General features: G+C 42.5%; 1 protein-coding gene and 1 non-coding gene across 3 annotated transcripts; one reads left to right on the forward strand and one right to left on the reverse strand.

The window, feature by feature from the left end:
• Positions 1–6454: 6454 nt before the first annotated feature.
• LOC128694296 (uncharacterized) lies at positions 6455–58260 on the forward strand. 2 transcript variants are annotated; one of them, XM_053784371.2, is made up of 5 exons: positions 6455–7119; positions 46845–47071; positions 50138–50310; positions 51634–53427; positions 57382–58260. In XM_053784371.2, exons 2-5 carry the CDS (start codon positions 47017–47019, stop codon positions 57559–57561), a joined length of 2202 nt encoding a protein of 733 aa, XP_053640346.2. In that variant the 5' UTR covers positions 6455–7119; positions 46845–47016; the 3' UTR covers positions 57562–58260. The 2 variants fall into 2 exon arrangements, with proteins under 2 accessions (XP_053640346.2, XP_069949829.1); XM_070093728.1 differs by having other exon boundaries at positions 46918–47071.
• A 6029-nt stretch (positions 58261–64289) lies between these two features.
• TRNAE-UUC (transfer RNA glutamic acid (anticodon UUC)) lies at positions 64290–64361 on the reverse strand. Its single transcript has one exon. It is a non-coding gene; the product is annotated as a tRNA-Glu (tRNA).
• Between the last annotated feature and the right edge of the window lie 7728 nt (positions 64362–72089).

Here is a 72089-nt window from a genome sequence, read left to right on the forward strand (position 1 = left end):
TCAGTATAGAGTGACGAGTGATGGTGTCAGTATAGAGTAACGAGTGATGGTGTCAGTATAGAGTAACGAGTGGTGACAATTGATGGCTACTCAAGTGACTGACACTATAGTGATGCAAGTGATAGTGACAACATCAATATAGTGATATTAGTAGTTGTAAAACGAGTGATAGTGACATGAGGTAACAAAGAGGTAAATACCAGCCTAGTATTGTCTTCAACACTGATCACGTGACTTAGGGGCGCCACTACACACAAACACTCACACAATACAATCAAATTTCTGGTGCAGTAAGCTTTATGTTGCCATCTAGCGAGACCTTCACTCCCTCCAACTCTCCCTCAGTCCCTCCAACCCTCCCTCACTCCCTCCAACCCTCCCTAAGTCCCTCCAACCCTCCCTCACTCCCTCCAATCCTCCCTCAGTCCCTCCAACCCTCCCTCACTCCCTCCAACCCTCCCTCACTCCCTCCATCTATTGACTGACGCCTCTCGTATGAATGCCTCCCTAATAATAATATCTTTTATTTCTACCAGTACATGTACAAGGTATACAGACCATAGCTGACATCACTGACATACTACTGTATAGAAAGTCTTCGGTTATGCAGAGCATTTCGGGCGAATTAGGTCAATTTTGTCCCAGGATGCGACCCTCACCAGTCCGCTAACACCCAGCTACCTATTTTACTGATAGGTGAGCACTAGACAGCAGGTGTCTTAAGGAAACATACACTGTTTTCCAGCCGTACCGGGGATCGATCCCCGGACCTCAGTGTGTGAGGTGAATTCGCTAGCGACCGAGCTACGGGACACCTAAGGTAGTGTAAGTCAGGCACTGACCCAATTGTACTTTTATGTGATTACTGACAACCTTAACATCATCACAGGTGAGGTACTCTGACATTTTTGAAGGTATGTTGGTAGATCTTGCAACCTCTGCACCTTGCAACACTGTATACTGTGTACCAGTTTGTTCATAGAATCAGCAAGGTCTGCAACACAGTTAATGCTCCGTCTGTTGCAATCAAAAGATTAGATGTTGATGTTCCACTCCGTTAATTAGATGTATCATGATTTGCAACATTGGTATAGGAAGTGGTCACTGCTGTTGCACGGCTCAGTCTTGTTGTACTGTTGCACTTTTCAGTTTTGTTGCTCTAGTACCGATTAATTTGATGTTGGTTTAAGGGGATTTAATCCTGTGCATTACACTCTGGTCATTAAGGCTGTACCTGACCTTTCCTTCACTAGTCAAGAATAATTTAATGCAACAAAGGTTAAATTTAATATATTAAATAGGGATTGAAATGTTTTTATGATACCCGGGTATCAGACACTGTTGTTATTCTACGTACGGGTGTACGTGTACGTACATACGTGTGTGTGTGTGTGTGTGTGTGTGTGTGTGTGTGTGTGTACACTCATCTATATGTGGTTGCAGGGGTCGATTCATGGCTCCTGGCCCCGCCTCTTCGCTAGTCGCTTCTACGTGCACTCTCTCCCTGCTCCACGAGCTTTATCGTACATCTCCTTAAACCCATGTATGGGTCCTGCCTCCACTACATCACTCCAGATTGTTCCACTTCCTGACGACTTGAAGGCTGAAAAGTACTTCCTAACATCCCTATGACTCGTCTCAGAGAGAGAGAGAGAGAGAGAGAGAGAGAGAGAATGATCGTCTCTAGGCACCATGATGGTAATGCTGGTGCAGTAGTAAGGATGAATGGGAGGGTGTTGGCACCTGGAGAAGAAGTTGATATCCTTGGGGTGAAATTTGACTCCAAACTAACCATGAAGAACCATGTTGTAAATCTTGCAAACAAGGCAGCCAGGAAGCTTACAGCACTTCGCCGTATCTCGCATCTGCTTGACAGTAGGGGTTGCAAGATTCTGTACGAGGCACAAGTACGCTCACACCTTGAGTATGCTCCACTTTCTTGGTTTGCCTGCCCCCCCCCTCTCATCTGCGACTGCTTGGCAGAGTAGAGAACAGCAAGACATCTCATCTCTCGCCTGGACCCATCCTGGATAGATCTGTCATTTCAGCAGAGCCTTCAACATAGGAGGGATGTGGGTGGCCTTACTGTTATGTACAAGGCCAATATTGTCAAGATACCACACTTGGATCCACTTCGAGGACAGCGTGAAACAAGCTTTTATGCCACAAGACGGGCAGAAAGCAGCAACTTCAATCTGGCTGTACCCTTCTCCCGAACATCACTCCATCTGAGATCATATATACCTAGGATGACTCGAGTATGGAGCACATTCGTACAGCATAATGATGTCAACGAGATAGTCAGTTGATCAAATGAAAATGCTGACCCACAGATGGCTCCAACTTCATCCTGTTCCCTACTTGTATGTCTCATAACAATAAAAATGCTTTCAAATGAGCTGATGTAGGTAACAGCTCTTAGCTTGCCAATAAAGTTAGGAATCCTTAACCTGTAAATAGCTTGTCAATAAAGCTAGGGATCCTTAACCTTGTCAAACCCTGTGTAAAAAAAAAAGAGAAAGAGAGAGAGAGAGGAGAGAGAGAGAGAAAATGAGAATTTAAGATGATTTACCTATGCATATATATTTACCAGTAGATATAAGAGCAAAGTTAGGTTCGTGGTGCCCCATCTTCAACATACAATCACTCCTGTTATACGTTAGTAAAGTCCCACTGATTGTAGCAGTTACTGCCTCGTCTTATAGCAACCCATTGTTCGTGCACAACTTGCAGTTATTCTTCCTGCACCTCTCATCTCTTAGCTTTCAGGTATTGTCTCTATTGTCCCTCTCTTTCCATGATACATTTCGTATTTTCATTTCATATTTTCGCAATCTGTATTCTTCTTGCACCCTATTTTCAGTTTTCTTTATTTTTCATCACAGCACTTACCCACATTAAGTTCCACTATCCATAATTCCACTTGCTGAATAACTCACACGGAGACTTAACTCAAAAGATTGATTTTCGACCCACTTATTGGGTTCCTCTTCGTCTGCTGAAGAAGACCCCAGAAGTTAATCGAAACATACAGATCAATCAACCTCCTGAGTCCGTCTCCACGTAGGTTATTATCGAGTACTGACAAGTATTTATTACACTTTAGTTATCCATCACTCGTTCAGTTAACCAGCACGTCCATGCCTCCCTGCAGGGATACATCTTGGATAGGAATTTAGCATCATTAGCAAATGCGTTCATAAACAATTTTGACGCACTGACACATGTGCAACATCTGGGTGTCTTTAATTATAGACGTTTACCCTTCCAGTGACCTCAACAAAACATTACAAGAACATAATACAAATAAATAACGAAAAGGCACAACTGTAATGCAAATTGTATTACTACTGCAACTTACGTCACTACTACCACTAGTGTTGCACCTCACTCTGAGCTTGTATATACCCTGTGTCCATGTATTGTTTGTAACGGCTTGATAAAGCTCCTGGAGGGCGAAACGTTGCCACAATAAAATGTCACATTAGTTGCAATTGTGTCCTTTTACTTTGCAAAAAGGCACAATATCGTGACTGGAATACACAAATAACCCGCACATGGGAGAGAGGAGCTGACCACGACGTTTCGGTCTTAGACCATTTACAAAGTCACATAATACGAAGACTGGAACAAGGGCAGTGAAAATAAAAAAAAATAAACACAAATGCAGTCAATAAAGCATCGCATTATACTACATTTGTGACTCGCGAAATCGTAATGACACGGTCGCGAGTTCTATCCCCACCCGTGGTACGGTTTATATTTGTGTTTTGCTTTTACGTTGTGACGATATTTTATGCCATTTATCTCTAGTTTCGATAATACTCTTTCAAAGGCGTGTGGTACCCGGCGTGTGGTACCCGGCGTGTGGTACCCGGCGTGTGGTACCCGGCGTGTGGTACCCGGCGTGTGGTACCCGGTGTGTGGTACCCCGCGTGTGGTACCCCGCGTGTGGTACCCGGTGTGTGGTACCCGGCGTGTGGTACCCCGCGTGTGGTACCCCGCGTGTGGTACCCGGCGTGTGGTACCCGGCGTGTGGTACCCGGCGTGTGGTACCCCGCGTGTGGTACCCGGTGTGTGGTGCCCGGCGTGTGGTACCCGGCGTGTGGTGCCCGGCGTGTGGTGCCCGGCGTGTGGTACCCGGCGTGTGGTACCCGGCGTGTGGTGCCCGGCGTGTGGTACCCGGCGTGTGGTACCCGGCGTGTGGTACCCGGCGTGTGGTACCCGGCGTGTGGTACCCCGCGTATGGTACCCGGCGTGTGGTGCCCGGCGTGTGGTACCCCGCGTATGGTACCCGGCGTGTGGTACCCGGCGTGGTACCTGATGTGTGGTACCCGGCGTGTGGTACCCGGCGTATGGTACCCGGCGTGTGGTACCCGGCGTGTGGTACCCCGCGTATGGTACCCGGCGTGTGGTGTGGTACCTGATGTGTGGTGCCCGGCGTGTGGTACCCGGCGTGTGGTACCGTGTGTACCCGGCGTGTGTGTGGTACCCGGCGTGTGGTACCCGGCGTGTGGTACCCCCGCGTGTGGTACCCGGCGTGTGGTACCCGGCGTGTGGTACCCCGCGTGTGGTACCCCGCGTGTGGTACCCGGTGTGTGGTACCCCGCGTGTGGTACCCGGCGTGTGGTACCCCGCGTGTGGTACCCCGCGTGTGGTACCCGGCGTGTGGTACCCCGCGTGTGGTACCCGGCGTGTGGTACCCGGCGTGTGGTACCCGGCGTGTGGTACCCGGCGTGTGGTACCCGGCGTGTGGTACCCGGCGTGTGGTGCCCGGCGTGTGGTACCCGGCGTGTGGTACCCGGCGTGTGGTACCCGCTTGTAACACAACTTTGATTTAACATATATTCCCATCCCTCTCCACCATAACGTTTGTACAATCAATATACAATATGTACAGAGTTCAGAGGGAGCAGTAACAGCCTGGTTGATCAGACCCTGATCCACCATGAGGCTTGGTCTCAGACCGCAGGGGCGTCGACCCTCGAAACCCTCTCCAGGTAAACTCCAGGTAAGTACAACATAGTTTTTAAGAGAATATACTAGAGAATATTATTGTAACTACATCTACAGCATTATTTAAGCAAACAAAACTATCGACACTGGTATCGGTATCGGTGGTTAATGGTTATTTTTGTGGTATCGGTGAAAAGCTACCGATAACAATGCTTTTAAAATATTATTATTACACGTGAATAAAAAAAAAACAATAATTAACACTGATACCGACGTGATGTGGAAAAAAATAATGTACAGTTGAGAATATTTATTAGAGGGTGTTCCGGGGGTGAACGCCCCCCGCCATCTAGTCCTTGACTAGGCCTCGAGGTGGAATCAGGGTCTGATCAACCATGCTGTTACTGCTGGTCGCACGTAGTCCAAAGTACGAACCACAGCCCGGCTGATCGTGTACCGACTTCAGGTATCTATGCAGCTTCCTCTAGAAGGCAGTCAGGGGTCTATTGGTAATTCCCTGTATGAATGGTGCGAGGCTGCTGAACAGTCTTGGGCTCCGGACACTTGTGTTGTCTCTTAGTGTGCTAATGGCGCCCCTACTTTTCATTCGGGGTATGTTGCACCGTCTGCCCAGTCTTTTGCTTTCGTAGGGAGTGATTTGTGTGCAGATTTGGGACCAGTCCCTCTAGGATTTTCCAGGTGTAGATTATGATGTATCTCGCCTGGGCTCCAGTAAGTACAGGTCAAGTGGTTCCCAGAATTCCCAGTAATTAAGATGTTTGAGGTGTCTGACGGAACTTGTATGTACATTCTCTAGATCTGCAATTTCACCTGCCTTGAATGGAGCTGTTCGTGCACAGCAGTATTCCAACCTAGAAAGAACGAGTGATATGAATAGGATCACCACTGGCTTGGCATCTCTTGTTTTGAAGGTTCTCATTATCCATCCTATCATTTTCCTCGCAGTTGTGATAGTGACACTGTTGTGATTCTTGAAGGTGAGATTTTCTGACATGAACACTCCCAGGTCTTTCACACTACTTTTCCGCTCTACTATATGATTAAAGTCTATAGTATACTCAGTTCTAGCTATTTCCTCCATTTTTTTTTTCATAACGGAGTAGTTGAAATTCGTCTTCGTTGAACATCAGTTTCCCGTTGCCAATTGGAAAGCCTGGTTTATATCTGCTCGGAGATTTACCGTGTCTTCAGTGGATAACACGGTGTTATGGTTTACATCTGTGTATATCTGATATAAGGATGAGGAACAGGATGGGTGAGAGTACTGTGCCTTGTGGAACAGAGCTTTTCGCTGTGGCAGCTTCCGACTTAACTCTGTTTACCACTACCCCTTCCCTCCAACCATTAACCCACCACTACCACCATTCACCCCTACCTCCCCTTCCCACCATAACAGCCTTCACCGTGCCGAGTGGGTCTCGACCCCTACGAGTCATGGTAGTAGTGTCATGGTACACTCACTCACACTCTCAACTTCATACCATACACACGCCTGCCTCCTGCGCTCCGTTTTCTATACACTATATCTGCGTGCATTGCAAAGATGTAACTATGTAAATTATCGCAAAATAATTTAAAAAACAATACAAGTGATCATTTTTAAGACAATTTTAATTTACAAGCTTAATTTCCCAAGAAGTTAATTTATGTATAACTAACACATTTCGAGTGTCGAGATTTTCACAGTAAAACAAAATTAGCAGTGACATGAAAAGTGGAAACAAGGAAGAACTCGTCTATTTTTTTTTAATAAATTATGAGCACAAAAAAGTATTGTCTGCTGGTCTTTAGTGAGAAAGAGATGATCATGTATGGTGTCTTACGTTACCAGCACAGTTAACAGGCAAACAAAAATGGTTCGTCACAGTAAAAACTTATACGAGGTAAGAAACAGAGAGATATAAGAGGTATACGACCAGGCAGTGAGCTACAGCCACATACAAGGGAATACTCTACTGTACATAGCTCGGAAATAAGCGAGGTTCCACAGCGGTGACAAGTGACCTTGTCAATAACTCACGCTACAGCAGCAGTAGCAGCAGCATCAGTAGCATCACTAGCAGCATCAGCAGCAGTAGCATCACTAGCAGCATCAGCAGCACCATCAGCAGCAGTAGCATCATCAGTAGGCGGCTCAAGAAGGTACATTTGGTCGTAACATTAACTTTATTCTTGTACCTGTGCTTGCTAGGGTTAAACTTCAACATTAGATCGACTGGAGTATTTAACAGCTTGGGTTCTATGTTTGTTTATCCTCGAACTAATGTAAACACTGCTATATCTTGATCTATAGCCTTATTTGTTGCTTCCACTGACGTATTCTGTAGTATTTTCATAGTGTTTCTGTACTGTTTTTTTTTTTGTAGGGTGTCTCGTAGGTAAGGATTTTTTTTTTTTTGCTTTAGAGCCAAGACCTATAAAAAAATATGAAATTGGACCCTTATTCTGACTTTTCATGTTTTACTAAATGATGGGTTTACATTATTGCCTTGATAATTACTCCCGTATAAGCTATTTATATTGTACAGAATGATCTCTTTGTAAATTCCCTAAAATAGCCCTTATGCTCATGTTTATAAGAGAGGAAACAATGCTGTCGACGTTTTACTCTATATAATAAATGATCCTAGTAAACTGTGCTGTAAGAATTCTCTTATGCAAACTTTTCCCTCTTGTCCTGTTTTACCATACTGAAGATAACTCAGAATTGCAACTCTGTGTTTGCCCGGTCATGAATATTGATAGAAAAATCACTATTTTAGCACTAATACATATTGACTAATGCAGCGCAATAACACGTAATACAAAACTCGTTATAGCTAACAGTAGTTAGTCATCAGTCGTATTCTCTCGGTAATCATGAGGATGATAGGATAGGCATATTATATAAATATATATATAAGGAATTCGCAAGAGCAGGCGAAAGGAGACTCGAACCTACGAACCTTGGAACAAGGTACGCAGTGCTTTACCAATCTACCCACACTGGACCAATACCTTGGAGTCCAGCTTGCGCTGGACTTTGATCTAGTGCAAGCTGGACTCCAAGGTATTGGTCCAGTGTGGGTAGATTGGTAAAGCACTGCGTACCTTGTTCCAAGGTTCGAGTCTCCTTCAGCCAGAGATCAGTGTTTATATAATTATAATATATATATATATATATATATTTTATATATATATATATATATATATATATATATATATATATATATATATATATATATATATATATATATATATATATATATATATGTCGTGCCTAATATGTAAAACTGGGCAATTAGCAAGAACTCATTTAAAATTAAGTCCTTTCTGAAATTTTCTCTTATACGTTTAAAGATATATTTTTTCATTAATGTTGATGTAAAAATTTATAATTTTGCACCAAAAGTATCTTAGAAAACTTACCTAACCTTATTATAACAAGAACAATTTATTTTAGCCTAACCCAACTAAATATATTTTAGATTTGTTTACAATAATTTAATACTAAACAAACACAGTGAAATATATTTTTTTCGTTAGGTTCAGAATGATTTTGGCGAAACTATTGCATACACAAATTTTCGCTTGTCCTATATGGCAAGATGAGCATTGCTATTTAAGCCAAGATCGCAAGTTCTGCCTATTCGGCACGACATATATATATATATATATATATATATATATATATATATATATATATATATATATATATATATATATATATATATATATATATATACACACACACACTATACCTGAAGAGGGTTTCGGGGATGCCTAGTTATTCGAAAACTTGAGTTTATATTCTAGTTATACACAGTGACTGAATATGATCGAGTTATACACAGAGGTGAGTAGGCTCCATGTACACTGATGAGGATTATCCAATTATGAAAAACTTTGAGTTTGTTCTGATTATAAACGCAATAAATATACTGTAGACAGTGACAGTGTGATAGTAACGTTGTGTGACAGTAACAATGTGTGACAGTAACAATGTGTGACAGTAACAATGTGTGACAGTAACAATGTGTGACAGTAACAATGTGTGACAGTAACAATGTGTGACAGTAACAATGTGTGACAGTAACAATGTGTGACAGTAACAATGTGTGACAGTAACAATGTGTGACAGTAACAATGTAGTGGTTACAGGGTTAGGTAAGGTAAGACTACTTAGGAAACAGGGCAAGTATTTCCTGACGCGGGTCTTAGTCATATGAGGACCCGCAACTGGAACCTTTGGTCATCTGACCGAGGCCTTCCACCGGCTCACCAGTCCACCCCCCCCCTTAATTAAAAAAAAACATCACTACACAATTTGTGACAGTTAAAATATTTTTTTAGTCTGACGGTCCATTTCTCCCCAAGCCCGAGAGCTGTGCTTGAAACTTTAACAGGAACACGCTAAAAGTCAGAATAATAATAATAATAATAATAATAATAATAATAATAATAATAATAATAATAATAATAATAATGCAATCGTCTCCGCAAAGTACGTAAGGGAAAAAATACAGAAGGGAAAAGTACAGAACTACAAAGTACAGAAGGGAAAAGCCAATAGGTCCCTTAACTTCAGCAGGAATAGGCTTCAAGAGAGGCGATTTCAGATTAAATTGGATACAAATTGGCTCCAATTATTTTAAAACCGCTACAGTACATACATTTATACCCACGAGAAAGTGACTTTCTGTGCTTCCTGCTTCCTCGTGGCCACGACCCTGCTCAAAGCAGTCAACTAAAAAAATACGAAGTAACGACAGCTTCACCAGCTTTGAATTTTCTATACGGTAAAAAAGTATTTTTTTTTTCTAGAACTCACTGTAGATTAACAAGTTCACGAGTAGGTGTGAGCTGGATGTGCCTAGCATGGGCCAGTAGGCCTGCTAAAGTCCTCCCTGTGATCTTATGTTGCAAAAAGCCTACCGGCTACGCTAGGCTCTGCACATTTAACCTTTCCAACGCCGGATGATACATAAGCCACACTCCGTGATACATAAGCCACACTCCGTGATACATAAGCCACACTCCGTGATACATAAGTGGCAACACACAGTCACTTGTTTGCCATTGGTTCAAAACTGCATGAAATACACACGCGTGCTGGTGGTTTTCTTTTGTGGTTTGAGATCTGAAGGAGATTCAAACTTCATGAAGGATCCAAAAAGACCAGCATTAACTATCATGATAAATGAAAAATAATGAGGTGTTGGTGGAGCGATGACCAAAACAACGTGAAGGTGATGGTATAGTGGAGGAGGAGAGGGAAGAGGAACAGGAGGAAGAGGAACAGGAGGAAGAGGAACAGGAGGAAGAGGAACAGGAGGAAGAGGAACAGGAGGAAGAGGAACAAGAGGAATGGGGAAGATGAAGTGGTGATGCTGGTGATAATGATGGTGATAATAGAACTCGGTGGTAGAGTTGTGTGAACAGTTTTATCAGTTTATTACTGACAGAACCGTCAGTGGACACCAACTGTGTTTCCAGCATCGACCATAATACTGAAATTTTATGGCTGGGATAATTGTTATGTCAGGCAGTGAGGACCATAACAGACATTACGTGACCCACCAGATAACGTCTCTCAGTTTTTTCGTCATCTGTGACCCATATTATTTTAATTAGGCAAACCCGAAGGGGTACCTTTATTTTCCTCCTAGTTTTTTTTTTATATTTCATTTCGCTCATAACTCGAGAACTCCTCATCCTATTGGATTGAAATTTTGACCGCTTGTGTATGGTAATAAGGACGAGAGTTTGGGAGCAGCAGCTGGCATGTGCAGGTGACCTGTGGTCACAGTTGTTGATTATCAGCATCCTGGAATTGCCGGGATAACTTGCAAAAATCTCAGCGGCGTAGCTGCAAACTTAACCCAAAACGCGGGTCGTAGCAGGTCGCTGGTTCACCAACTGGACAAGACCCGGGTCGGGACACTACCGGCGAACCTCATCGACTCGGCTCGTAACTGGACGAGAGTGGAGCGCAAGGTTCAAGTAGCTACCTGGAGGGCATTCCGGGGATCAACGCTCACGCGGCCCGGTCCACGACCAGGCCTCCCTGTGGATCAGGGTCTGATCGACCAGGCTGTTACTGCTTACCATGAGTAGTCCAACGTAGGAACCGCAGCCCGGCTGATCGGGTACCGACTTTCAGTATCTGTTCGGCTCCCTCTTGAAGACAACCAGGGGTCTATCGGTAATTCCCCTTATGCCTGGTGTGAGGCTGTTAAACAGTCTTGGGCCCCGGACACTTATTGTGTTTTGTCTTAGTATACTAATGGCGACCCTACTTTCATAACTGGAGAATGACTTCTGATTCCCTTCAAATCTTCAACATTAACATTTAATTATATTATCAACTTACGCCGCACTCTGCACTATTCCTTTTGCATAAACTGAGGCACAGGGGGCGGGGGGTTATGCGATATGCCTTTCTCGGATCGTGCAGTGACTGATATGCATCGAGTTTATTATAGGTTTCCATGACAAGCTGGCACGAAGCATTCAATAAAATACTCATAGTGACATCTAGACTCCGTAAACATGATATTCTGGCAGTAAAATATACTATTAAAACGACTTGATACTGGTAATGTTGATCTCTGAAAATAATCCCTGTTATTTTATCTATTAAACTTGGATGACACACACACACACACACACACACACACACACACACACACACACACACACACACACAAAATGATGTAGTGGAGGCAGGATGCATACATAGCCAGGAACTGTGAACCGACCCTTGTAACCACAAGCAGGTAAATACAAATAGGTAAGCACACACAAGCGCGCACACACACACACACACACACACACATAGCATCGAAAGTCAAATCTGACCCGAAACTGCTGTATAGCCACATTAGGAGGAAGACAACAGTCAAGGACCAGGTGATAAGGCTGAGGAAAGAAGGTGGAGAACTCACAAGAAACGATCAAGAGGTATGTGAGGAGCTCAACACGAGATTTAAGGAAGTATTTACAGTAGAGACAGGAAGGACTCTGGGGGGACAGACCAGATGGGGACACCAACAAGGAATACACCAACAAGTGTTGGACGACATACATACAGATGAGGAGGAGGTGAAGAAACTGCTAAGGGACATCGATACCTCAAAGGCAATGGGACCGGACAACATCTCTCCATGGGTCCTTAGAGAGGGAGCAGATATGTTGTGCGTACCACTTACCACAATCTTCAACACATCCCTGGAAACTGGGCAACTACCTGAGGTATGGAAGACGGCAAATGTAGTTCCCATTTTCAAAAAAGGAGACAGAAAAGAGGCACTAAACTATAGACCTGTGTCATTGACGTGTATAGTATGCAAAATTATGGAGAAGATTATCAGGAGGAGAGTGGTGGAGCACCTGGAACGGAACAGGAGTATAAATGGCAACCAGCACGGATTCACGGAAGGCAAATCCTGTGTCACAAACCTTCTGGAGTTTTACGATAAAATAACAGAAGTAAGACAAGAGAGAGAGGGGTGGGTTGATTGCATCTTCTTGGACTGCAAGAAGGCCTTTGACACAGTTCCTCACAAGAGATTAGTGCAGAAGCTAGAGCATCAGGCGCATATAACAGGAAGAGCACTGCAATGGATCAGAGAATACCTGACAGGGAGGCAACAACGAGTCATGGTACGTAATGATGTATCACAGTGGGCACCTGTGACGAGCGGGGTCCCACAGGGGTCGGTCCTAGGACCAGTGCTATTTTTGGTATATGTGAACGACATGACGGAAGGGTTAGACTCAGAAGTGTCCCTGTTTGCAGATGATGTGAAGTTAATGAGGAGAATTAAATCTGATGAGGACCAGACAGGACTTCAAAGAGACCTGGACAGACTGGACACCTGGTCCAGCAAATGGCTTCTCGAATTTAATCCTGCCAAATGCAAAGTCATGAAGATAGGGGAAGGGCACAGAAGACCACAGACAGAGTATAGGCTAGGTGGCCAAAGACTGCAAACCTCACTCAAGGAGAAAGATCTTGGGGTGAGTATAACACCGAGCATGTCTCCGGAAGCACACATCAATCAGATAACTGCTGCAGCATATGGGCGCCTGGCAAACCTGAGAACAGCATTCCGACACCTTAGTAAGGAATCATTCAAGACACTGTACACCGTGTATGTCAGGCCCATACTGGAGTATGCAGCACCTGTTTGGAACCCGCACTTGATAAAGCACGTCAAGAAACTAGAGAAAGTACAAAGGTTTGCAACAAGGTTAGTTCCAGAGCTAAGGGGAATGTCCTATGAAGAAAGATTAAGGGAAATCGGCCTGACGACACTGGAGGACAGGAGGGTCAGGGGAGACATGATAACGACATATAAAATACTGCGTGGAATAGACAAGGTGGACAAGGACAGGATGTTCCAGGGAGGGGACACAGAAACAAGAGGCCACAATTGGAAGTTGAAGACACAAATGAGTCAGAGAGATAGTAGGAAGTATTTCTTCAGTCATAGAGTTGTAAGGCAGTGGAATAGCCTAGAAAATGACGTAGTGGAGGCAGGAACCATACACAGTTTTAAGACGAGGTTTGATAAAGCTCATGTAGCGGGGAGAGAGAGGGTCTAGTAGCAACCGGTGAAGAGGCGGGGCCAGGAGCTAGGACTCGACCCCTGCAACCACAAATAGGTGAGTACAAATAGGTGAGTACACACACACACACACACACACACACACACACACACACACACACACACACACACACACGGTCATGACAAGTAGTAATGAGAACATTAAAGAACGATTACCTTCTATTTCCCAATGAGTTATAACTTGTCGGAAAGTTAAAACTTACTGAAATTCTGTAAAAAGGCTGGAAATGCTATTTTGGACAACCGGAAAAGTCACCCTCTACACATGTCAACAATAATGAAGTAAAGTCTATGTTAATAATTCACTTTCAATATATTCTCTAAAAAAAGAAATTGTGCTGGACATGGCCAGTGGATTTCCCACTGCAATACCGTAGGTTTATCAGTGTAAAAAGTGCCGTTAAGAACACATTGGCCATAAGACAGTTACAATACCTAAATTATTTTGCTCGTACTGGCAGAACTAGACTCTGGTTCAACAAGACTATAGCTTGAAAAAAAACACAGTTGTTTGACAGTAACTCTGGTAAAGAATTAACGTCATAACTGACAAATTTCCATCTTGTCAAGTTTAATCGTAATGACACGATTGCAGACAACTACGGAACGGGTGAGGTTTGAACCCATGGCAAGTGAGTAGCAAAACTCGAGACCAGTAAGCCACTGGGTTTACTCACTGGCTTTAGCCACTTGGTTTACTCACCATAGGTTCAAACCTCATCCGTTCCGTGGTTTGTCAAGTTTAAGCTATCCAATTATTGGAGGCAGGACGTACCACCTGCCAGTACAGTTTTCTTGTCTTCTGCGAACTTCCTCCATGAGCTTTCGTTGTTAACCTCCGAACGCCTTATCTGACCAGCTTCAAATTTCCACCCATGGTGAACTAGAGGAAGGTTCGTGGAACAATTCAGAACTCAAACTCAAAAATTTATTTCCACGTGATCATTGTACATGACTGGGAGACGCTACATAATGCACATAGAAAGTCTCCTGGTCACGCAACTACCCTCAGTTCACGAGCCCTTCCCGATTGTGGTCCAAAATTAACATTAAAGTGGTCGACTTCAAGCCTTAAACATTCTTGTATGTTATCTGGAAGAATGATATGGTCAGTGGAGAATGTAGGTGTCATTTTACCAGATGTAATTTCAAAACGGTGAAGCACTACGTACCATCAAACATCTGTATTTTTATACTCAAAAAGAAGCGCTAAACTACAAGGGCTATACAGCGATGTCAAACATCTGTAAATTGCGTTTTCAGAATGACTTCAACGGCTGATTTATGTTATGAAATTATTATTTTTTTTTTGGGGGGGGGGGGGTTGTTAGGGTCTAAATTTTCTAGCCTACTTAATAAGCTTTTGGGTTCTGGGCAACAACAATGGCTTAAATCTGCATAATGTCATTTATGTGTACCCCGTGACATCGGCGTGTCCACAAGGCCATTGCAACAAATTTGTATATGTATCCAGAGCCGAAATTAAAGTCACTAAGAATTAGAGGGAAATTTGATAGAATTCTGAATAGTATAGATCCCAAATTGCCATGTGTTTAAATGAAGAAACCGGGTAAACTGAAATACTGGTACTGGTAAGATAATTTGTTAGTTCCTTATCAGACTGACTTCAAACCTTCAATCCCATAACTTGATAATGCAATTATCAAGTTATGACGAGAAGCGTGGCGCACTCTTCGCCACACGTCTCGCCAACAAGTGGCTGGCTGGCGAAATGTTCCCTTAATAAAGATCCTTAAATATTGCAAGTGTCTAATTCTCTGTCTTAAACGTCGCGGTCGTCTCTCCTTCGTATCCTTACGTTGATAATCCTCTGTTGATAATCTACCACTTAAACCATGGAACGGGTGGGATTCGAATCCATGGTGAGTGAATCCTAAAACTCCAGGCCAGTGGTTGATCTGCAGTCTTGCTATTACGATTTAGTGAATCAATCAATTATTAATTTGTAACATCTACCACGTTATTCCTCTGTCCATCCTGTCGCACGTCTTTTCTGAAGCTATAAATGTAACAGATAGCTCCTTAGTCTTGCTGTAAATCACTTGTATGTGTTTATATATCCACTTCCCCCTTTCTAAAACTCCATCGTTCTTCTGTTACTCCACCTTCTGTCTTCCCCATAAATCTGTCGATAATCCCTTCGTACGGTTTAACCTGTATGCTCAATAGACGCATTTGATAACCATTTTTTTTAATTCCCTCTTTTTCCCCCTCTTGCTAAATAGGAGCGAGGTAGACGTGTTCTCTTACAGTCGTAATGCACCTATCCTGTCTTCAGTCCCTCTGTCTTGATAGAATGTTCAGTCTACTTTGACAGAAGGTGTCAGTACCTTAATCTTGGTAGAAGGTAGTCAGGTTCTCACCCCCTGATAAAAGGTCTTCAGTCCCACAGCCTTAATGATCTGATAGTAATTACTGCCTGTGTGAAAGGTCGTAACAAACACGTACCATACAACGTTACCTCGTCTCAGTGAGTTTAACCACTAAACGTGTGGTGTCAGGCGGAAGTTTGGCAATACCCAAACTTATCTAACTTACAAACTATTAAGTTATCAAAATATACACAGTGTTACCAACTCTTGTGATATACAATGTGTCTCAAAATATTAGCAAACTTTCGCTCCATTCAGGGTTACGTTGTAGCTAATGAAATGTTTATATAATGGTAACGTTGTAGTGATCCAACTTATGGTGTATAAACCGAGTCTACAGCTTCTGTGTAGTAGTAGTAGTAGTTAGTAGTATTAGTAGTTAGTAGTATTAGTAGTTAGTAGTAGTAATAGTTAGTAGTAGTAGTTAGTAGTAGTAGTAGTTAGTAGTGGTAGTAGTTAGTAGTAGTAGTAAGTAAATAATCCAGTTACTGATGAACTGGATTATTCATATACATAACATTATTCGTATACATGTATCTCAGTATACATAGCCATATATTTATATTTTTACTGCCTAACAATGGCAGTTGTCTGGATCAGTATCTGGATCCCTGTGTCTGGATCACTGTATCTGGATCCCTGTGTCTGGATCACTGTGTCTGGATCCCTGTGTCTGGATCACTGTGTCTGGATCCCTGTGTCTGGATCACTGTATCTTGATCCCTGTGTTCAGATCCCTGTGTCCAGATCCCTGTGTCCAGATCCCTGTGTCCAGATCCCTGTGTCCAGATCCCTGTGTCCAGATCCCTGTGTCCAGATCCCTGTGTCCAGATCCCTGTGTCCAGATCCCTGTGTCCAGATCCCTGTGTTCAGATCCCTGTGTCCAGATCCCTGTGTCCAGATCCCTGTGTCCAGATCCCTGTGTCCAGATCCCTGTGTCCAGATCCCTGTGTCCAGGTCCCTGTATCCAGATCACTGGCTTAAGACAACTGCTAATTGAAGTAATTACCTTTTAGACAGTATGCTTGAGGCCAAACTCAGGGAGTGAGAGTCTACGAGTACCCGTGTCTTAATGTTTAACATAGAAGGTTCCTAGTACCCGTGTCTTAATGTTTAACATAGCAGGTTCCTAGTACCCGTGTCTTAATGTTTAACATAGAAGGTTCCTAGTACCCGTGTCTTAATGTTTAACATAGAAGGTTCCTAGTACCCGTGTCTTAATGTTTAACATAGAAGGTTCCTAGTACCCGTGTCTTAATGTTTAACATAGAAGGTTCCTAGTACCCGTGTCTTAATGTTTAACATAGCAGGTTCCAAGTACCCGTGTCTTAATGTTTAACATAGAAGGTTCCTAGTACCCGTGTCTTAATGTTTAACATAGAAGGTTCCTAGTACCCGTGTCTTAATGTTTAACATAGAAGGTTCCTAGTACCCGTGTCTTAATGTTTAACATAGCAGGTTCCAAGTACCCGTGTCTTAATGTCTAACATAGCAGGTTCCAAGTACCCGTGTCTTAATGTTTAACATAGAAGGTTCCTAGTACCCGTGTCTTAATGTTTAACATAGCAGGTTCCAAGTACCCGTGTCTTAATGTCTAACATAGCAGGTTCCAAGTACCCGTGTCTTAATGTCTAACATAGCAGGTTCCAAGTACCCGTGTCTTAATGTCTAACATAGCAGGTTCCAAGTACCCGTGTCTTAATGTCTAACATAGAAGGTTCCAAGTACCTTTTTCATGTTTAAGTAGCAATTTCTTAAGAGTGCTAACTTTATGTCTAAACAGATTTCTAGGAAATAAATGCCTTGGTAGGTACACAGTCAACCTAGCTGCTCTCTCTCTCCCTCTCTCTCTCTTTCTCGAGGAGAGAGTGGAGACAGAAAGTGAGATAATCTGGCGTGAGAACTTTCTCTCTCACGCTAGACTAAACGTTGATTAGCAAGACTTGACAAGCTTGGCTCTGAAGTCACGAGTGTTTCCTGCTTTGCTGGGATGCTGACCTCTGACCTACCTGCCCCTCCCTCCTCTCTCTCTCTCTCTCTAATATATATATACTCCCACTGTTGTGCTAGTGAAGAATGTATATATATTCTTTGGCTTGTGTGTGTATGCTTTGAGTGTACGATTGTGCAGTATATATTTATTGCTCTGTGTGTGTGTGTGTGTGTGTGTGTGTGTGTGTGTATACTCACCTAGTTACAGTTGGGAAGGGAAGAGATGGGTTGAGTTGTATCTCATGGCAATGCTCCTCTTTCCCCAGTGACCCCTTTGTACAGGTTGCTAACTAGCCTATTACTCCCTACTATGTATTCCACAGTACCTTGCGTGTTTGCCCCACTCATCATCCCTTTTACTCCTCTTCCCAATCCTCCTCTCCAGTTCCTTGCCTCCTCCAAGGAGCACTCTCACTTTTTAAGTTCGTAACTATGCCCTCAAGTCCATCCAAATGGGAGTCTGTCTACCCAAGTCAGTACATCTGAGTGTTGTCAAGTGATTAGCTTCTCGTATGCCTGAATTCTAACCTTGTATTTCATCCATTTGTACCACGATGATTCTCTACGTATGTTAGATAACGAGATAAAACATGGATATGATGCCACCAGAAAGACTTTATACATATATTTAATTTATTCATGATAAACGGTAATCTAGTTGCCAAAAAGCTGTGACGCTCACGACTCAAGAGGGAAAAAAAAGACAGAAATTTAACTTGGAGAAAAATAAGGGTGATTTTCTTGTTCAAGTCCTGTGCTGGTGACAGTAGTTATCCGGGTACAACAACTGTGGTTGTGACAGTAGTTTTCCGGGTACAACAACTGTGGTTGTGACAGTTATCCGGGTACAACAACTGTGGTTGTGACAGTAGTTTTCCGGGTACAACAACTGTGGTTGTGACAGTAGTTATCCGGGTACAACAACGGTGCTTGTGACAGTAGTTATCGAGGTACAACTCTGCTTTAAGAAGAGATACGATAAAGCTCATGGAGCAGGAAGAGTAACGACCAGCGAAAAGGTTGGCCCAGGAGCTACGACTCGACTCCTGCAACCATAAATAGGTGAGTACGTACACACACACACACACACACTGTCAATAACCATCGAGTATAAACAAGGTCAGCCACATAATTACCGGTGTTACTATACTGTTACCTAAGTTATTAAACAAGACAGATGTAACAACGTATCGTTACCAGTGGCAGGAAACATTAACAAACTGCTATACACACTGACAGGACGTTAACAGTTAATTAGGCATATAAAAGTTGGCCAATCATCATGCATTCCCCGGTTCGATCCTCACTTAGAGGGCAGTTCAGCGCTGTATGAACCTTGTGGGTTTAGCGCTTAGCTATGATTATGATAATGATGAGAGTGCAGTGTTGTCACCACACCTGTGTTGTCACCACACCTGTGTTGTCACCACACCTGTGTTGTCACCACACCTGTGTTGTCACCACACCTGTGTTGTCACCACACCTGTGTTGTCACCACACCTGTGTTGTCACCACACCTGTGGTGTCACCGCACCTGTGTTGTCACCACACCTGTGTTGTCACCACACCTGTGTTGTCACCACACCTGTGGTGTCACCACACCTGTGTTGTCACCACACCTGTGTTGTCACCGCACCTGTGTTGTCACCACACCTGTGTTGTCACCGCACCTGTGTTGTCACCACACCTGTGTTGTCACCACACCTGTGTTGTCACCGCACCTGTGTTGTCACCACACCTGTGTTGTCACCACACCTGTGTTGTCACCACACCTGTGTTGTCACCACACCTGTGTTGTCACCACACCTGTGTTGTCACCACACCTGTGTTGTCACCACACCTGTGGTGTCACCACACCTGTGTTGTCACCACACCTGTGTTGTCACCGCACCTGTGTTGTCACCACACCTGTGTTGTCACCGCACCTGTGTTGTCACCACACCTGTGTTGTCACCACACCTGTGTTGTCACCACACCTGTGTTGTCACCGCACCTGTGTTGTCACCACACCTGTGTTGTCACCACACCTGTGTTGTCACCACACCTGTGTTGTCACCACACCTGTGTTGTCACCACACCTGTGTTGTCACCACACCTGTGTTGTCACCACACCTGTGTTGTCACCACACCTGTGTTGTCACCACACCTGTGTTGTCACCACACCTGTGTTGTCACCACACCTGTGTTGTCACCACACCTGTGTTGTCACCACACCTGTGTTGTCACCACACCTGTGTTGTCACCGCACCTGTGGTGTCACCGCCAAATGCAAAGTCACGAAGATCGGGAAAGGGCAAAGAAGACCGCAGAGTATAAGCTAGGTGGCCAAAGACTGCAAACCTTGCTCAAGGAGAAAGATCTTGGGGTGAGTATAACACCGAGCACATCTCCGGAAGCACACATCAACCAGATAACTGCTGCAGCATATGGGCACCTGGCAAACCTGAGAATAGCGTTCCGATACCTTAGTAAGGAATCGTTCAAGACACTGTACACCGTATACGTCAGACCCATACTGGAGTATGCAGCACATACTGGAGTATGCAGCACCGGGTCAAGCACGTCAAGAAATTAGAGAAAGGGCAAAGGTTTGCGACAAGGTTAGTTCCAGAGCTAAGGGGAATGTCCTATGAAGAAAGGTTAATGGAATTCGGCCTGACAACACTGGAGGACAGGAGGGTTAGGGAAGACATGATAACGACATACAAAATACTGCGTGGAATAGACAAGGTGGACAGAGACATTATGTTCCAGAGATGGGACACACAAACAAGACGTCACAACTGAAAGCTGAAGACTCAGATGAGTCAAAGGGATGTTAGGAAGTATTTCTTTAGTCACAGAGTTGTCAGGAAGTGGAATACTCTAGCAAGTGATGTAGTGGAGGCAGGAACCATACATAGCTTTAAGACGAGGTATGATAAAGTTCATGGAGCAGGGAGAGAGGACCTAGTAGCGGTCAGTGAAGAGGCGGGGCCAGGAGCTGAGTCTCAACCCCTTCAACCACAATTAGGTGAGTACCACACCTGTGTTGCCACCACACCTCTGGTGTTACCATAATTGTACTTATCCGTCCACGTTCTACAGAATTTCCACCAGCTCTGCCAACAATAGATGTACACACAAGGTACACAGAGAACAATAGACATACACATGTCATACACACGAGATATACACACATGATACATGACGTATACATGACACGTACATGACGTACAGCAAAAACACATACCCAACTCAAGTAAATAACTTTAAAACCTCTGTTTGAAGCTCTTAACAACAATGACAGTTCATAAACATATCAAGAATAGATTTTATTATACAGAATACTGAAATATGGGGGTACTGTACGTGGTATTAACCCTGTTACTAGTTAGAGCTTAGATTAGCCGTCGAAGCGGCTAGTTCATTCTGCACCTCATATCCATCCCGTGGTGGGTAGAGCAAGAGTATATTGATACATAAAAGGCCTAGGAACTAGGCCTCATAAGGGGTTTAGAGGAGTACATCTGGATTTATATCTACAGTTCGCTTAGTGATGCAACTTCTCAGCGGAGTTATCAGCAGGATGAGTATTGTTAGGGGTGGGATCTGTGGTAAGGTCAGATTGTTTGTGGTTTTCTGTGATAGAGATGAATGCGTGATGGGTACACCACGGAGACGTGAAGGAAGGAAGGAATGAAGGAAGGACGCTGTGTGGCCAGTAGGAGGAAGTGAGAGGTGGATGAGGAAGTGTGAGAGAGGCTGTTAAGGTCTGGAAGAAAGGAACTGAGGGACCCAGGCAGAGGAATGCAACGGAGGAAATTATCTGGGAGGCAATAAACTCGCATGAGTAGTGTTGCAGGTCTGGTGTGCAAGACTTGACAGGTGGAACAATGAGATGGTTGAAATTACGGGATTACACTGCATATTATGATGGTGATAGTCACGCCCAGGGATGAACACCATTGTCAGGAGCAGCATGGTGATAGTTACTACCAGGGACGAACAACACTGTCAAGGCAGCATGGCGATGGTTACTACCAGGGCTGAATAACATTGCCAGAGGTAGTATGGTGATAGTTACTACCAGGGATGAAGAACATCGTCAGAGACAATAGGCACTACATCTAGACCATATGTTTATGGTGTGACGGAAATTGATAAAGTCAAACACTTCACCAACTGGAACTTCACAGTACTGTAAACACTTGGCTCTGTGGAGCTTGACACGTAGTGTACAGAATACGGTACTGTAAACACTAGGCTCTGTGGAGCTTGATACGTGGTGTACAGACCACGGTACTGTAAGCACTTGGCTCTGTGGAGCCTGATACGTGGTGTACTGTACAGTACTGTAAAAACATCTGTTAACACTTAAGCAGATTTTTCCTCAGTTACCGTTCCTTGAGGTTAGGTTAGGTAAGGTTCGTCAGAAAACACGCCAAGTGTTTCCTGATCCCCTTGAGACAACCGTCTCACCCGAGTGTCAGTAAGCACTATCACACAGACGACCACAAGCTCATACGTATACTTCTCACTCTCCTGACTTCCAAGACACGACCCTATATCATCATGGAATCTTCACTCCCTACAAAAACGGGGCCTCAGCTTACCCAGCTTCATACAGTAGTTCACGTATTGTGAATTAACATTGTAGCCTAGTATTTTGTGAGCTGTATCATTGTATTAGTGAGCCAGGAATTGTTGGAGATCCATTATACTGGATTCCGTAAATGCCATCATGGCAGCATTAAGAATTTTGCAGAACTGGCGGAAATCTAAGATGGCCATCACAAAAAAAAAAGTTTTTGGCCATTATAATTTTTTAGATGGTTTTTAACGTCTAAAGCTATTGTTTCCCCTCCGGGAATTAATTTTGTTTGGAACTGGAATTTAATAGGGGAGTTTCTTTCTCAAGTTGCAACACTTTAGCAGGGAATTCAGATCAAAACTTTTGCAATTGTGGTACGTGGGTATTCAAGCTGCAATGAACATGTTGCAAATGTTCCAACACTCTTGCAGACTGAAAAAAGCTGATATCGTTTCTTTTTTTACAAAACAAATAGGTAGACATTATAAATGCAAATACGAAATAACTACAAAACTGACTGAAATACAGATAAAAATATAAATGAGAAACAAATAATTCTCAGTTTCAGAGATTTATATCATTAAATATTACCAAGTTCTTTATAAAATAAAATCGTGGATTATATATCAATAAAAGTTCACCGATGGTAAAAAGAAGCAAGCCAAACTCAGTTTCAATAAAGTTTTTACAAGTGATTGTAGGCTAGAGAACACTTCACTGGTGCTCACTCGCATCATTGTCATCTTCCAGTGATTGTAGTCTAGAGAACACTTCACTGGTGCTCACTCGCATCATTGTCTTCATCTTCCAGTGATTGTAGGCTAGAGAACACTTCACTGGTGCTCACTTGCACCACTGTCTTCACCTTCCAGTGATTATAGTCTAGGTGCTCCATCACTCTTCTGATAATCTTCTCCATGACTTTACATGTTATACATATGACACTGGTCTGTAGTTTAATGCTGCCTGTCTGTCTGTCTCCTTAAAAACGTGGTTCTTCTGTCCTCTATTGTCGCAAGGCTTATTATCCTCTAGCACTTCCTCATAGCTCATTCCCTTCAGCTCTGGCAGTATTCTCGTGTCATACCTCTACACCACCTCCAGTTTATGTTTCATCAAGGGTTCCATCCTGGTGTTTTGCATACTCCAAGACAGGTCTATGTTGTACATTAGTAGAATGAATTTGATAATTAAGGCGGGAAGTGTCACAAATAATGGTAGTGAGAAGGTAAAAGAGGTCTTGTGGGAGAGAAGAGAGAAGGTTGATGATTCATATAGTGTCGTGAATGATTCTTTGCTGAGATTCCTGAATGTATTGTCAAATATACCTATCGAGCATCGGTTGCAGAGGTTATTAGAGTGACTTATGGTACTGGCGATATGCTAGATACTATGTTCTGTTTTTCTTGTTTCTAGGTGATGTGTGCAGCCTCTGTCCCCAGAGTTTGTACTTCACGTCCGTTCTTCTCCTAAAGTCACTTATCTGGCCAATCTTGCAGCTTGTTCACATGTATTTAGAGTAGCTTGTGGCTGTCAGAAATAAACATCTATTCTGCTAGTTAACTGCACATCTGAAATCATGGATACATCTGACTATCCACCGAAATGTCTCACACAAACTAGAAACAGCACGGGTCCTAATAACGATCCTTGTGGTACCCCGCTTATTACTCTTCCCCATTCTAACATTCTTCCCGGACAATCACCTGTTGTCTCCTCCTTATAAGGTACACCTTTACCCACTGTACAACATTCTTTGTTAATCCTGCCTCCACTGAAACTAAACCCTTCACTTTATTAAAATAATCCTCTAAAGGATTATTTTAATAATCCTTTGGAGGATCAGAGAACACTTCACTGATGCAAGTGATCACCAGTGAAGTGTTTCACACATTCATTCTCATCTTATTTAAAATTAAACAGATTTATGTGATCAAACTCTTCACCTACGCAACTCAACTAGTGTAAAATTAGCATTGCTAATCTTACATTATGTATTTTAACACACAATTATGTATTAAACTGTTTAAAAAGTATTGTACGTAAACTGCTGAGAAAACTTTACTACTACTAATTATAATAATGTGCGTCTTCAGAAACTAAGATGTGTGCGCGAAGTATAGTGATTTGGTGGTCAGTAGCGAGACAATGTCGGAACACTCACGGCTGTGGCTGGCTGCTCAACAGTCCAGTTGTAAGACATACATCAAAACTGTGAAAAAAATGGGTAAAGCTAACACACACACACACACACACACACACACACACACACACACACACACTAAACACCTAATAATGCCACACCGTTGTTTATTACAAGTCTACTAGCATGCTTGGAGAGCTCAACAAACTCAGAAAGAAGTCGTGAGGAACATTCATGGATGTTCCTACACAAGGTAAAAAATTATTTTTTTCTAGAACTGGAGTATATTGGAAGAGAAATTAATGCTGTTATTGGCACCAGAATGTCAAGGAAAATATAAATTTACTGGAACACCCACAATCTACAAATTTAAAGTTAGAATATAACCCAAGTTACGCCTTGAATCACATTATGATACTTTAAGTAGATCCTACGGTTCTCAAAGTATTTCCCCCATATAGTCTTCGAATACTCCAAGAGTCAAGTCATTGGTGCAGGTGTCATGGTTGTGACAGTGATGGCATCCTTCACCAACCACTGGTGTAGCTGCTAGTGTCATGGTTGTGACAGTGATGGCACCCTCCACAAACCACTGGTGTAGTTGCTAGTGTCATGGTTGTGACAGTGATGGCACCCTCCACAAACCACTGGTGTAGTTGCTAGTGTCATGGTTGTGCCAAAGTGATGGCACCCTCCAACAACCACTGGTGCATCTGCTAGTGTCATGGCTGTAGCACAGAGCGTTAGCTTCTAGCCTCCAATTCGCCTTATTTGCTATGCGACATCACAGCCAAACATGCACTTAAAGTCCAATCTTGGGCACCGTAATTGTAAGAGAGACAAACATCCGTAAACGTTTTAAGTGTCTCAGGGCAAGAGAGCAACACCCTTGTACCACAGGTCGCGCGGAAGCAAAACAAAAGCATCATAATTTAGAGTACAGTGTCGGGGGATTTCTTCTCACTTTGCTTTCTTGATGTCCAATGTAAATGATCTGTAAATTATAGTATGAGTACTCTAGGGAGTTGAATAACAACTTCACACCGTCTACATGCAACTCTGACGCGATACTTAGCGGACGACACTCGAGTGTACGATGAATCAGACTTGTGCAACATCTGGTTATCTTTACTATGGAGACGTTTCGCCCATCGATCGATGTTTCGCCCATCGATCGATGTTTCGCCCATCGATACCCAGATGTTGCACATGCGTCTAATTCACTATCCTGTAGATGCTGTATACCACTGATATGCAACTTGAGTCTGTCACTAACATTGCAATATAACAAAGAAACAAACACAAAATGTCGTCTGACCTCAGACAAGAGCGAGACTTCAGTCAGTCAGTCAGTCAGTCAGTCAGTCAGTCAGTCAGTCAGTCACTACGAAACTCTGCTTTCTACAGTATACTGTATTTTATGTTACTGTGTCGTAGTTAGGCTTTAGGATTAAATTCTGTCGACTGCACGTATATAATTAAAACACTAATTGACTTGTACATCAAGAATACTTTTATGCATAACTTAGAGAGTTTAGTAAACTCTGTGGATATACAGAGGTTTACCTCTCAGTGTATATACTGTACTGCCGTGTTATTCACATTGTTAAAAACCTATCGACTGCACTAAAATGCAAAATAAACTTTGTATTTATACTGATACCCCTCTGTGTGTGTGTATATATATGTGTATATGTATATATATATATATATATATATATATATATATATATATATATATATATATATATATATATATATTTATATAAACACTGCGACTAGCCAAGGAGTCGAATCCATGCTGCTTTGGCCTGCCTCATGGTGATTATTATTATTATTATTATTATACATCAAAACGGTGGTGTGGATGCCTCTGAGCTAATTTCATTCTAGCGCTAAGTACCTACACGAGTGGGATCAATACTGTACAGCGCTGCGCGCCCGCCCCATGGTGAGCGAAAACACACGACGCTCTAGTCCACGGGACCACACAATCCTCATGAATGACGCACAGCACTTAGTTTGGCTGGGTGCGTCATTCTTGAGGATTGTGTGGTCCCGTGGACTAGAGAAATCATGCGTTTTCGCTCACCATGAGGCGGGCCAAAGCAGCATGGGTTCGACTCCTTGGCTAGCCGCAGTGTTGTTATTGATCAATACCACTCGTTCGTGGGTAAAATTATATATATATATATATATATATATATATATATATATATATATATATATATATATATATATATATATAGAGAGAGAGAGAGAGAGAGAGAGAGAGAGAGAGAGAGAGTCGTGCTGTGGACATAGAGACAATGTAAATAATTTCGCCTGTATGCATATTAAGCATTATATATATATATATATATATATATATATATATATATATATATATATATATATATATATATATATATATATATATATATATATATATTACTCATTTTGTTAAACTTTCAACATAAAAACTTAATAACGTAAATAATGTCTATATATATCAGTAATAATAATGACAGAGAGAATAAATAAAAACAGGTACTAAACAAACCCTCGATTATTATATTGTAATTAAGGTTATTAAATGTGTATTGGGTAGTTCCTGTTAAATAGTTAAAAATCTCATTATAATTATAATTAAATCTTTTTCGATAATTACTTAATCTACAAGTCAATAACTGTGTGCCAGGAGTGCTCCTCATTACCGCTGATTGTGATTGTGTTACCGCTGATTGGATGTCCAATCACCACCCTAAACTGGTGCTGTTAGGGGCCGAGTGCTGGTGATTGGTGCTTCCGGCCGCCCTCTTTCTTTACTGCTAAAAGTTTCTCGGTATTTACTATTGCTCTTGTATGTGTGGCTGTGTTTAATGCTGCAGTACGTTGCTGTTCGCTGTTGCTGCGTCGTTCACTGTTACAACTGTCTCTCATTTGCTGTTGCTGCTGTTATTTATCCTTGTATGCAGCTGTTGAGTGTCGTTTATCATGTTAATGTTGTATATTCTTAATTTAAACACAAAAGAATCGATAGGACACTGACGTACGTAAACGCGTTAAAAATAGTTCTAAAGTAAACATTGGAAATTATACAGACACACAAGCCTGGTCCAGCAACTGGCTCCTTGAATTTAACCCCGCCAAATGCAAAGTCATGAAGATCGGGGAAGGGCAAAAAAGACCGCAGACAGAGTATAGTCTAGGTGGCCAAAGACTGCAAACCTCATTCAAGAAAAAAAAGATCTTAAAGTATAATACCGGGCACATCTCCTGAGGCGCACATCAATCAGATAACTGCTGCAGCATACGGGCGTCTGGCAAACCTAATGATAGCGTTCCGATACTTCAGTAAGGAATCGTTCAAGACTCTGTACACCGTTATAAGGCAAGCCCATACTGGGGTATGCAGCACCAGTTTGGAATCCACACCTGGTCAAGCACGTCAAGAAAATAGAGAAAGTGCGAAGGTTTGCAACAAGACTAGTCCCAGAGCTAAGGGGATTGTCCTACGAAGAAAGGTTAAGGGACATCGGTCTGACCACACTGGAGGACAGGAGAGTCAAGGGAGACATGATAACGACATAAAATACTGCGCGGAATAGACAAGGTGAACAAAGACAATATTCCAGAGATGGGACACAGAAAAAAGGGGTAACAACTGGAAGTTGAAAACTCAGATGAGTCAAAGGGATGTTAGGAAGTATTTCTTCAGTCACAGAGTTGTCAGGCAGTAGAACAGCCTATAAAGTGACGTAGTGGAGGCAGGAACCATACACAGTTTTAAGACGAGGTTTGATAAAGCTCATGGAGCAGGGAGAGTGAACCTAGTAGCGACCAGCGAAGATGCGGGGTAAGGAGCTATGAATCGACCCCTGCAAACACAAATTAGTAAGTATAGGGGTAGTCTCCCTCGAAGGTAGGGTGGTAACATGGACCAATAAGAAATTATTCACCATCATTCATACACTGGCTGAACTGCCGGAGATTATAATATATATATATATATATAATGTCGTGCCGAATAGGCAGAACTTGCTATCTTGGCTTAAATAGCAACGCTCATTTTGCCATATAGGACAAGTGAAAATTTGTGTATGCAATAATTTCGCCAAAATCATTCTGAACCTAACGAAAAAAATATATTTCATTGTGTTTGTTTAGTATTAAATTATTGTAAACAAATCTAAAATATATTTAGTTGGGTTAGGCTAAAATAAATTACTCTTGTTATGATAAGGTTAGGTAAGTTTTCTAAGTTCCTTTTGGTGCTAAATTATTAATTTTTACATCAACATTAATGAAAAAAATATATTTTTAAACGTATGAGAGAAAATTTTAGAAAGGACTTAATTTTAAATGTGTTCTTGCTAATTGACCAGTTTTACATATTCGGCACGACATATATATATATATATATATATATATATATATATATATATATATATATATATATATATATATATATATATATATATATATATATATATATATATATATATATATATATATATATATATATATTATATATATATATATATATATATATATATAATATATATATAATATATATATATATATATATAATATATATATAATATATATATATATATATATATATATATATTTCTTTCAACACACCGGCCGTATCCCACCGAGGCGGGGTGGCCCAAAAGGAAAAACGAAAGTTTCTCCTTTTACATTTAGTAATATATACAGGAGAAGAGGTTACTAGCCCCTTGCTCCCGGCATTTTAGTCGCCTCTTACAACACGCATGGCTTACGGAGGAAGAATTCTATTCCACTTCCCCATGGAGATAAGAGGAAATAAACAAGAATAAGAACTAGAAAGAAAATAGAAGAAAACCCAAAGGGGTGTGTATATATGTGCTTGTACATGTATGTGTAGTGTGACCTAAGTGTAAGTAGAAGTAGCAAGACGTACCTGAAATCTTGCATGTTCATGAGACAGAAAAAAGGACACCAGCAATCCTACCATCATGTAAAACAATTACAGGCTTTCGTTTTACACTCACTTGGCAGGACGGTAGTACCTCCCTGGGCGGTTGCTGGCTACCAACCTACTACCTAGGATATATATATATATATATATATATATATACTTTCAACACACCGGCCGTATCCCACCGAGGCGGGGTGGCCCAAAAAGAAAAACGAAAGTTTCACTTTTAAATTTAGTAATATATACAGGAGAAGGGGTTACTAGACCCTTGCTCCCGGCATTTTAGTCGCCTCTTACGACACGCATGGCTTACGGAGGAAGAATTCTGTTCCACTTCCCCATGGAGATAAGAGGAAATAAACAAGAACAAGAACTAGAAAGAAAATAGAAGAATACCCAGAGGGGTGTGTGTATATATGCTTGTACATGTATGTGTAGTGTGACCTAAGTGCAAGTAGAAGTAGCAAGACGTACCTGAAATCTTGCATGTTTATGAGACAGAAAAGGGACACCAGCAATCCTGCCATCATGTAAAACAATTACAGGCTTTCGTTGTACACTCACTTGGCAGGACAGTAGTATCTCCCTGGGCGGTTGCTGTTTACCAACCTACTACCTAGGATATTTATATATATATATATATATATATATATATATATATATATATATATATATATATATATATATATATATATATATAATTATATATAATATATATATGTCGTGCCGAATATGTAAAACTGGTCAGTTAGCAAGAACTCATTTAAAATTAAGTCCTTTCTAAAATTTTCTCTTAAACGTTTAAAGATATATTTTTTTCACTAATGTTAATGTAAAAAAATTTAATTTTGCACCAAAAGAATCATAGAAAACTTACCTAACCTTATTATAACAAGAGCAATTTATTTTAGCCTAACCCAACTAAATATATTTTAGATTTGTTTACAATAATTTAATAGTTAACAAACACAGTGAAATATATTTTTTTCGTTAGGCTCAGAGTGATTTTGGAGAAATTATTTCATACACAAATTTTCGCTTGTCCTGTATGGCAAGATGAGCGTTGCTATTTAAGCCAAGATCGCAAGTTCTGCATATTCGGCACGACATATATATATATATATATTTTTATATATATATATATATATTTATATATATATATATATATATATATATATATATATATATATGTGTGTATATATGTGTATATATATATATATGTGTGTGTGTGTGTGTGTGTGTGTGTGTGTGTGTGTGTGTGTGTGTGTGTGTAACATATTTCAAACGTGATAACACCACGAAAAATCTATTATTTTACAAGACGTGTTGGCTGCGATACGCAGGTGCAATATTAATAGTACCAATGGTATCATTGATGGTGGCAGCGATACCATTTATGGCAGGATTGATGACGCCAGTGATGGCAGCATTGATCACGCTAGTGATGTCATCAGCGATGATGATACCAGCAAAACCAGTCATTAATGCCATGATAACAGCAGAGGAGCAACGCGACAGTCTCAAAAAACGGAAACTGCTGGCTGATATACAAGCTCAGTTTGTGATGATACTTGACCTGGGGATCACCAGCCTCACACACACACACACACACACACACACACACACACACACACACACACACACACACACACACACACACACACACACACACACACACACACACACACAGAGTCCATGGGTCACCCAGTGGTGCAGAGAAGCAAAAGCTAAAAATGCTAGAGAATGGAAAGTATGCAGAAGGCAAAGAACGACGGAGAACAGCGAAGCAAGCAGAGGCGCCAGAAATGAATAGGCGTGAGTAGGCAGAGAAGCTCAAAGACAATCTGAGAATGTTATAACATCAAAAGCTAAAACCGACTCAAAGTTGCTATACAGCCACTTCAAGAGGAAGACAGTAGTCAAGAACCGGGTAATAAGGCTGAAGAAATAAGGAGTGCAGCTCACAAGGATTGACCAGGAAGTCACTATAGTGGATTAATGAATACTTAACAGGAAGGAAACAACGAGCCTGAGAGGATGTGTCGAAATGGGAGCACGTGATGAGTGGGGTACCACCAGGATTAGTACTGAAACCTGTAATATTTATGTGAACGACACAGCGGAAGAGACAAGCAGGTGTGGCCCTGTTCGTGGGTGATTTGAAACGAATGAGGAGAATACAGAGAGGCGAGGACCACGAAAGACTACAACTTGATCTAGTAAGGCAGTAGGTCTAACAAGTGGCTGCTAGAATTTAACCCAAACAAATGCAAAGTTATGAAGATTGGGGATGGCAAAGATTGGAAATAAAGAACTTGTATTTGTGGTCACAGTGGTGCCTATGCTAACCTTCCTATGGTGTATAAATATACCTAGTTGGATGAACCTTATTGTAGCCAGCTGGCCCAGTGGCTAACGCGTCGGTCTGGAGTTTTATGACTCTCTGATCGCGGGTTCTATCCCCGCCCGTGGTATAGTTTGTTTGCAATCGTGTCATTACGATTTCGTGAATCATTGGAAATATAGCACAGGCAAGGGGATGATGCAAAGACTTCTCAAACCTCACTCAAGGAGGACCTCGGGATGAACACTGCACCTAGCATATCACCCGAGGTGCACAACTGAAGAACTAGTAATAATGGAAGAATTTCCGACGCTGTGTTAAGTAAAAGGACACACATGCAACAAATGTGACATTAATTGCACATGTGTCTTTTCACCAAACAAATGAATAACTGCTGCAACAAATGTGCGTCTGGCAAATATAAGATCAGCCTTCAAGAAGCTAAACAGGGAGCTAGTTACGACACTATATACGACACATGTCAGGTCTATATTGGAGTATGCAGCACCAGTGTGGAATCAACCCTTGATGAAGCATGTCAAAAAAGTGGACAAAGTGCAGAGGTTGGTAGAGGCAGGATCTATACATAACTCTAAGAAGAGGTACGGCAAGGTTCTCAGAAGCAGGAGGGCGAGAACCCGGTAGCGGCTAGCAATGAGACGGGGCCAGGAGCTGAGAATGGACTCCTGCAGCCATATATATGTGAGTATATATTGGTAAGAGCGCGCGCGCACACACACACACACACACACACACACACACACACACACACACACACACACACACACACACACACACACACACACACACACACACACACAGGCATAATAGTAGCATATTTCTGGTCGAGTGCTATACAGTAGGAAGCAACAAGCACTGTTCTTTTCCTGTGCTATTTACATGCCCACAACCACTGTGATTACTTTCTCTCCGCCAGTGGTTAAGTTCTTCACACTTGTATTATGTCACCTTCAGTGCTCTCTTGAGCACCTTGATGACCTCTACGGCAGTATTCACCTAATTGTGGCTGCAAGGGTCGAGTCATAGCTCCTGGCCATGTAGTGTGTGTGTGTGTAATAACCTGTTTGTATCTACAAGATACAATCAATATAAACAATAACTATCTTCAGATGTTTAAAACATCCCTGGGTTTAATAAATCATTTACCACAACTACCAATTCCTCTCATAAACCATTCTCTTGCTCAACCACTTTCTCTGCCGAGATAAAAAAAAATATTTTTATCCCTTCGGCTCTAGTTTTTACCCAGTTTGTAACTGTGGCTTCTTGTTATCCATTTTGCTAGTACAAAGAATTCTCTTTCTCCCTCCTCTCTCTCTCTCTCTCTCTCTCTCTACTCATCTTTTATAAAACCGATATTGGTTGACTGTCTCCTTTGTCCCTTCTATCAATCCCTGTGTTTTCAACTTCCTTCGTAAGGTCAAACAAAGGGCATATTTATTAAAAAAAAAGTCTCGATCCTGAGACCCTGATTAACGTCCCAGAACCAAAATGTCTTCCAATAAATAGGTCCTAGTGTTTACTCACGCGTCTTGATGAATTTACACTTAGTTGGGGTCACTTGTCACGGCCCTTTTGTTATCCATTTCTAGTCCTACTTTGGACCTATTCTAATTTATCATTTTTGTTATACGTCTGGTCACCAGGCAACCGCAGCACATTTCGGTATATTCTAATGAATGCTTTGAACAACCTTTCCAAAACAATCTACTGCAGCCATATATTTGAAGATTGTTTTGTAATTCCCCGGGAAGTGTTTCTCACAATTTGGCTCAAATAATTTTCTCGTAATATTTTTTTTCAAATAATAGCTTTTGGGCCCCTCTGTCTTTCTGCCTGACACTCCTAATATATTTTTGCCGTGGTCTCAATTCTTCATGTGGCTTGATTTCGCTTCCGTTCATTTTCATTACATGGAATTTAATAGATAAATGCCGTCATCAATCACACCCTTTATTTTACTTACGACATTCTCTATATTTTTTTTCTTTCTGGACCGTTTCGTTTTATTTCTCTCATAACTCGAAGCCTCATCCGATCGGCTTCAAATTTCCAGTGTTAGTGTACGGTAACTAGGGCTAAATTTCTGGAACAATTGGCATTCGTGGGCTTCAACATCTTAAAAAAACTCATTCCATAAAACTAGAAAAACAAATTAATCACGTCATGTCAGGCATGAACGGTGTCTTTGTGAACCCAGACAATGTTAAGATCTGTACGCATACCGATATGATCTACCCAACTATGGGTCATTCCTGAAAATAACAAAAAATGCAAATGTTGTATATATACACCGAGAGGTGTACGAGAGGTAACTAATCCCAATTTTAGATATCAAAACATTCTTGGCTGGTTGTTAACCGGTGACATTCAGCCTTAATAACCCTCGCTTAGTTGATAGGCTTCGAACCCCATTAACCAACCAATAGGCTTCGAATCCCATTAACCAACCTATAGGCTTCCAACCCCATTAACCAACCAATAGGCTTCGAACCCCATTAACCAACCAATAGGCTTCGAACCCCATTAACCAACCAATAGGCTTCGAACCCCATTAACCAACCAATCTTTATAACGCAAATGTATATTCTTGATATAAATCAAATCTTCCAGTGAGCCACTGATAATACAGTGTTCAGTGAGGACAAATTTCAGTTACTTGACTACGGAAGAATGGAAGAAATAAAAACAAGATCGGAGTATAAGGCAAACTCTAACCACTCAATAGAACCTAAGACAGATGTGAGAGACATAGGAGTAATAATATCAGATGTCACGTTGAAAAAGCACAACAAAGTTATCATCGCAATTACGAGTAAAATGATAGGTTGGAAAACCAACCTATCATGACGTATACTCTTGGAAAACCAACCTATCGTGACGTATACTCTTGGAAAACCAACCTATCATGACGTATACTCTTGGAAAACCAACCTATCATGACGTATACTCTTGGAAAACCAACCTATCATGACGTATACTCTTGGAAAACCAACCTATCATGACATATACTCTTCAGGTCACTCATTCTCTTTAGGCTGAAATATTGTTGTATACTAACGGCCCCTTAAAGGTAAGAGAAATTACGGACTTGAAAATATGTACAGAGAACTTTCACTGCTTGTATAAACTCGGTCAATCAACTAATTCACTAGGAGCTCTGAAGTCCTCAGAACTGTACTCCTTGGAACGTAGGCGTAAATGATACATCATAATCTACACCTGGGAGATATTGGAGGGACTGATTCCAAACCTTCATATTGAAATCGCTATGTATAATAACCAAAAAGATTTAGCAGACGGCGCAAGATACCTCCAATGAAAAGCAGGGAAACGATAGAGAACTCAATAAGTGTGAAGGGACCACAACTCAATATCCTCTTTCACTGCATGAGGGGGATTACCCACAGACTCTAGCCGTCTTCCAGAGGGAACTCGCCATATTCCTCAAAAACAGTTCCTGATCAGCAGGGGTGTGGTGCATACACTTGCTTACAGGCTGTAGGACTAACAGTATGATCGATCAGGCTAGCAACCAGAAAGCCTGGTCAGACATCAGGCCGCAGGTGACCTCCGGAAGCGACTACAGGTAACAAGAGGGGAGGAGGGTTGCATTATAACGTCTTAGAATTATCTAAGCTCACCTCTCCTCTGCCTTTGTTTCTTAGCGTCAACTTCCTATTATTTTGTGTTCTCTGTCAGTAACGGATAATTGCACACTCAGGTGCGGCATTACATCATTTTTATTTGGTAACGCTTCATCATAGTGCAAGACTGACGTTAAGTGCTTGTGTTGAGGTGACGCTTCTGAGGGAGACAATATCGTACACCCACCATCATCCCCGGGAGAATACATCGTACACCCACCATCCTCCCCGGGAGAATACATCGTACACCCGCCATCATCCCCGGGTGAATACATCGCACACCTGCCATCATCCCCGGGAGAATACATCGTACACCCGCCATCATCCCCGGGTGAATACATCGTACACCCGCCATCATCCCCGGGTGAATACATCGTACACCCGCCATCATCCCCGGGTGAATAATCGTACACCCGCCATCATCCCCGGGTGAATACATCGTACACCCGCCATCATCCCCGGGTGAATACATCGTACACCCGCCATCATCCCCGGGAGAATACATCGTACACCCGCCATCATCCCCGGGTGAATACATCGTACACCCGCCATCATCCCCGGGAGAATACATCGTACACCCGCCATCATCCCCGGGAGAATATATCGTACACCCGCCATCATCCCCGGGAGAATACATCGTACACCTTCCATCATCCCCGGGAGAATATATCGTACACCCGCCATCATCCCCGGGAGAATACATCGTACACCTTCCATCATCCCCGGGAGAATATATCGTACACCCGCCATCATCCCCGGGAGAATACATCGTACACCCGCCATCATCCCCGGGAGAATACATCGTACACCCGCCATCATCCCCGGGTGAATACATCGTACACCCGCCATCATCCCCGGGAGAATACATCGTACACCCGCCATCATCCCCGGGAGAATATATCGTACACCCGCCATCATCCCCGGGAGAATACATCGTACACCTTCCATCATCCCCGGGAGAATATATCGTACACCCGCCATCATCCCCGGGAGAATACATCGTACACCCGCCATCATCCCCGGGAGAATATATCGTACACCCGCCATCATCCCCGGGTGAATACATCGTACATCCGCCATCATACCCGGGAGAATACATCGTACACCCGCCATCATCCCCGGGTGAATATATCATACACCCGTCACCATCACCAGGAGATTATATCATACACCGGTCACCATCACCAGGAGAATATATCGTACACCCGTCACCATCACAGGAAAATATGTCGTACACTAGCCACCATGAGATCATATCATACATCCGCCACTATCTCCAGGAGAATATATCATACACCGGCCACCATCCCCAGGAGAATATATCATACACCGGCCACCATCCCCAGGAGAATATATCGTACACCCGCCACCATCTTAAGTGTTAAACAGCCTAACCTTATTTTACATTAATTTCAAGATTTTCAGCGTCAATTTTTTAACGTTTTCTATAGCTACACATATTTATGTTTTAGGTTAGGTTAGGTAAGGTTATGTTACATTAATCTAGAGAAAAAATAAAAAAAAATGTGCATCTAATGCAGAGATTGAAATTATACCAGTAAAAAAATGTCTAACACGTCTGGCACGGAGGTATGCAAGTCAGTCCCGTAAAGAAATGAACGATGGACAATTTAACTAGAAATAAACGCTCTACCTGGTCTTGGCAACACATTGTTACATTCGTGCAGATTTAAACGTTTCTTGGTTAATTAAGTTCAGACACATCCCTGCCAAATTAGGACAATTGATGACAAGTGTGAGGTTGAGATGCTGGTACTATCACTCATTAACGAGACGTTTCGCTCACCATGGGCTTCATCGATCCAATTCACGGAACAAGAAATACAAGAGTGGGTTGTGTCAGGTGGTAAGTGGGTTGTGGGTTGCCATCACCTAAATTTACCCCGCCCACGGCAACACCTGTCTCCATATACTCTGTTTCCTGGTTTCTGTATTGGAGTGATATAACCCACGGTGAGCGAAACGTCTCTTCAATACACTATAAGTGTACGTTTCTCCCTCTCATATTTGTCATTATTGTATCACTTGGCAGAGAGGTGCAACAACGCCACCGGAAAAAGTTAATTTTTTCACTAACAAGCAAATTCTACTCTTTTTTTTTTTATTCTCGGTTAAGTTTGGTTAGGTTAACGTAATCACATTTGCGCATACGTCTGGCAGGGTGCGCGATATTGTTTTGGCGCCGGACCGGCTGGAGAACATATCGCACAGCAGGCAGCGTTCCCTTGCAGTGTTACCAAAGGTGGCGAAAGCCTGGCAGGAAGTAATTTGCGATCTGAGCACAAAATAATTTGAAATTGTGTGAACTCTGTATGTAGATTACCAGTGAGAGTATAACATACAACCCAGAGTGAGGTAGGGGAGTGACCCGGTCACACCTGTAACACCAGGTCTTGTATGTCACACCTGAAACACCTGGTCTTGTATGTCACACCTGTAACACCAGGTCTCGTATGTCACACCTGCAACACCTGGTCTTGTATGTCACACCTGCAACACCTGGTCTTGTATGTCACACCTGCAACACCTGGTCTTGTATGTCACACCTGCAACACCTGGTCTTGTATGTCACACCTGCAACACCTGGTCTTGTATGTCACACCTGCAACACCTGGTCTTGTATGTCACACCTGCAACATCTGGTCTTGTATGTCACACCTGCAATACCTGGTCTTGTATGTCACACCTGCGACACCAGGTCTTGTATGTCACACCTGCGACACCAGGTCTTGTATGTCACACCTGCGACACCAGGTCTTGTATGTCACACCTGCGACACCAGGTCTTGTATGTCACACCTGAAACACCTGGTCTTGTATGTCACACCTGCGACACCAGGTCTTGTATGTCACACCTGCGACACCAGGTCTTGTATGTCACACCTGCGACACCAGGTCTTGTATGTCACACCTGCAACACCTGGTCTTGTATGTCACACCTGCAACACCTGGTCTTGTATGTCACACCTGCAACACCTGGTCTTGTATGTCACACCTGCAACACCTGGTCTTGTATGTCACACCTGCAACACCTGGTCTTGTATGTCACACCTGCAACACCTGGTCTTGTATGTCACACCTGTAACACCAGGTCTTGTATGTCACACCTGCAACACCTGGTCTTGTATGTCACACCTGCAACACCAGGTCTTGTATGTCACACCTGCAACACCTGGTCTTGTATGTCACACCTGTAACACCAGGTCTTGTATGTCACACCTGTAACACCTGGTCTTGTATGTCACACCTGTAACACCAGGTCTTGTATGTCACACCTGTAACACCAGGTCTTGTATGTCACACCTGCAACACCTGGTCACGTATGTCACACCTGCAACACCTGGTTACGTATGTCACACCTGTAACACCTGGTCTTGTATGTCACACCTGCAACACCTGGTCACGTATGTCACACCTGTAACACCTGGTCTTGTATGTCACACCTGCAACACCTGGTCACGTACGTCACACCTGTAACACCTGGTCTTGTATGTCACACCTGCAACACCTGGTCACGTATGTCACACCTGTAACACCTGGTCTTGTATGTCACACCTGCAACACCAGGTCTTGTATGTCACACCTGCAACACATAGTCTTGTATGTCACACCTGCAACACCTGGTCACGTATGTCACACCTGTAACACCTGGTCCTGTATGTCACACCTGCAACACCTGGTCACGTATGTCACACCTGTAACACCTGGTCTTGTATGTCACACCTGCAACACCTGGTCACGTATGTCACACCTGTAACACCTGGTCTTGTATGTCACACCTGCAACACCTGGTCACGTATGTCACACCTGTAACACCTGGTCTTGTATGTCACACCTGCAACACCAGGTCTTGTATGTCACACCTGCGACACCAGGTCTTGTATGTCACACCTGCGACACCAGGTCTTGTATGTCACACCTGAAACACCTGGTCTTGTATGTCACACCTGCGACACCAGGTCTTGTATGTCACACCTGCGACACCAGGTCTTGTATGTCACACCTGCAACACCTGGTCTTGTATGTCACACCTGCAACACCTGGTCTTGTATGTCACACCTGCAACACCTGGTCTTGTATGTCACACCTGCAACACCTGGTCTTGTATGTCACACCTGCAACACCAGGTCTTGTATGTCACACCTGCAACACCTGGTCTTGTATGTCACACCTGCAACACCTGGTCTTGTATGTCACACCTGCAACACCTGGTCACGTATGTCACACCTGTAACACCTGGTCTTGTATGTCACACCTGCAACACCTGGTCACGTATGTCACACCTGTAACACCTGGTCTTGTATGTCACACCTGCAACACCAGGTCTTGTATGTCACACCTGCAACACCTGGTCTTGTATGTCACACCTGCAACACCTGGTCTTGTATGTCACACCTGCAACACCTGGTCACGTATGTCACACCTGTAACACCTGGTCTTGTATGTCACACCTGGTCTCGTATGTCACACCTGCAACACCAGGTCTTGTATGTCACACCTGCAACACCTGGTCACGTATGTCACACCTTGTCTTGTATGTCACACCTGGTCTCGTATGTCACACCTGCAACACCAGGTCTTGTATGTCACACCTGCAACACCTGGTCACGTATGTCACACCTGGTCTTGTATGTCACACCTGGTCTCGTATGTCACACCTGCAACACCAGGTCTTGTATGTCACACCTGCAACACCTGGTCACGTATGTCACACCTGGTCTTGTATGTCACACCTGGTCTCGTATGTCACACCTGCAACACCAGGTCTTGTATGTCACACCTGCAACACCTGGTCACGTATGTCACACCTGGTCTTGTATGTCACACCTGGTCTCGTATGTCACACCTGCAACACCAGGTCTTGTATGTCACACCTGTAACACCTGGTCTCGTATGCAACACCTGATCATACTGAGTCATTGAAAGTCATCTGGGTTTTAAAAAAGCGACTTGTATTAAGAGTTTTATGGAAAAGTATATCTTTTTATCATCATTTTCTTCAGTTTGTCCACCAGTTCAATCATTCTCACTAGCTTTTGTTTGTGCAGTCTGGTGTTGACGGTACAATGATTTCTCGTATTGAAAAGTGTTCAAACGTCTTGTCTTTGTTTTATACGCCTCCGCATTTAGACTCATCAATGTCTTTATATAACACCGAGAGCTTGGCATACATCGCCCACGTTATTTGTTTTGTGTTCGTACATCGCCCACGTTATTTGTTTTGTGTTCTTGTGTTCGTGGTGAAAAGCTTGGCGTGTTGTAGGCTTCAGTTTTCTTATCGCATGCGAACAATGGTGTGTACACAATGATTTTCGTTTATCCTTAGACTTGGACGTCAATATGAATCCCTTCATGCATTAAGTTGTATGATACTGTGGCCAGTTTTTCCTGGCTTGTTATTTATGATCTAGTAAGCGTCTTACCTTCTTATTACCACTTAATGCGAGTGTGTGTGTGTGTGTGTGTGTGTGTGTGTGTGTGTGTGTGTGTGTGTGTGTGTGTGTGTTAGGGCGCTTGATCGATACAGAGTGGAGAAAGAAATAAGGGGAATTCAGAAACAGGATAATAAATTACAATGAGGAGGACAATGATGACATTATTAATTTTCTGCTGGAAGTGCAGTGAGAAGTGCAGTGAGGGAGGGAACTAGATGGAAAATGTGTGCAAGACGAGATGGAGGTAATAAAGCCAAAGTGCAAAGAGATCGAGGAAGGATTCGTGGCAGGCATGACGAAAAGAAACGAGAGGGAGAGGGAGAGAGGGAGAGAGAGAGAGAGGGAGAGAGGGAGAGAGAGAGAGAGAGAGAGAGAGAGAGAGAGAGAGAGAGAGAGAGAGAGAGAGAGAGAGAGAGAGAGAGAGAGAGAGAGAGAGAGAGAGACCATGGTTCAGTCAGGAATGCTGTGCATCCATGGGTAAAGTACAGAAAAAAGTTTTGGAAGAGAGATAAAGTAAATCAAGATATACTTCAAACAGGGAATCGAACAGAACTAGAAGCGAATGTACAAAGATAAGAAGGAAAGACGCAAGACAGTTTGGAAATGAAAGAACAAGTGATAAGGCTGAATAAGGGAGGGAGAAAGATAGGAAACTGATGAAGAATGACAGAAACTTACAAGGAGCTTTGAAAAAGATTTAAAATTGTCTTCACAGGCTGGAGCTTCCTTAAGGCAGTGTAGTGAGAACAACCTGGTACTAGAAACCAATAGCACAACAAAAGGAGAGGTAAGACTAATAAAGGAGCTTGACTAGAACAACCTGGTACTAGAAACCATTAGCACAACAAAAGGAGAGGTAAGACTAATAAAGGAGCTTGACTAGAACAACCTGGTACTAGAAACCATTAGCACAACAAAAGGAGAGGTAAGACTAATAAAGGAGCTTGACTAAACAAGAGTAGAGGGATGAGATGACACAACGCAATGGGTACCGATATTAGAACTGTGTGGCCGCACAGTAAAGGAATTCAACCAGTCTTTCCAAGCAAGGCAGCTGCCTGAAAATTGAAAATAATAATAGAAACATACGTCTCCGTGGGTTCTGAGAGAAGGAGCAGAAGCACATGCGAGCCACTAGCCACTAACAAGTCAGTTGACAACGCAACTGCCAGAGGTGTAGAAGACAACAAATGTAGTCCCACTTAAGGAAGGGGGCTGATAGAGACCAGTGTCACTAATGAGCATAGTATGAAACGTTGTGGAGAAGATAATCAGGAGAAGATTGATGAACCGCCTGGAAAAGAGTAGGTTTATGAGTGACATCCAGCATATCTTTAAAGATAGTAAATCCTCTCTTAAAAATCTACTGGAGTTCTACAAGGTAACTGAAATGAGGAAGGAGAGAGAGGCATGAGTAGACTGCATACTCCTGGACTGTAAAAAACTTTCGACACAGTCTCGCACAAGATGTTCGGACGAACGCTAAAGGAGAAGTCAAGAATCACAGGAAAGGCACCGCAATGGATCAAGGAATACTTAACAGGAAGGAAACAAGGAGTGATTGCCCGAGAATACGTGTTGGACTGGGCTCGTGTGGTGGGTGGCGTTCCACAAGGATCAGCACTAGGGACGGCACTGTTTCTTGTATACGTGGATGACATGACAAGGAATAGCGTCCGAGGTATCCTTGGTCGTATAATAGCGTCCGAGGTATCCCTGGTCGTATAATAGCGTCCGAGGTATCCCTGGTCGTATAATAGCGTCCGAGGTATCCCTGGTCGTATAATAGCGTCCGAGGTATCCCTGGTCGTATAATAGCGTCCGAGGTATCCCTGGTCGTATAATAGCGTCCGAGGTATCCCTGGTCGTATAATAGCGTCCGAGGTATACCTGGTCGTATAATAGCGTCCGAGGTATCCCTGGTCGTATAATAGCGTCCGAGGTATCCCTGGTCGTATAATAGCGTCCGAGGTATCCCTGGTCGTATAATAGCGTCCGAGGTATCCCTGGTCGTATAATAGCGTCCGAGGTATCCCTGGTCGTATAATAGCGTCCGAGGTATCCCTGGTCGTATAATAGCGTCCGAGGTATCCCTGGTCGTATAATAGCGTCCGAGGTATCCCTGGTCGTATAATAGCGTCCGAGGTATCCCTGGTCGTATAATAGCGTCCGAAGTATCCCTGGTCGTATAATAGCGTCCGAGGTATACCTGGTCGTATAATAGCGTCCGAGGTATCCCTGGTCGTATAATAGCGTCCGAGGTATCCCTGGTCGTATAATAGCGTCCGAGGTATCCCTGCTCATAAATGATGTGAAAATAATGAAAAAAATACAAACATGTGAGGACCAGGAAAGACTTCACACAGACCTGGACAGGCTGCAGGTCGGGTCTAGTGCAAAGTTTTGAAGAATGGGGATAGGTAAAGACCACAGACGGAATACAGACTTGGGGGGGGAGGAGAAAGGCTGCAAATCTTGCTCAAAGATGACCTCAGGGTGAGCAGTGTACCGAGCAACAAGTCAACCAAATAACTGCTGCAGCAAATGTGTTTTTAGGAACCTAAGGAAGGAGTCGTTAACAACACTGTCTGCGGTATATGCCAGGCCCGTATTGGAGTATGCAGCACCACTATGGAACCCACTCATGATCAAGCATGTCAAGAAACTGAAGGTTTGCAGAGGTTTACAACAAGACTAGCCCCGGAGCTAAGGGGTATGTCCTATGAGGAGAGACTAAGGGACATCAACCTGATGACACTGGAGGACAGGAGGGATAGGGGAGACACGATAACGACATATAAAATGAGAGAAATTGACAAGTTGGATAGGAACAGAATGTTTCAGAGATGGGACACTGCTACAAGGAGTCACAACTGGAAGTTGAAAACTCAGACGAGTCACAGGGATGTTAGGAAGTATTTCTTCAGTCAGAGTTGTTAGGAAGTGGAACAGTCTGGAGTGTAATATAGTGGAGGCAGGATCCATAAATCGCTTTAAGAAAAACGATAAAGTTTTTGGAGCAGGGAGAGAGTGGTCCTGGTAGCGACCAGCAAAGACCCGGGGCCAGTTGTGAGTCGACCCCTGCAACCACAAATAGGAGAGTACAAATAGGCGAGTACACACAAGGGTTATGAATCGACCCCTGCAACCACATATACGTTAGTACACACATACACTTGCGAATTTCATAAGTGGAGCAAATCGCGTTACTAGATAATGGAGACCAATTTACCTCACTTTCCGTAGAACACAAAAGATATCTTGACTTGTTATTACAGCGTGATGAAGCGTGTGACTGTTACTAATGCTGTGTGTTACTGTGTAGTGTTGTAGTGTTACTGTTTTGTGTAGTGTTACTATGTTTTGTAGTTATTGTTACTCTGTGTGTGTGTGTGTGTGTGTGTGTGTGTGTGTGTGTGTGTGTGTGTGTGTGCTCACCTAGTTGTACTCACCTAGTTGAGGTTGCAGGGGTAGAGTCCAAGCTCCTGGCCCCGCCTCTTCACTGGTCGCTACTAGGTCACTCTCCCTGAACCGTGAGCTTTACCATACCTGTGTGTGTGTGTGTGTGTGTGTGTGTGTGTGTGTGTGTGTGTGTGTGTGTGTGTGTGTGTGTGTGCTTGTTCTGTGTTGCGCACTCTTACTGTTGTTGTTTGTGTTATTAGTGTGTAGTGAAGTGTTAATGGTGTGCGTTACTGTTGGTGTGTTGTGCGGTGTATTACTGTTGTAGTAACACTCACCAGCAGTGACTTTATGGAGTTACAATACAGTGTCAACAGTAACTTTTTTAAAATAAGCCAATACTTGTTTCTCGCTGCCACTTTGTATAAATGACGAGAGCCACTTAACGGTCACGTTCTGACAAGAACAATACATGTACACTTACGACTGAAGTATCCTTGATTGCTGGTACAAAACAAAAGGTTACGTGGTAACTCAATTACCCTCAGAGTAGTAGATAGACTTTGAAAATCTATTAACCATCTTCCAGCCGTCATCAGCGACTCCCGGCCATCGAAACAATGCTTTCCCTTTAAAATTTTCTTTACGTGATGCGCTGAACCCACACGAGTCATTCAGAACAATGAATGGTGAAGGCTACATTATCACCTCTGCTTTGGTTGTGGTGGTGATGGTGAGGTCAGATGGTAAACACAGAACACTCACTATACTTTCGTTATATATTCTGAATGGTGAGAACAGAAGATTCACTATAATGAATCAGATAGTAAGGATGGTGAACACAGTCGACTTCCCACTTTCATATTTTGATATCCGCATCGCGACGACCCGAAATTTTTGTATTGTGTGCGCGCGCGTGCAGGCGTGTATGCTTGAACGACTGCGTGCTTGTATATGCAATAACACGCCAGTGTTGGTGACGTCTCGTCTTTAGTGTTGAATTCTTCCTATCTCAATAGCTAATTAAGATAATTATAATCATCTTAATATCTATAATGATCTTAACGTCTGTCGTAACGACCCTCGGTTAGGGTTTTCGGAGTGACATACGGTAAGACTATCTTCAACTTACCACTGCGTCCTGATCCAGTAATAGAGTGGTAGCAGTGCATCACTTCAGTGTCCTTGACCCGGGTACGTTGACCTTGGCACCCTGACTCACCAAGACTCACGAAATAGTAACGAATGGAGCTTGAACTCATCTACCATGGGTTCCATCCCCCACCCGTCCCCTGATGTGACTCACCAAGGATGAGAGCAGAACATATGGGCAAATCCGTGGATCAGGTGCTCACCTGAGTGTCATCTGGGTCTCCAGTCGTGGCGCAGCTTGTCCTCTTAATAACGAAACAATATTTCACTGTTAAGATAAGATAAGATAAGATTTCGTTCGGATTTTTAACCCCGGGGGGTTAGCCACCCAGGATAACCCAAGAAAGTCAGTGCGTCATCGAGGACTGTCTAACTTATTTCCATTGGGGTCCTTAATCTTGTCCCCCAGGATGCGACCCACACCAGTCGACTAACACCCAGGTACCTATTTGCTGCTAGGTGAACAGGACAATAGGTGTAAGGAAACGTGTCGAAATGTTTCCACCCGCCGGGAATCGAACCCGGGCCCTCCGTGTGTGAAGCGGGAGCTTTAGCCACCAGGCCATGACAGTCAAATGGGTGACAGTATAACGAGTGTTAAAGTGACCTAACCCAACCTAAAAATCACGCAAACTGAAAAAAAATACTGCAAACTTACTTTAGAATTCCACACAGAATTCGAGGCTGTGTTGCGTCAAGGCAGTGTTCATCTCAGTTACCTTGATGGACCGCGGTAAAAGAACACACCACATATTGCTCCACAGTTTCCGCCAGAAATATATCTTTTTTCTCTCTCTCTCTCCCCACACAACCATTTCAGTACTCCCGGAGCCTTCACATTAAAGCCAGGAATAATGTGCAAAGCCAGGGAAATCATTCTCCATAATACTCTGCTCTCGAGGTACGTCACAGCTTCCGAAGCTAGGCATGAGTTTCCCTGTCTCCCTAATATCATGTATATTTTTTCCCTATAATCTACCTTGTCCATAATTACTACTGCATTTGCTTTGTCTGTTGTCGTAAGGTGAAGTCTACGATCTTTCCTTAATTCATGGTATAACTTAACAAATCTCTGAGGACAAATGTGTTGCCGAGGTCTGCGCAAAGCTCAGAACTCGGCAACACAATTAATTCATCTTCACACTGGTAAGTTAAGCAGTGCTTATTAAGACAACTGTCCTTCAGCAGGTGTGTAGCAGGAACTGATGTGAGGAAAGATCAACCCCCATTAACAACCACTTGTGTCGTCTTCCACTGCAAGGTACCTCAGCTGGTACGTACCCGACCCATCCTGTGACCCACCACACGTGATCTACCAGGTCAATCACTGTTCCCTGGGAGTGCCAAGGCTCCCTGCAGCATGGTGCTGACACGAGTGTTGCTTGGCTCCCTGCTAGTGCTGCTGGTTCATGCAGGTCAGTTTTCACGGTACTCGTTGTCTGACCGAGGACAGGGAAGTGACAGTGTCACTACGCTTGGCACCACTATTTAACAAAACCCACTTATGTTAACCCAGAAGTTGACACTAATTCCGAATTTAACAGATTTAAAAATATTTACACTATCACATCACTTGGTCATAGTTACACAACACCAAGTCCACAATACACAAATAATTCGCACATAGGAGAGAGGAGCTTACGACGACGTTTCGGTCCGACTTAGACCATTTACAAGTCACACTGACTTGTAATTTGGTAACTGTAGACTTAAGTGGAGCATTAATAGCTCTTCCGATGGTCAAGGAAACCCTTGTCCACCCCCAGTGTGACACTGTCCACCCCCAGTGTGACACTGTCCACCCCCATTTTGTCATCATCTAGGCAGATCAAATGTCCTAAGTTCAGTTATTAATAGTATATTTACGTGAAGTGTTACACCCGTGTGGGTCATACAAGCAGGTAGTGAGGTAGTCCACTATAGGACAAAACCTTGCCAATAAAATCCCAAGCTCAGGTAAAAAACAAGGCAGGAGATTTAAATACCTTACCACCCTTTATATACAAAAAAGTGTCACAAGTGCTATCACCAATCATTGCAACACTCTTTAACAAATCCATTGAATCCTCCACCTTCCCTACAGAAGACTCGATCAGGCCTAATAAAAATACTCTAGAACATATATACACTGCAATAGAGAAAAAAGAAGTCCCACTGGGGATCTTCATTGGCCGCAAAACTGACACAATTTGCTGATGACACAACTTCCCTATGTCCCTCTTAACATAATGATAAACGGATCACCTATCACAAAGCAGGGGCTTGATAATTCCTAAGAAAATTTCCAAGACTGTAGGCATACTATCAGCTATGGAATTTGTGCATGGGGCTCAACAACAAGTAACCATCTCAGACCACTAATTACTGCAGAGTTTATAAATTCAAGTCTCTTCTCAAAGACGTGTTAAACCTAAAACCCAATCTAACTTTATTATTTTTTAAATACACTACCTAACAGAATACTCCAATGTTTTTCACTGATTTTAGTTGCATATTTTTTTGTACCTCTGTATGTGTGCTCAAATTATAAATAAATAAATAAATAAATAGAGTGGACTAAATGTCCATTAAAAATAAATCACTGACTTTTTTGGGTTATCCTAGGTTCTCTACACATATGCTGCTATGTATAATAATCTATGTAACTGTATTTGTGTATACCTGAATAAACTTACTAACTTACCCTGTTGGAAATTGGGGCACCATGCCCTTGCTGGAGTGGTGACAACATGCCCGTTGTCCAGAAGCGACATATGCTCTCCATAACGAGCGGCTTTCTATATAGTAGTATGTCACTGATGTCTGCTAGGCCTGTATACCTTGTGCATGTACCTGAAGAAATAAAGATATTAATATTATTATGAATTGCAAGCAAAGTGTTCCATAACACAAATTTACACAAGTTTACCCTCAAACAGTTACAATTCATTTTCTTCCTTATCGAGGTATATTTAATGGTCAACTATTTTATTTTTTCTAGACATGTTTAAGATACGACAAGACAAGATTTTGTTGAAATTTTTAGCTCGGAGGGTTAGCCATCTAGGATAATCCAAAAAAGTTTGTGCGTCATCGAGGACTCTGTCTTGTTTCAATATTATTACCGGGGTTTTTCAGTCTTGTCCCCTAGGATGCGACCCACAACAATCGACTAACATCCAGGTATTGCTAGGTGAACAAGGACAGCAGGTGTAAGGCATAGGCTCTCTAGACTGGTCTAAATCCCATATGAGGAACATAAAACAAATTATCACGATCAATAAGACTGAATGAAAAACCCTGTCGATAGCATGTGGGGGGTTCCCCAAGGTAGTATTCTGGGTCCGTTAATATTTTATGTTATGTGAATGACATGCTCATCAATGTCAAGTGTAAGCTTCTGTTGTATGCAGATGACAGTGCTCTGTTAGTGTCCTGTAAAGACCCACAAGATATAGCTAATGTACTATCACTAAAACTAGTGTCCTGCAGCAGATGGCTTGTAGACAAACTATCGCTACACCTTGAAAAAAACCGAAGCCATACTCTTTGGTGCGAAAAGTAAACTGAAAATGGTAAATCATTTTAACGTCCAGTGTATCTTCAGTGAAATATCTGGGAATTCCCTTTGACCCAAGCATGTCAGAATTGATACTGAATAATGTAGTAAGAAAAGCGAATGCCAGGCTAAAGTTCCTCTATAGACAGACACAGTATCTACTTGCTGAGGCTCGCAGAACCCTGTGTCTAGCTTTTATATAGTGTCATGCAAATTATTCTTGTTCTTCATGGTACTCTGCTTTAACATAAAAAAAAGAGAATATAAATCACCCAGAACAAAAAATAGTGAGATTTATCCTGGACCTGGGTCCAAGAGAGCATCTAGGCTAGGATGAATTACTCTGTTGAACACAGAGTAAAACAACTGAAGTTAAATCATGTTTATAAAATTACTGTGTCCAGATATCTTGCTGCCAAGTTTGTCAAGGCTGGGAACCAAAATCAGTATGGTATTAGAGGAAGGGAACACAATTTTGTAGTACCTACAGTAGGTAGTCAGGCTTCAAACGCCTTTTATTGTACAGCATTAAATGAGTGGAACAGACTGCCTGCACATGTCAGACAGTCCTAGCATGAACCAGTTCAGGAAGAGAGCTAAAATGTACTTAATGAACAACAGAAAGGGAAGAGAGTGATTTCTTGTACATCTAATATTCGTGTACCTATTTTTAAGCTGATCCTCTCAATTTAGTGTTCATGTAAATAACTTAGTTTACTTTATTTCTATTGTGTCCCCTTTTCTGTAAATGATTCATACACAGTTGAGTTACTTAGCTGTATCTTACAGCAAGGCTGTAAGATAAGAGGATCGAATGGAAAAGTCACTGATAGTTTTGGGTTTTCCTAGGTAATATATGCATGTTACTAGGTATGATAATTGTACTTATGTGTATATGTGCCTCAATGAACTTACTAAAACTCCATAATTGCTTCTCCGGCAGAGTCGCCAGGCAGCGATGGTGAGGAACCGGGAAGTGACCATGTGTTACTGAAGTCTGACAACACCACGACCACACCTGACCTGAGTTTAGCAGCTGCCCACACTGCCATCCTTGCTCTTCTCTTACAACTCTCCCAGCCTGGGAACCTCTCACAGCTGGAGACCACCAGACGGGTGAGTTACTGTGCTAACTTCAAACCTCTCACATCTGGAGGCCACCAGACGGGTGAGTTACTGTACTAACCTCAAACCTCTCACAGCTGGAGGCCACCAGACGGGTGAGTTTCTCTGCATCGGACTGAAGAAGCCAAAGGCTGGCGAAACGTTTCCAGAATCAAGATACCCAAATGTTACACAAGTGTATCCTTTATCCAGATTGCAAAGGCATAGCTACTACTACAATGAACTCAACCAAAAAAACAATAACGAGAAACCTAGATTTTTTTTATTCTACGTGAAAAAGTGGCCAACACCGCAAAGGTCATGTAATCCATCAGACTCCTCACCGGGAAGCTTGATCCCCGTGACACTCAAGGAGTAACATTCAACGTACCATGCGGGAACTACAAAAAATATACGTAGGAGAAACGGGGAGAAATCTTTCTACACGTTTTGAAGATGTTTTCAACAGAGACGACCCCAAGAATGCTTATGTTGGGTCCAGGTCTGAAGAATGCCATCCCATGCGATGGAAAAACACTGAAAAGATTTAGAGAGAACCCGATAAGGGTAGGTGCGCAACTGTATTGATCTAAAATGTTAATTGAAACGTTTTACCCACGATCAACAAGATACCCATCTGTTGCACATGCATTTTACTCTTCAATTTAGTCGGTATTACCTGACTTGCTACTCCCAACACCATAAAACAAAAGCTGTGGCAAAAACATCAGCTCAACACCTCTGACATGAACAAAACTGCAACATGCAGCTACATGCTGTTTCTCAGCTGCCACGAGACACAGCAGTGTCATTGTTTGATAGTTTCACCTGACCATCACCATGACTAGCATTACGCACTATATATAATGTACTAGCTCATACGTCTCTATGCTTTGGAGTGACAAAGGTTCCAGGGCCGAAACGTATCCAACAAAAATGTCCTAAGTGTATGCACAAATAACCCCCACATAGGTGAAAGAAATGTTATGAGGACATTTCGCCCCGATTTGGACCATTATCTATCGAAATTTCGTCTTAAAACTCGTCCTCCTATGTGAGGGTTATTTGTGTATTGTTCCAGTGTTCCTTATGCATTTGTTTGTATTTTAATTTCAATAACTCCAAGATATTTATTCATCAGTAATGCAAATCCAGTCTCCTCTTTTAATACATTTCATGTAATTTAGCTTCTGTTATGTGATTAAGGAGTCATCATATAAGAACTTAATTTCCGGAAGCGTGATTAATATTCTCACTTATAAACATCAGTGTTGGTAGTGTGTGAGTGCAACGCTCACACTCTGGCTCACAACTAACCTCACCTTACTGTTGCAGAGCCAGCGACAGATCCGCTTCAAGAGCTCGTACCTGGAGCTTCCTGCAGGGTTGCAGGGGGAAAAAGGACAGGACACGGAAGATCTTTCTTACTTCATCCAGGTTGATGTGGTCGACCCTCCCGCCAGCACTGCCCTCGCCTGGCTCCCGGAGGGTGCCAAGACGTACTTCCCTCCACAGCTCTCACAACTACAAGTGCCACAGGGAAAACAGAAAGATTCTAACAACACTATCACAAAGCAGAAGGCAGAGCAAGTTGATTCTTTTTCTGCTGGAGTGCCAGGTGGGAACCAGAGAGCAGCGAAGTCACTGCAGGACACCTCTTCTAGGTCCCAGATAGACATTTCACCACATTCTGAGGATCTGAGCCAGAATACTAACAAGTTTCACTTTGTGGAGCACATGGAACTAGTGACGTCACCCTCGACTACTACAGTAGTGACCTCTGCCCGTGAGGAGCCGACCACTGAGAATCCCAACCTTATAGCAAAAGGGATCTTAGTGTCTTCAAGTTACTCTTCTTACTCACTGTCTGACTCTCAACCTTCAAAGGAATTCACTAATACACAGAGTCATCCAGTCTCTTCTGTTACTCCTTCATCCACTCCATCCTATTTCATCGAGTCCTTTTCCTCGATCTCACATCCATCTTCAGAGTCTCCTGCTCCTCGCAACAAAGATATTCCCTCAACTTCTAACTATTCATTTTCTACGCCACCTTCTTCGGTATCAACTCCGTCACCGCCAAGAGCACATTCTTACTCAAGCTACTTTACTACTGCGTCGCCTGCTGCATTACCACCTCCAGTAGACACAACTTCCAATTCCATTCCCATTTTCTCCTCCACAAGGTCTTCTACTTTATCAGAGACCAACTCTTCTACCTTACCTCTTACCATCCCATCTTCCTTTGTTTCACAAACATCTGAAACAATTACAACATTTCCTTTTCTATCATCAAAACTAAAATCATTTACTAAGCCTTCCCGCTTGTCACTGTCAACGACTAAGTCGTTTACAGCGCCTCCTCCCACGGCTTCAATAAATTCTAAATCACTTTTAAAAAATTCCTTTACACCTTCTAAGTCTGTGTCAAACTCTTACATCGAGGCTCCTACATCGGTAACATTTTCCTCCTTTCCTAAAACATCCATTCTGACCGATAAAGGAATCCAGAAGCCCATACACAATCATTCACTATCTTTAAATTCGGATTCAAGAGCTTTTTCTCCGCCAGTATCTTTTTCATCGTCTTCCATCGGCGTCCCTCAGAATTCCTCTGATCTGTTTCTTTTGCCTTCCTCTACAGCTCAACCCAAACGCATTTCCACACGTTCCAAAGTTCGAGGTAAAATCTACTCTGCACCAGCACGTTCACATATTCCCTCGTCTCTCAGACTCGAGGCACAAAAATCCAAAACACTGACCAAATCCCTCAGCAAACACCGTTTTCGCCCGGTCCAAACATCATACAACATAGTCAGACAACAGTCGAAGTCCAGAACTAACTCAAGGTCACTTTCTCACAGCCGCACCAGCCTCTCACGGCTTGTCACAGTTCCGAAACAAAATTTAAGTCGTGGTGGTGGCGGTAAAGACACTTCAAGACCCGAGACGCCAGTACTAGACGGTAAGACACGAACTGTAGGTAGCTCAGATGTGCCGTACACCGGTTCGATACCCGGTCGCGGTGGTATAGACTATCCGATCCTCCAGAGCATACCAAAGACAGGTTTTGAGTGCTCCAGCAAGCCGTTCGGAGGTTACTTCGCCGATCCAGAGACCAACTGTCAGGTAAGCTGGTGTACTGATGTGGTGTGGGTAGTGATGCGGTGGTTAGTTAGTGGCGTGGTTGTGGGTTGCTGGAGTAATGGTACTGATGTAGTAATTTGTTGATGTGGGTGGCATCGTGTTGTAGCTGTTGTGGTGTGTTGGTAGTGTGTTGCTTTAGTAGTGTGTTGATGGTGTTGTTGTGGGTTGAGTGCTGGTGTGATTGTGGTGGGTTAGTGTGGTGGAGAGCTAGTGTAATGGTGGATTGTTGATGAGGTGTGTTGGTACAGTGATTTCTTGCTGGTTTGTGCTCGTACTCACCTATATGTTCTTGCAAAGGTCGAGGCATAGCTCCTGGCCTCTCCTCTTCGCTGGTCGCTACTAAGTCCACTCTTGTGTTGTTGAGAAAGCTGGCTCCCTTACCTTTGATGGGTTTTGCAGAATCTTCTTACACCTTAAGCCTGGCCCTTGGCCAGGCTTCTCTGGTGCTGACCTGGTCAACCAGGCTATGGCTGCTGGCGACCCACTTTCCAACATATCCATCACACCATGGTTGATCTTCTACAATTGTTTCCAAAGTATTTCTGATTTCTTCTGCTAAGATGGCTAATAGTTTGTGACCAGGGATGTTGATGCAATGTTCTCTTTTGTGTCCACAGCATCCCTGCTTTTCACTGGATTTATTTTACATTTTTCCCCACACCTCTCACTTCAGATCATTGTTATGGTAGCGTGTAGGTTTGTTACCAGGCCTTCAAGTACATTCAACTCATATCCAATCATGCATCTCTCTCCTCTTGTTCCAGATTTTGTGTATTTACCACCTTGAGACATTCCCAGTAATTTTAATACTTTATTAATCCTACATGATCTGAAAATGATTTTTGTATCTGTTCCAGATATGATTTCTCTCTGAACAATTCTCTAAACGAGAGAGCACATGTGATATGAATTGTGTTATCAGTGGCATTATTTCCCCTGTTTTGAAAGTTCTCGTTATCCACCCATGCCATTTTTCTGGTTTTCACGATATTTGCCTTAATGTGGTCTTTAAAAGAAAGGTCAGCTGACATTCGTACACCAAGATTTTTTCAAGGGCTATTTTCATTCTATTTGGTGATCATCCTGTGTTTTCAATACAGTGTTCCTTTTGAGTTCTTCAGTCTTGCCATATCCAAACATTTGCGTTTGCCACCACTATACGTCAGGTTATTCTTTACTGTCCAATGGAAGACTTTGTTTATATCCTATTGAATGTTGTATTATTTTATAGTTTTGGTGGACGTGATGGTGATGTTTGTACTGGTGGTGGTAGGAGCAGTGGTGTTAGTGGCAGCAGTGCTGTTAGCAGTGATAAGTTTTACTAAGAGCGATGTAAATTTTAAGTTTAAAATGTAATTAGCCTAATATATATATATATATATATATATATATATATATATATATATATATATATATATATATATATATATATATATATATGTGTGTGTTTTAAGTGCTATGGACTTGAACATCCAACAGGCCTGTATGAACGAGTTGGATTGGAGTGGAGGCAAGTGGCTTTTAATATACTTTCAATATACTTATTTAATATACCTAAAACCATATATATATATATATATATATATATATATATATATATATATATATATATATATATATATATATATATATATATATATATATATATTATACATATATATATGCAATAAGATCACAGTAAAGAGGTGATTTTAAAGTATGCAAAACAACCACTGTGAAAGAGTAGTGAAATTCCAAGCGCTCTCGTGACTACTCACATTGTCAAGGAACTATGAAAGATACATCAAAGGAAAGCAATTAAAGGGCTTAGACTACACCTCACAGTCAGCCCCCACAACAAAGAAACACCTGACGCGCGACAATACCGGACTCATAAGAAAAGAGGAACACTGCAGTAGGTCCGCTGGTCCAACTAGACAGGCCCTCACGACATCCCACTAACAAAATAAAGCAATAAAACTTCTACTGAAAGGCAAAGATGAATTAATTAAGCAATTTACTTCCACTAATCCATCTTTACCTTACATGTATGGACTAATAAAAACACACAAACCAGGTAATCCAATTAGACCAATTATTAGCTCCATAGGATCAGTTTCGTATAAACTGTCCAAATGGCTTAACATTTTGAGCCCTATTGTTGGTAAAATTTCTAACTTTAATGTTAAAAACAACTTAGATTTAGTTGATAAATTAAGCTCCTTGACTGACTTAAATGATTTTAACATGGTTAGTTTTGATGTTACTTCCTTGTTTACGAAAGTTCCTGTTGATGATTTATTAAGTTTCTTATCTGAAGAACTCGTTAATTATGATTTACCATTGCCAGTTCCTACCATCATTAAACTTATTAAACTTTGCATTGTTGATGCAAAATTTGTATTTAATGATAAGTTTTACACTCAGAAGTTTGGTATGGCAATGGGAAATCCTCTTTCACCTGTTCTTAGTAATCTATACATGGAATTATTTGAAACAAGATTGCTTAACACAATCCTCCCTAATAGAGCAAAATGGCCCAGATATGTTGATGATATTTAATGTCTTATGCCCAAGAATGTAGATATACACCATTTCCTTGGCAAATTAAATAGCTTAGCCCATTCTATAAACTGTACTGTTGAGCTTGAGGAAAATAACTCATTGCCTTTTCTAGATGTTTTAATTATTAAGAGTAATAATGAATTCAAATTTAAAATTTACAGAAAACCTACAAATAACTGTTCCTATGTACACTATTATTCCCATCAAGATAGAGTTGAACTGTCTGTTTTCTCATCAATGTTTTTGAGAGCTTTACGTATTTGTAGTCCAGAGTTCATAGATGAAGAAATATCCAAAATTTATGAAATAGCCATTGATCTGAAATAAGCGAGAAATGTAATTGATAAATCATTTAAAATTGCTAGAAATACTTTTTACAGCCCAAAAAGGGACAACCAACCTTATTCAACTAAAAATATGTTGGTTCTCCCTTACCATGAAAACTTGGTTGATGTGCCTTCTCTTCTTAAGACTTTTAATATTAAAGTTTCATTTAAAAATCTTGATACAGTAAAAAAAACTTTTGATAAAGAATTCCCCCCAAAATGCTGATGGATGTGTCTATAAGATTCCTTGTAAAATTTGCGATAAAGGTTATTACGGTCAAACTGGTAAAAGTCTCGAACTTAGATTAAAACAACATAAATATAGCATTAGAACTGGACAAGATTCCAATGCTCTATTTATTCATGCGAGAGATTTTAACCATCCAATTGATTTTCAAAAAGTTGAGAAAGTAGTATCAAGCAAGTCCATGGTCGACAGGAATATAATTTAATCTTGTTTCATAAAAAGCAGTTTTGAAAATAATATGAATATTTCCTTAGGTTTATATAAATTAGGCTCATTTATAATTAATAAAATTTGGTTAGAGTTTAATAATAAATTGGACAAATAATAAACCTTATTTCTTGGGTAGAATATTTTGTTAGTGGGATGTCGTGAGGACCTGTCTAGTTGGACCAGCGGACCTACTGCAGTGTTCCTCTTTTCTTATGAGTCCGGTATTGTCGCGTGTCAGGTGTTTCTTTGTTGTGGGGGTTGACTGTGAGGTGTAGTCTAAGCCCTTTAATTGCCTTCCTTTGATGTATTACTTTCATAGTTCCTTGACAATGTGAGTAGTCACGAAAGCGCTTGGAATTTCACTACTCTTTCACAGTGGTTGTTTTGCATATATATATATATATATATATATATATATATATATATATATATATATATATATATGGTTTTAAGTATATTAAATAGATATAAATTTATATATGTTGAGTAGAATTATTCTGAAACTAATAACGATCATTACTGCAAGGTTAGGTAAGGCCTCTTAAGTCAGTTTTGGTGTAAAAACTGTTGTGAAGGGAAGAGCTTAACAGGTGTGTGTGTGTTTTGCAGGTGTTCCACGTGTGTTGGGATGGTCGTAGCGCCTCGTTCCTCTGTCCGCTGGGTACACTTTTCAGTCAGCAGCTGCTGGTATGTGACTGGTGGTACAACGTTGACTGTTCTTCGACACACTCCCTCATTGATGCCGCTGCTGCCATCTGGAGTCCAACCACTCACTCCAACTATCTTTAGATGACCAATCCGCCGTCTGGAACCAGCTGTGAAACCCCGGGAGCACAGAAGAGCCAGCTGGAGGCTGTTCTCTATTACCAAAGCCCATCCTGGACACCAAGCAGAGATCAAATGGTCGTTAAAACACTGCTCTTCAACCACATCAGTGTATTTGTAGGCTCACTTGCTGGTTAGCTGCGTGTGAGCTGCAGATAGCTGGTAGCTTGTTCTAGCTTGTACCTTGTACCACCACCCCAACGTGTGAGCTGCAGATAGCTGGTAGCTTGGTCTAGCTTGTACCTTGTACCACCACCCCAACGTGTGTGAGCTGCAGATAGCTGGTAGCTTGGTCTAGCTTTTACCTTGTACCACCACCCCAACGTGTGTGAGCTGCAGATAGCTGGTTGTTTGGATCAGCTTAAAAGAGTCACAGTTCCGCGACTGGAACAATACAAAAATAACTCGCACATACCTGGAGAGGGTTTCGGGTGTCAACACCCCCGCGGCTCGGTCTGAGACCAGGCCTCGTCTCACATAGGGTTATACTAGTATTGTTCCAGTCGCGAAATTATGACTTTTTATTCATTGTGTATTGGGTTAGCCTGATGGGAGAGACCCCACTCCCCCTTCTTTGCTGGCAGAGACCCCCCTTCTCTGTTGGCAGAGACCCCACCTTCTCTGTTGGCAGACCCCCTCCTCTGTTGGCAGAGACCCCCCTTCTCTGTTGGGAGAGAACCCCCTTCTCTGTTGGCAGAGACCCCCCCTTCTTTGTTGGCAGAGACCCCCCCTTCTCTGTTGGCAGAGACCCCTCTGTTGGCAGAGACCCCCCTTCTCTGTTGGCAGATTCCCCCTCCCCCTTCTCTGTTGGCAGAGCCCCTCTATGTTGGCAGAGCCCCCCTATGTTGGCAGACCCCCCCTTCTCTGTTGGCAGATTCCCCCATCCCCCTTCTCTGTTGGCAGAGACCTTCCCTTCTTTGTTGGTAGAGACAACCCAGATAGTTGTCTGCCAATCAGTCAAATGGAAAAATAAAACCACTCACGTATCTGAGAGACTGACCACGGTTCGGGGTGTCAGGCACCTGACAATTGACTGTGATGTCAGCAAGTGGAGACGAATGGTAAACAAGACAAACACACTAGCTGATGGTCTCTGTGTAACATACGACTGTAGGTTAATGAAGTGAAGCTCAGTTAATCTGGAACTGCATCAATTATACGCTGATATGCTTGGTTGGCGACGCTCTCGCCTCACACTGAGCGTCCCCGGTTTATTCCCCGGCACGGGTGGAAACATTTGCGCTTGTTTCCTTACACCTGCTGTCCCTGTTTACCTAGCAGTAAGCGTTAGTCGACTGGTGTGGGTTGCATCCTGGGGGACAAGATTTAAGGATCCGAATAGAAACAAGAGAGTCCTGGATGACGCACTGACCGTCTTGGGTTATCATGGGTGGCTCACCTCCCCCCTCCCTCGGGGATTTAAAAACTCCAACAAAATCTTATCTTAATCTTAACTGATGAAACAATTCCTGTGGTTGAAATAATTTACAAAAAAACACCCAATATGAGAAGGAAATTAATATACAGCATACAGTGTAAAAAATACAGCATAATGCAAAAATACAGCATACAATGTAATAAATGCAGCATACAATGTAAAAAATGCAGTATACAATGTAATAAATGCAGCATACAATGTAAAAAATGCAGCATACAATGTAAAAAATGCAGCATACAATGTAAAAAATGCAGCATACAATGTAAAAAATGCAGCATACAATGTAAAAAATGCAGCATACAATGTAAAAAATGCAGCATACAATGTAAAAAATGCAGTATACAATGTAAAAAATACAGCATACAATGTAAAAAATGCAGCATACAATGTAAAAAATGCAGTATACAATGTAAAAAATACAGCATACAATGTAAAAAATACAGCATACAATGTAAAAAATGCAGCATACAATGTAAAAAATGCAGTATACAATGTAAAAAATGCAGTATACAATGTAAAAAATACAGCATACAATGTAAAAAATACAGCATACAATGTAAAAAATACAGCATACAATGTAAAAAATACAGCATACAATGTAAAAAATACAGCATACAATGTAAAAAATACAGCATACAATGCAGCATACAATGCAGCATACAATACAGCATACAATGCAGCATACAATGCAGCATACAATGCAGCATACAATACAGCATACAATACAGCATACAATGCAGCATACAATGCAGCATACAATGCAGTATACAATGCAGCATACAATGCAGCATACAATGCAGCATACAATACAGCATACAATACAGCATACAATGCAGCATACAATGCAGCATACAATGCAGCATACAATGCAGTATACAATGCAGCATACAATGCAGCATACAATGCAGCATACAATGCAGCATACAATGCAGTATACAATGCAGCATACAATGCAGCATACAATGCAGCATACAATACAGCATACAATACAGCATACAATGCAGCATACAATGCAGCATACAATGCAGTATACAATGCAGCATACAATGCAGCATACAATGCAGCATACAATGCAGTATACAATGCAGCATACAATGCAGCATACAATGCAGCATACAATGCAGCATACAATGCAGTATACAATGCAGCATACAATGCAGCATACAATGCAGCATACAATACAGCATACAATACAGCATACAATACAGCATACAATGCAGCATACAATGCAGCATACAATGCAGTATACAATGCAGCATACAATGCAGCATACAATGCAGCATACAATGCAGCATACAATGCAGCATACAATGCAGCATACAATGCAGCATACAATGTAAAAAATGCAGCATACAATGTAAAAAATGCAGCATACAATGTAAAGAATACAGCATACAATGTAAAGAATACAGCATACAATGCAGCATACACAGATAAAATTGAATATTTGTAATTATATATTATCTTTGTGGAATAACTGTTAGGCTCTAGCTCCTGGGGTGTATGTTAGGCTCTAGCTCCTGGGGTGTATGTTAGGCTCTAGCTCCTGGGGTGCATGTTAGGCTCTAGCTCCTGGGGTGTATGTTAGGCTCTAGCTCCTGGGGTGTATGTTAGGCTCTAGCTCCTGGGGTGTATGTTAGGCTCTAGCTCCTGGGGTGTATGTTAGGCTCTAGCTCCTGGGGTGTATGTTAGGCTCTAGCTCCTGGGGTGTATGTTAGGCTCTAGCTCCTGGGGTGTATGTTAGGCTCTAGCTCCTGGGGTGTATGTTAGGCTCTAGCTCCTGGGGTGTATGTTAGGCTCTAGCTCCTGGGGCGAATGTTAGGCTCTAGCTCCTGGGGTGTATGTTAGGCTCTAGCTCCTGGGGTGTATGTTAGGCTCTAGCTCCTGGGGTGTATGTTAGGCTCTGGCTCCTGGGGTGTATGTTAGGCTCTAGCTCCTGGGGTGTATGTTAGGCTCTGGCTCCTGGGGTGTGTGTTAGGCTCTAGCTCCTGGGGTGTATGTTAGGCTCTAGCTCCTGGGGTGTATGTTAGGCTCTGGCTCCTGGGGTGTATGTTAGGCTCTAGCTCCTGGGGTGTATGTTAGGCTCTAGCTCCTGGGGTGTATGTCAGGCTCTAGCTCCTGGGGTGTATGTCAGGCTCTAGCTCCTGGGGTGTATGTCAGGCTCTAGCTCCTGGGGTGTATGTCAGGCTCTAGCTCCTGGGGTGTATGTTAGGCTCTAGCTCCTGGGGTGTATGTTAGGCTCTAGCTCCTGGGGTGTATGTTAGGCTCTAGCTCCTGGGGTGTATGTTAGGCTCTAGCTCCTGGGGTGTGTTAGGCTCTAGCTCCTGGGTTGTATGTTAGGCTCTAGCTCCTGGGGTGTATGTTAGGCTCTAGTTCCTGGGGTGTATGTTAGGCTCTAGCTCCTGGGGTGTATGTTAGGCTCTAGCTCCTGGGGTGTATGTTAGGCTCTAGCTCCTGGGGTGTATGTTAGGCTCTAGTTCCTGGGGTGTATGTTAGGCTCTAGCTCCTGGGGTGTATGTTAGGCTCTAGCTCCTGGGGTGTATGTTAGGCTCTAGCTCCTGGGGTGTATGTTAGGCTCTAGCTCCTGGGGTGTATGTTAAGCTCTAGCTCCTGGGGTGTATGTTAGGCTCTAGCTCCTGGGGTGTATGTTAGGCTCTAGCTCCTGGGGTGTATGTTAGGCTCTAGCTCCTGGGGTGTATGTTAGGCTCTAGCTCCTGGGGTGTATGTTAGGCTCTAGCTCCTGGGGTGTATGTTAGGCTCTGGCTCCTGGGGTGTATGTTAGGCTCTAGCTCCTGGGGTGTATGTTAGGCTCTAGCTCCTGGGGTGTATGTTAGGCTCTAGCTCCTGGGGTGTATGTTAGGCTCTAGCTCCTGGGGTGTATGTTAGGCTCTAGCTCCTGGGGTGTATGTCAGGCTCTAGCTCCTGGGGTGTATGCCAGTCTCTGGCTTTTGGATTGTATGTCAGTCTCTGGCTCCTGGGGTGTATGTTAGGCTCTGGCTCCTGGGGTGTACGTTAGGCTCTGGCTCCTGGGGTGTATGTCAGGCTCTAGCTCCTGGGGTGTATGTCAGTCTCTGGCTCCTGGGGTGTATGCCAGTCTCTGGCTCTTGGATTGTATGTCAGTCTCTGGCTCCTGGGGTGTATGTCAGTCTCTGGCTCCTGGGGTGTATGTCAGTCTCTGGCTCCTGGGGTGTATGCCAGTCTCTGGCTCCTGGGGTGTATGCCAGTCTCTGGCTCTTGGATTGTATGTCAGTCTCTGGCTCCTGGGGTGTATGCCAGTCTCTGGCTCTTGGGGTGTATGTCAGGCTCTGGCTCCTGGGGTGTATGCCAGTCTCTGGCTCTTGGGGTGTATGTTAGGCTCTAGCTCCTGGAGTGTATGTTAGGCTCTAGCTCCTGGGGTGTATGTTAGGCTCTAGCTCCTGGGGTGTATGTCAGGCTCTGGCTCCTGGGGTGTGTTTATTGTTTTATTAAAAAAATGGTAAATGTCTCCACATCTAAAACTTTGTATTACAGATGTTATGACTGTAAATACTGTTATGGCTCCTAATATACATCAATATTTTGTAAATACATCTTTTTCTTCACATAATCCTGTGTTAACAGTGATCTTTTAAAGGCCAAGAGACTACAATTATTATTACAATCAAAACTGAGCGCTAAGCCCGCAAGGGTAACACAGAAGTGTGTGTAATGGATGCTTATCCATGTGTCCAAGACTGGTCTACACTAAGATTTTTTTTTACTCTGACTTCTGTCGTAACTTTTTTTGTAGTTTTTTTTATATGACTGACTAGTTGATCAGGTCCTGATCCATCGGGAGGCCTGGTCATGGACCGTGCCGCGGGGGCGTTGATCCCCGGAATAACCTCCAGGTAACCTCCAGGCTGACCGCGAGTCTGGCCAGTTGTTACTACTAACGAGCCATTACGACCTATACTCTCGTAGTCCTAGAACGATTACCATCTACATGGGGTGTCCTGTAGCTCGATCGTTAGCGCTCTCAGTTCTCACATGAGGTTAGGAGTTCGAATCCCCGGTACGGCTGGAAAACATTAGGGACGTGTTTCCATAAGACACCTGATGTCCATGTTCACCCATCAATATAAAATGGGTACCTGGGTGTTAGTGGACTGGTGTGGGTCGCATCCTGGGACAAAACTGACTTAATTTGTGGGAAATGCTCAGCATAAGAAGCGGCTTTCTATATAGAAGTATTTCACTGATGTCAGCTATGGTCTGTATACCTTGTACATGTACTTGTAGGAATAAAGATATTTATTATACATTCTCGTAGACCTAGAACGATTACGACCTACACTCTGGTAGTCTTAGAACGATACACCTTCACATCACGACTCCTCACTCCCCTTATGAAGGAACTAAGGCTCTCTGATTGGTTACTTGTGGATGACTTGGATTATTCCTATTGGACAGAGGCGACGGTAATAACTTTTTTTTTTTTGGCGTTGCTGATAGCGAGTGATAATTAAAAAATGAATAATAACTTCTAGCAGAAGGCTGACTGTTGATTCAACTGAATGATTGCAGACAACTGTTGCAACATTCTCGTGTTGAGGCTCAACTCCTTATACACCATACACACTCAACATACACACTCAACATACACACTCAACATACACATTCCCTTATAAACACAGTTTACATCAAACACACAAAACATACAGAGAGAGAGACAGAGACAGTGAGAGAGAGAAAGAAAAAGAGAGAGAGAAAGGGAGAGAGGGAAAGAGAGGGAGAGAGAGAAAATGAATAAATGCAAACTATTAACCTGAGTAAGATAAACAAAATCTTGCCTGATATATCCATGAATATAGCCTCGCCCAATGTGTACGTTACGTATATTCTCTAATACTACCTAAGCGATCACTACCATTTCAAAAACATTCTGGCAGTCATCTGTGCGGAAATATTACCGCATCATCATACATGCTGAATTATGCTGGACACAGAAATGCTTCTTATGCTGTAAAAAAAAGTCTTTTACTGCGCCATCCGCTGCTCTGTTGTTATTCTTCCACCTTTCTCAGGATGGATATAGAAAATACGTCTCATCACGAGGGTTTAATGTTAAAATATTATTTAATTATGTGAACTAGGATTCTAGTAAGTCAGTTTATTCAGGTATACACAAATACAATTACACAGAATATCATACATAGCAGAATATGTGTAGAGAACCTGGGATAACCCAAAAAAGTCAGACAGTGACTTATTTCCATTAGGGTTTTTAAACTAATTCCCATGCCGGGAATCGAACCCGGACCTCCTGGGTGAAAGCCAGGTATCCTAGCCACTAGACCACATGGGAGCTGCTTGTGTTATCAATGAATACTGCTGATACAACGACTCCTGCACTCTCTCTCATTACGGTGTATTATCAATGATCATAATACAGAGGTTAGGTTACTAGAACGATGTTATATAATCGCATACGAGATGTCATTAAGCTACTAGAAGAACGTTATTGGATCATATTGCGAAAGTCTTGACATCATTAGAATAACATTGTATGGCCATATTACCAGACGTCTCAACGTTACTTGAACTACAAGACCATGCATGTACAAATCTTGGCGTTACTGCAACTGTCGCATGATTTTACTACGACAGTCTTTACGTTGAAAGTTAAGACACTTGTGCAACATCTGGTTATCTTTATTGTAGACGTTTCGCCATCCAGTGGCTTTATCAATACAAATTCTTGGACATAATAAGAAAACAGAAGAACTATATACAAAAGATGAGGTAATCAGTCCCTCAGCCTTGGAGGTGGTGTTTACAACACCGTGGTTGTAGAGATTCTGAAGCACAGGTAAGGAGACTGGCGCTTATATAGGCGTCAGTGAAGAGAGACGTGTAGCAGACGAGGGCACAGTCACTGGTAGGCGGGATTCCCCAGTGGAAGTAGGTCCTTCCCAAATTGATGGGCTAGTTGTAGAAGTCGTGAAGGTCATGTAGATGTCCTCTGAATCAAGATACCATGATGTTGCAGTGCCTGACAAGTTGTGCAAGACAGCCACTGGATGGCGAAACGTCTACAATAAAGATAACCAGATGTTGCACAAGTGTCTTAACTTTCATCTTGTCGGTATTGTATACCTGTCTTGCACAACAGTCTTTACGTTACTAGAATTGCGTTGCTCAAATTTCATGGCATCATATTCACCGAGGTTGATAACGAACCTTAAGATAAAATATAAGGATCACACACACACACACACACACACACACACACACGTGTACTCGCCTAATTGTGGTCGCAGGGGCCGAGACTCAGCTCCTGGCCCCGCCTCTTCACCAAGTGCTACTAGGTCCTCTCTCCCTCCCCCCCACATACACACACACACACACGTATGTGTGTGTGTGTGTGTGTACTCACCTATTTGCGGTTGCAGGGGGCATAGCTCCTGGCCCCGCCTCTTCACTGGTCACTACTAGGTCCACTCATTCTCTCCATGCTCCATGAGCTTAATCATATCTCTTCTTAAAACTATGTATGGATCCTGCCTCCACTACATCACTCTCCAGATTGTTCCACTTCTTGACAACTCTATGACTGACGAAATACTTTCTAACATCCCTGTGACTCCCCTGAGTCTTCAACTTCCAGTTGTGACCCCTGGAACATCTTGTCCCTATCCACCCTGTGTGTGTGTGTGTGTGTGTGTGTGTGTGTGTGTGTGTGTGTGTGTGTGTGTGTGTGTGTGTGTGTGTGTGTGTGTGTGTGTGTGTGTATGTGTGTATGTGTATATGTATGTGTATATGTGTGTGTATGTGTATGTGTGTGTATGTGTGTGTGTGTGTGTGTAAGAGAGAGAGAGAGAGAGAGAGAGAGAGAGAGAGAGAAAGAGAGAGAGAGAGAAAGAGAGAGAGAGAGAAAGAGAGAGAGAGAGTCTATACGAAGCTTCTTTCACTCTCCCCTTCGCACCGTTCATTTACATAGTTAACTAGACTGGCTCAGGTAACAGGGAGTCAAATTTGTTCCACTTAAAATTTTAAAGGGGTGAGGGTACACGTTGAGAGTCTTAGTGAGTGGAGATGAGGGAAGCAAGTAAATAAGGAAGAGTAAATGGGGACAAGACAACGTTTAAGTATTCCCAAACACTTGAGAACCAAGAGTGGTCATTGGTTCTTAGTTTCTCTCATCCCTTCAAGCTCCTCCAAGAATTCAATGAGATAAAGAACAATACACAAATACCCTGACTGGAACAATACACAAGTACCCTGACTGGAACAATACACAAATACCCTGACTGGAACAATACACAAATACCCTGACTGGAACAATACACAAATACCCTGACTGGAACAATACACAAATACCCTGACTGGAACAATACACAAATACCCTGACTGGAACAATATACAAATACCCTGACTGGAACAATACACAAATACCCTGACTGGAACAATACACAAATACCCTGACTGGAACAACACACAAATAACTCGCACGTAGGAGAGAGAAACACGACCTTTCGGCTTTGTGTAACTTTGTAAATGGTCTAAATAGGACCGAAACGTCGTCGTAAGCTTCTCTCTCCTACGTGCAGGTTACTGTTGTGTATTATTCCACAAGATAATTTGAGAATGTCACTTTCGATCTGCTTCAGACACTCAGTGTTAGTGAATTGTTACTGGGCTGAATATGTACCAATTTCTTTATGTTAAATACACACATAACGTTGATAAACTAGACACATGTGCAACATTTGGGTATCTTTAATGAGGAAACGTTTCGCCACACAGTGACTTCATCAGTCCATATAAAGCAGAATGGTGAAGAACAGGAGGAGTTTGAGGTAATCGGTCCCTCAGCCTTGAGTCGATGTGATCTGTCCATCAATCTAGAAAAGAATACCTGTATCTAATTTATCAACTTGTCGGTTCTGTGAACCATTTATCTACACACACAACGTAATGGTTTATACGTCTTAACAACCCCGGCTACATCGTGGAGTAATTACAGTCATGTAAAGGTTATTAAGTAACAAAAAGAAGCAGAACAGCGTGTGATGGTGGTGGTGGTGAGTACTACTCTAAATCAGAGTAACTTGGGTTGTGTCTGACGTACCTACCTACCTTGGGTATACCAATCTAGTATTAGGAACTATAATATCAAGAGTGTCTAAGACAGTCATGACAGTCCAATACAACAAAAGACAGGAGACAGACAGATATGTATGAGCAGCAATGAGCTTGTCACATACACAACAGAGAGAGCAACTGTGGCTGCTTAGACGGGAGGGAGGGAGGGACGGAGGGAAGCTGGTAATATTGGACGATATTAATCACACACACACAGAGATCATGAAGCATAGGGACGACCTGATGCCGAGGAGAGACGAAAGCAAAATTAATGACTGCCGTAATGCAGAACGTAAACATCCTGTAAAGTACAGGATTGATATTAAAACTAATATTTACCAAAATGAAACCCCCATTAGGAGGCTGTGATCAGTGCGACTTACTGCTCCAGTTATTAGTGAAAGTCTCCTACAAAAGAGGATGCCTTGATGCAAGTCAAATGTTCCTACTCTGGAGAACCTTGATGCAAGTCAAATGTTCCTACTCTGGAGAGTCTTGATGCAAGTCAAATGTTCCTACTCTGGCGAAAAGGAACTATAATCAGTTCCCGTCAATCAGACATGATTGTCTCTTTTTCCCCAAGCGCTGTAGGTCACCTGCAGCTTCACCCATGCATACAATAATAATAATCGTAGAACTAATGCGACATTTTATTGTGGCAACGTTTCTTCTCTCTTCAGGAGCTTCGTCTGACCTGACATATCGTTGGTAATTCTTCCATTATTACAGATTAGCCAAACTTGCCTCTTGGAGGTGGGTTTCAAGTGGTAAATGACGCCGCTGATATCAATGAACAAATCCAACAACTTCAGTCAAAGATATTAGAATTAAATACAGTGATTGAAGACTTCAGAATTTAACTCTGAAGCGATAAAAGTGGCTTTGGTGATTTTATTCAGCACTTGTTTTCCGTGGAAATTGCTTATAATAAAATGTGCAAAAGAAGTGCTGGTATTTTGGTGGTGCTGGTACCAAGGAGGTATTGGTACCAGGGAATTGCAGATATCTGGGAGGTGCTGATACCAGGGAGGTGGGGGTAACGGATGGGGTATTAGTACCTAGAATGTGTTGATACCTGGTTGGAGCTTCTCCATGGAAACTACCAGCATTTGGAAGGTGCTGGTTCTTCCCTCAGCCTTCAAAACACCTACCTGAAGGGTGTTCGGGGATGGGGGGGTGGGACAGAGTAAGCACCACCTTGGGAGGGCAGCCTCCAAGAGTTATTCGCTGTCACGCCCTCCACACGGGTAATATGGTATCCAGAAGACATTAACGTAAGTTATGATGCGTGAGGGATGGCGGCATCACGTATCTTCTATATTTATGACTCTCCAGCAAAACACCAAGACAGACACAACAAATGCTTTATGGTGCTCCTGGGTGGTTCCCTTTACACACGGTTTGTATTGATGGTTTTCGCACCCGCTTAATCGTACAGTTTGCACACGTAGAAAATATTATTACGGAGGTTAAACAAAAGGCATCTCTGTGATATGTTTGACTCTGTTCATCCGAGATTAGCTTCAGACTGCTTATTAATACGTCCATCCATTTTAGTAGTCAAAAGAAATCGTGTGAAACCTGTTGAATGAATATCTTCCAAAAATCTGTCAAGCCATACTTCTCTAAACAAATTTCACAACTAAATATTTGTTTTGTATAGAAGAAACAGATTAGCTATTGTGACAGAGCAACATGGATCATCTTAACACGTATTTCCAGTTTTTATACACGAGGATACAAATAAAATCCCATGTAAGCTCGAAGTCACTAGTGACATTCACCTTACTTACATTGAAGCCAAACAGGTCACCGGTTCCCGACGAGCTGTTTTCAAGAATTTTAAGAGAATGTAAGAAGCGTAGCAAATCATTAGCGTGGCTCTTCAAGACATTACGAGTATCGTTCAGGATTAGTGGAAAATGGCAAATGTGATTCCCAGTCACAAATTGGGAGATAAATCTAACTTCAAAATCACTCACCCTGACCTCAAATATTCCGAAAGTTGAAGGAATTTATCAGTAAGACTTCAGTATGAAGCCACCTTGAAATATATAACTTTACAAATAACATTACTGCGACCGGCCGGGAATCGGACCCCCGATATTTTAACCATGTCTCCCGGGAAGTCGCAGCATTACTTGCTTTAAACTACTCGCTCGTGGATGCATTAATATTTTGATAAATAAACATTAGAGTGGTTTTACAAAAGGGGCGTTGTAGCCTGACCACAGAGTCCAGTATTGGAATCTTTGTTACACTACATAAACACCACAGAGAATGAAAAGAGACATTAATAATTTCGCCAAAGAAATTGAAAAAGTCACCCAGATTTAATATCAAGAAGTATACATAATGGAAGTCTAAAGTTAGCGTTTTATCTTTGGTAAGATAACGCTGCTTAATTCTGTTCCCCATGCTGCAGAATGAGCATCAGGACACCTGAAAATAGGTGAAAGGTTGACGAAGTTGATCCCAAACATCAGAAAGGATGAAGGTACAGATAAAATCATCGAAACAGGTTGGAGTTAAATCACAGCAAGACCCTCCATGCTGGTGAAAGGTAAAACTCTACGATTGTGAGGTTACTCTTCTATTTTCCAAGGTAGAATATGGTTATGACTTTATACATCCATTGTCTTAGGAAAATATTTAATTTGCAAGACTTTGTGCTATTCTGTTCTAGATTCGCCGGTATAGTCGCCCGGCCCGGGCCTTTTGCAAGAGGCGGCATGGTCTTGGCTCCCTGTCGAGGGAGTGTCTCAGACCAATGTCTGCCATGGAAGGAGGAACAAGTACCTCCTCGTACACTTTGTGCGTTTAGGAGCTTTCTGAAAGAAAGAGAGAGAGAGAGAGAGAGAGAGAGAGAGAGAGAGAGAGAGAGAGAGAATAAGCCTGGCTCTGTACTAGCGTGTACAGACCTCAAGGGCTGAGAGCCGACCCAATTAATTTCCTGATGGATAACGTAGACGCACTTCTACTTTAACATTAATTTAAATATGTTGTAATTGTTGGTCTCAACCAACATCTGTTGGATAAGGTCAGCCAGTATCTGTTGGTTGACTGTAGGAACAAACAATATACGCAGAAGGCAAGAATGGAAGAACAAGCAATATACGCAGAAGGCAAGAATGGAAGAACAAGCAATATACGCAGAAGGCAAGAATGGAAGAACAAGCAATATACGCAGAAGGCAAGAATGGAAGAACAAGCAATATACGCAGAAGGCAAGATTGTAGGAACAAGCAATATACGCAGAAGGCAAGATTGTAGGAACAAGCAATATACGCAGAAGGCAAGACTGGAAGAACAAGCAATATACGCAATATCATTAATATGACCCTCCGTGTCGTTACTACTCTCAAGAAAACGACAAGTTGATGAGACAAACTTGAATCAGTTACCTATCTTCATGGTTGAAAATTTCGCCTCTAGAGTAAGTTTCTTCAGTCAAATACAGAGTCAGCAAGAATACCAGCGAAGTAAAAATGTAATCAGACCATCTGATTACATCATCTATGTAACTGAGGTGGTCAGTCCCTCAGCCTGGAGAAGAGTTCAACTCCATAATTTCAGAGCAACAATTACCTAAGCGTTTTCCAGATTTCCTCAATTAAATCGTATATAAGTGAATCAGGGGGCTGCGATGATGCAATTTACCTAACGTTCTCTTATGCAAAGAGTTGTATGAATGGCAGCCTCATGTTGCAGAGTTACTGACACCAGCTGTTAGGAGCAGCTTCTCTTACGCAGACAGTTGTAGGAGTGGCAGAGTTGTGTTATTAGGTCACTAACAGCAGCTGTTAGGAGGAGCTGTCAGCACTTAGACGTCCCATCCCTGGCGGCTGGTGAGGCGACCCTCAAGACCATACCATCTCTACCATTATCACTGAAATATATGAGCTAACTTACCTCGTAACACTTAACTCGGGAAATAATTCTGGCTGAAATTCTACTTTGTGCAACTGCTGCCTGGTGCACCGTCATAGTTTGCTAGTTTGTGCTATGTGGTATGAAGGAATGAAAAGGAAGGGAAGTGCAAAAATAATGATGAAGGGTTTCCATAAAGGCAGGCAGGTGAACGGAAGAAAAGTCCATAGACGATCTTTTTCTTTGGCTGGTGTTGAATTCTTGGTGGTAAAAGCCTCGATAAAATTGACCAGACCTTTGAAATATAAAACAGCGTGAGACCCTCTCAAGATCATATTGATTTTATTTTTCATCAAGTATGATTTCAAGATTGTAATAAAGTTGGTAGAATTACCGACAATATGTAAAGTAAAAGGACACAAGTGCAACTAATGTGACATTTATTATGGCAACGTTTCGCTCTCCAGGAGCTTTATCAAGCCATTACCAATGGTTTGATAAAGCTCTTGTGTCCTTTTACTTTACATATGATTTCAAGACATCTTTACAAATTTTTAACGCTCACCCATGATATTCTTGACATCTCACAATCCTGATATTTTTCCTTGTCTCCCAGACGAGATTATATTATTTTTGCAGTTGGTATCTGGCGTCGTCGCTTCCACGATCAATCAGACTGTGTGGTTGTTGCCATTTCATTACACATGTGCGTGTCCTGTGTTTGACACCTGCTTCTCAGAAGCGTAGCTCGACACTGTGAAGTCGTCGACTATAGGGAAAGAGGCAAATCTTACGTTTGTCTTAGACACGACCAAATCTAATCACTGATAGATCCAGCTGTTACAAATTGCGACATCTATTAAGTGAAGATATCTCTGTTGTCGCATTTGTGTAGCGTTGTCATAGAAATTAACAGGTTCATGTGACAAGATTTGTCATTTCTAAACCCATGGAAGTTACAGTTTATGAAACACACTCCTCCAGATTATCTCCTCCATCACTTCTCATGGTACAGGAGGACCCCACTTATACAGCAGGTTAGGTTCTAGGCTACCGCTGTAAAACGAAATTCACTGCA

This window comes from Cherax quadricarinatus, chromosome 43 (assembly GCF_038502225.1).
Source record: "Cherax quadricarinatus isolate ZL_2023a chromosome 43, ASM3850222v1, whole genome shotgun sequence".
Classification (NCBI taxonomy): domain Eukaryota; kingdom Metazoa; phylum Arthropoda; class Malacostraca; order Decapoda; family Parastacidae; genus Cherax; species Cherax quadricarinatus.

Bases quoted from the DNA above. Each gene is read 5' to 3' on its own strand.
- LOC128694296 (XM_053784371.2), top strand. From the start codon at position 47,017: ATGGTGCTGACACGAGTGTTGCTTGGCTCCCTGCTAGTGCTGCTGGTT. The intron at 47,072-50,137 runs GTCAGTTTTCAC...CTTCTCCGGCAG, and splicing joins AGTGCTGCTGGTTCATGCAG to AGTCGCCAGGCAGCGATGGT. The intron at 50,311-51,633 runs GTGAGTTACTGT...TTACTGTTGCAG, and splicing joins AGCTGGAGACCACCAGACGG to AGCCAGCGACAGATCCGCTT.